At 37.5% G+C, this 70,108-nt stretch overlaps 2 protein-coding genes, 1 long non-coding RNA gene and 1 pseudogene across 4 annotated transcripts; all 4 read right to left on the bottom strand.

The window, feature by feature from the left end:
• Nucleotides 1–2,499: 2,499 nt before the first annotated feature.
• LOC147486497 (uncharacterized) lies at nt 2,500–3,480 on the bottom strand. The gene has a single exon (XM_086573754.1). The coding sequence runs from the start codon at nt 3,478–3,480 to the stop codon at nt 2,500–2,502; it is 981 nt and encodes a 326-aa protein (XP_086429880.1).
• A 16,433-nt stretch (nt 3,481–19,913) lies between these two features.
• On the bottom strand, nt 19,914–20,959 carry LOC147486496 (uncharacterized). Its single transcript, XR_015200670.1, has 3 exons — nt 20,596–20,959; nt 20,305–20,411; nt 19,914–20,150 (listed from the first exon to the last, which is right to left on the bottom strand). It is a non-coding gene; the product is annotated as an uncharacterized LOC147486496 (long non-coding RNA).
• Nucleotides 20,960–24,165: 3,206 nt separating this feature from the next.
• Nucleotides 24,166–29,713, bottom strand: LOC147486495 (uncharacterized). Its single transcript, XM_086573753.1, has 5 exons — nt 29,690–29,713; nt 29,492–29,599; nt 29,334–29,396; nt 28,994–29,239; nt 24,166–24,553 (listed from the first exon to the last, which is right to left on the bottom strand). The coding sequence occupies exons 1-5, from the start codon at nt 29,711–29,713 to the stop codon at nt 24,287–24,289; spliced, it is 708 nt and encodes a 235-aa protein (XP_086429879.1). The 3' UTR covers nt 24,166–24,286.
• Nucleotides 29,714–51,383: 21,670 nt separating this feature from the next.
• On the bottom strand, nt 51,384–54,955 carry LOC147486494 (protein FAR1-RELATED SEQUENCE 6 pseudogene; annotated as a pseudogene). The gene is made up of 7 exons (XR_015202763.1): nt 54,393–54,955; nt 52,847–54,299; nt 52,632–52,769; nt 52,478–52,552; nt 52,214–52,399; nt 52,066–52,104; nt 51,384–51,591 (listed from the first exon to the last, which is right to left on the bottom strand). The product of XR_015202763.1 is annotated as a protein FAR1-RELATED SEQUENCE 6 pseudogene (transcript).
• Nucleotides 54,956–70,108: the final 15,153 nt, after the last annotated feature.

Below are 70,108 nucleotides of genomic sequence, written 5' to 3'. Positions count from 1 at the left end.
TCCCCTACTGAGAACATCTTCAGCGATGTCAAAAAGGATGGGAGAAAGGGGGTCTCCTTGCCTGAGCCCCCTTCCTGCTTCAAAGAAGCCACAAGGCCCTCCATTAATCATGATAGAGATATTTGCACTCTGCAAGATGGTAGTCAGCCACGAACACAAGGTCTTGCTGAATCCAAACCTACTAAGCACCTCAATCAAAAACTCCCAGCTAAAGTATCAAAAGCTTGGGTAATATCCAACTTGATGCCAACATTCCCACCTCGAGTTTTCTTGTCCAATTCATTTATCATTTCAGAAGCCAAAGCAATCCCCACAGTACCTGTTCTGCCTTGGATAAAAGCCAACTGCTCTCCGCTAATGATTTTTTTTTCGACAATCGCTTAATTCTCAATGATAGCAGCTTAGTAATTATTTTGAACAAAAAATTACTTAAGCAAATAGGCCTAAACTGGTTCACCTCGATAGCATTTACAACTTTAGGTACTAGGACAAGAAAACTGGAATTCATGCCTTTCGGGAGAACATTATCTCTAAAGAAAGAAATAATTGCATTACTTACATCCCAAAATAATGGTGCTCCAGAAGGTATGGTAAAAGATACCTTGAAAACCGTCAGGACCAGGGGAACTGTTGGCATCCATGGAGAAGACAACTTCCTTGATTTCTTCCCTTGTTGGAGTGGCTATTATGGAATCATTCTCTTCATCAGTAATCAACTTAGGAATCAAATCCAGGAGAGCCGAGTCCATTGTGACACTCTGAAACTTGTATTTCTCTTGGTAGGCAGAGACTATATATTCTTTTATTTTCTCTTGTTGCTTGATCATGACTCCTTCTTCGTTCTTAATCTCAGTTATCTGTGCTTTTGCGAGTCTCATTTTGATGGTGGCATGGAAATAGGCCGAGTTTCTCTCGCCATTCAAGGCTTCTGAGGTTCTTGACTTTTCTTTGACCATAGTAAATCTGATTCGTTCAGCTTCCTCCAACTCAGCAGCTTTGTCAATTTTCCTTTGATGCAAGTTAGTCTCAAAAGGATTTTTTTCTTGATCCTTAAGGATCTGCTCCATATCCTCTTCTAGCTCCTTCATGTGCTGCTTGTGACTTCCAAAAACCTCAAAGCTCCATTGCTTCAGTTTTAGTTTTAATCTTTTTAATTTCTTCACTACTTTCCTGATCGGAACATCATAGAGTGGCTCATTCCAGCTTGCTTCAACTACTGCTTTGAGGTTCTCATGTTATCCAAGCTTTCCGAAACCGGAAAGGGATATTTTTCGGCTTGGGGATGCATGAGTTCCAGCCCACAATCGGACTGTGGTCTGACAACTTGCGCTTAAGGATCTTACTTCTCCATCCAGTGCTTACTTCAATCCATTTCTGATTTACGAGCATTCTATCTATCTTCTGTAGCATTCTTTTATTCCCCCACCTCTTGTTGCACCACGAGTAATTGAATCCGCAAGTAGTAGAGTCAATCAGAGCATTCGAGTGGATAAAGCTGTTAAATTCATTCATGGCAGTGATACATGGAGATCGACCACCTCTTCGCTACATTCTGAGCTTACTATGTTGAAGTCTCCTACCACAGCCCAAGCATCCAATGTATTTCCCAAACTCCCGAGCTCTTGCCAAAGCCCTCTTCGGGTGCCGTATGAGCTACTTGCATGAACAAAAGAGAGCAGAAAATTCCCTACCTTTACTGTAATCTGCTGGTGAGATACATCCACAAGATCAACTGTTAATTCATCTTTCCAGAAAAGCCATAAGTTTCCTACTCTCGGAGGGGTCGCCAGTAGGAATCTAGCACTGAAACCAAGCCTACTGAACAATGGCGGTAGAACAGTTGGTGGTTTAATAAGCGGTTCAGCAATACATAGGAAACAAGGATTATGTTCTAAGACCAGTTCCTCAACAAAGTGCCAAGGTCCCTGTCTCTTCATTCCCCTCACGTTCCAAAATAGAGTATTCATTTAAAGATGAGAAGAGTTTGCCTTAGCCCTTGTATTAGGTGTAGGCAATGCCTGAACCTGCCACAGAGGCTTATAGCCTTTCTTAGTTTTAACTTGCCATTCTTCCTCTTCCCCTTGGTCAGCCCAGCTCCCATTCAGTAGCTTATCAGCTTCGTCCTGGACCCGATAGTGGTTCGAGGAGGGAGTGATACTCGAGACCAGTTCTGTTGTTTCTGCTTCATCTCGTCTACTTGTGGGCTCACACCCTTCTATAATGCTTTCGTCCGAGTTTCTGACAGCCAAGGCCAAAGTTGACTCGATAGCTTCCTGTGCATCAAAGAACTCCCCTTGCAAGGTGCCCTCCTCTCTGTTCGGAAATTGATTCATTTATGGATCCTGACTCAACTCCTTAGATTTCCCGGCTTGGGCCACTTCAATATCCTCTACTGGAACAACAGGACCTTGAAGAGGCACATTGGCCATTCCAGTTGTCTCCCCCAGGGATGTCGCCAAATCAACAACTTCCAGAATAGTTGGATTTGAGGTTAAACTCTTAGTTCCCCGTGGTCGGGATGATCTCTCCATTTGAGTCCTTGGTACCGCTCGTACCCTCATCTTTCTTGTTCTTTTTATGTGGCCGGTTTCTCCTCTTATGCCCTCTTGATACTGCCTGGTATGTCTCAGGCTGGGCCACTTCCTTTGCTGCTTCTTCTATTCTGATGTTCTTGCGTACCATCTTACACTCTGCTACCAAGTGTCCCACCGTCTTACAGTGGCTACAAAACTTTGGCATCTTCACCACCTCAATATCTTGCATAAAAGATATGCCCTCTTCTTCCTCCACCCATATCTGATTTGGGATTGGCTTGGACAAATCCACGTCCACGAGCACACTCGCATAGTTGCCGAAGTCTCTTTCAAGGGTGTGCTTGTCAACTCCTATTGGGTAGCCAACAGTTTTCCCCATTGACATAAGGATCTCATAATCCCAGTACTGCTGCCCAAGCTTAGGGAATTTGATCCATACTAAAGCTTTTGTCCTTATGTGGACTGCCGGGTCAAAATCAAGTGACCATTTAGAGAGTCTCAAGGTTTGATCTCCAAACCTCCAAGGGCCACTTCCCCAAATCTTCTTCCAGTCCATTTCACACGTCAGTCTAATCATGAAGAAGCCCTTTCCTAGTGGTATAATCTTCCAATCCCCTTGAGGCCTCCACATAGTAGATGCTATGGAGCGTACCTCATCAAGCTTGATTTTGTTGAAGTCCAGTCTTCCCACTAGGCAGTACTTACAGTAGAGCCGACCTCTTTCTACTGCTTTCTTTGGTAGTTTGATAGACGACATGTTCCCTTTGATTGTTGGAACTGGAAGATCATCAACATCTATATGGTGGGGCTGTTCTCCACGCACCTTATCTGCAAAAGAGATGTTATGCCGTTGTGGTTGTACTGCCGCTGTCGCAACAACTTCAGTGATTCCCACTGCTACCTTTTCAGAAGCTTTGCTTGGGTTCTCAAGCTCATAGAGATCCATGATGATTTATCCCTTGCAGAACTCACACCGTTAGCAGTGTAGGATTTTACCCGCAAAGGAATGATCTTTGAGTTTGAGAGCAGCTCCAATCTTTAGAATATCTACCACAAATGACAGTGGAGGATTTTACCTAAGGGTTGGAAAAGATTCACACTTGCAATTTATTTCTATCAGAACTCAAACTCACAGCGATGGAATTCTTTGCTGAAAAGGAACGGAACCTCCAAGGTTTTAGGATAAGAAAGTTTTCCAGACAGGTTTTTAACTAAACGCGGCAAATTTTTGGAGTACGGGATCACGTAGACACTTAAGATATGTCCCCTCCAGTCGCCCAAACTTTGGTCCCCATTTTCATTTTGTATACCCCACTCCTTTCATCATCTCAGCAACAGATGTACGGCATTTCTTATGGAAATACATCGTTTGTCGCTTTGGAATTCCATCTAACATCGTCTCTGATAACGTTAAACAATTTGATGCGGAAGAAATTCACAAATTTTGCGCCTCACTAAAAATTCAGCATAATTTTTCCGCTCCATATTATCCACAAGCAAATGGACAAGCAGAAGCAACCAATAAGACGATTCTCTCGACTTTGAAGAAGAAGCTTAATGAAGCAAAAGAAAATTGGTTTAAAGAGTTACCAGCAGTGCTTTGGGCTTATCGCACCACTCCAAAGCATTCTACCAATCTTTCCCCTTTCAACCTAGCTTATGGCATGGATGTTGTCCTCCCGACAGAATTAATTGCACCGACTACAACGACAGAAGCGGTACAAACTGGAAACAATGATGCTGCTCTAACTTTGGTGGCAGACTCAATCGATAAAACTAGAGAAGAAGTTTTACAATGTCTAATAAAATATCAGGCAGACATGAAACACAAATATGATAGAAAGCTTCGCCTCAAGAGTTTTGAACCAGAAGATTGGGTACTTAGCCGAAAACAGAAGCTCATTGAATCTGGGAAGCTGTCAGAGAATTGGGAAGGACGGTTCATCATTGATAGGCCAGCATCTAAAGAGTTTTATTTCCTTCGTAGAATCACTGGAGAAAAATTTGTCAAGCCATGGAATGCTTTTCATTTGAAAAAGTTTTATCGTTGAATGTTTTGTTCTTCATTCATTGTAATCATTTCATAATTCAATAAAATTCGATCCATCTTTCGTTTTAACTAGGAATCAAATACCCCAAATTTCATTACGTTATCATTACACTTACACTGTGGGGGTGACGACACCCCAAATTTAATTACGTTATCATTACACTATCGGGGCGATGACACCCCAAATTTCATTACGTTATCATTACACTATGGAGGCGGCAACACCCCAGATTTCATTACGTTATCATTACACTATGGGGGTGACGACACCCCAAATTTAATTATGTTAGCATTACACTATGGGGGCGGCGACACCCCAGATTTAATTACGTTATCATTACACTATGGGGGCGGTGACACCCCAAATTTAATTACGTTATCATTATACTATGGGGGCGGCGACACCCCAGATTTCATTACGTTATCATTACACTATAGGGGCGACGACACCCCAGATTTCATTACGTTATCATTACACTATGGGGGCGGCGACACCCCAAATTTAATTACGTTATCATTATACTATCGGCGACACCCCATATTTCATTACGTTATCATTACACTATGGGGGCGGCGACACCCCAGATTTCATTATGTTATCATTACACTATGGGGGCGGTGACACCCCAGATTTCATTATGTTATCATTACACTATGGGGGCGGTGACACCTCAAATTTCATTACGTTATCTTGGGGGCGGCGACCCCCCAAATTTCATTACATTATCATTACACTATGGGGGCGGCGACACCCCAAATTTCATTATGTTATCATTACATTTTGGGGGCGGCGACACCCCAAATTTCATTACGTTATTATTATATTATGGGGGCAGCGACACCCCAATTACGTTATCCTTAATACTTATATCTATTTGGTCGACCTACCTCAAGGCCAGATTACTCAACTCTTATATATTTTGACCGACCTATTCTGATTACCAATCTAATAAAAAATAGATAAAAAACCAAATATCATGAATACAGTGGAAAAAATAAACATAATCGAGAAAGAAAAAACCCAAACCTAACCTCACATCATCCTAACAATAAAAAACAAAAACTTCACTCAAGAAGTTGCGGCATAATGCTATCCTCCACTGGAACTGGAACACCTTTTAGATCCGACGGTGATACATCTTCCAACTTCCTATAACACATAGTATAATAATCTAACAGCTACTACAATTTTTCCCATTTCTCAGAATCTCTCGATTTGCAAAGTCCAACACTTGCCGATACTTCACGCAACAACGCCCCAGATTTCTTAGTTTCAACTGCATGCTTCTCAATCATATCATCCTTCTCTTCACACCCAACCCTAAAATTTTCCACCCTCTCATGATATTCATCTAACTCCTTCTTCAAAAATGCATTCTCTTCCAATAGTACCTTGTAGTCTCCTCTAATCCCCTCAGCCTCGCAAACTCGTTTAGCCAATTTCAAATTCTCACATTTTAGAATCTCAACTTCATCACTCAAAACCTTCTGCTCCCTGAGAACAACAATTTCTTGATTCTGTTTCGACAATTTAGCTTTCATGATATTCATTTTCATCTCTTAGTCGTGTAAAACTACTTCATTTCTCAAAAGTACTCCTTTCAATCGTTCATTCTCCTGAAAGATGAGCTCTCTCTCCTTCCAAATATTTCTCAATCGCGCATATTCACTGGTTTTAATATTATAATTTTCTTTAGCTTCTAAGATTTCTTTAGCACAATCCCCCAAGCTTCGACGCCTAAGAGAACAAAAATAATGTGAAAAAAACACACACACACAAAATTACCTCTGCAAGCTTTGAATTCAACATATTAACGGTTTTTCCAAAATCTACACTTAGTTGATAATCCAAACACAATAACTCTGGATCTAAAATATTAGACAAAATAATTTAAAATAATAATATATAATAATAAGTCAATACTATTAAAATAACTATTCAACATCTAACCTTCAATTGCCAAGGCTTGCGATGCCCGAGTGATGAGCACAGGCGTTGTAGAACTGCCGCTCATCCCTGGCTGATTGAAGAAGGTACAGTTGAGCCAACAATGATGTTGGTACTAACCACAATAGACACTTCTGTTGACACGCCTGCATCGGTGTCAATAGAAGTCGGCAATCCAGCACTAGTGCCAACAACAGTTGATACTAAACTCGACACACCAGCAATGATGCCATCGGCAGAAGTTGCTACACCAGCAATGGTGCCACTGGCAGAAGTTGCTACACTAGCATTGGTGCCAACAACAGGTGTTGGAACTCCAAAACTACTTCCACCAAAAGGAGTTGGCACTCCAAAATTGATCTTGACAACAGAAGTTGAACCCATTGTATCTCCACTATCGAAAACTTTTTCAATCTACATTACCAAAAGAACCATTAAACAATCAATAACAAATATTATTCTAAATCACAGAAACAATATCAACACTAACATCAAGTCCAGATATACTGTTAGTCATCGCTTCCCCACCGATATCATCATCATCATCAATATCAAGCACATCAGTAGTTTTTTGTGCAGGAAGACAAAAAACCTGTCATAATGAAACATCATTTCAAAACATATTATAGGTATTACATATATGATATTTTAAAAGAAATATTATATATGTACCATTTCTCTCTCAATCCATTCCTCAATTTTACTTGAGTTATCCCCAGTTTTCTTTTCCATCTTTTTTGGATGTACGCTTCTTTTCTTCTTTCTAATATTTTCTTGTCCACTATCCTCAGAGTCATCTCCTTCTACTTCTTCGTCATCTTCACTGCTATCATCTACAATAACATTCTTTCTCTTCTTTGAGCCACAGTAAGGTGCTAATTCCCTAGGCTCATTAAGCAGTCCAGTTTCTATATCATGACAATAATCTACAATATCGTCTGGAAACGACAGATCATAGACATATGCATTATGACTAAACAAACTAACAAATTTCTTTTTTATCATCTCGCTGCTAAACACTGATTTATTTGGAAACTTCAGAAAATCCCCTATATAAATATATTAAAAAAAAAACAACAACAACAACAACAACAAGATAATCAAAATGTGATGCTAACTATTTAAAATTATAATTATAAGAATATTGAGTTAACATCTTACCTGATATATTGTTAGGATAATCAATATTTTCGAACCTCCAATTGCCTTTGATCTTAAAACCATACAATTTCGCATTCTTGTAGTTGGAAGGCATCCCATAAAACCGATAATTCTGGTTGTGATGGTTATGATATCCCAACGCATAACTTTTAGAAAAAGCCTTGCTTGTTTTGCCGCAGAGGCTTCAATAACTCAAACAAAAGGTCTGACGACATACTCTTTTGATAAACCTTACAAATTCTCGCTACACGGGCAAATATAGCCCAATAGCCAGGAGATAATTGTAAAGGATGTACTCTCCATCGAGCTAATAACTCGGAAACTGATTTTCGAAATGGAACACTACAACCAAGCCAAAAATGTGAAAACAATAAAATTATCTCGTCATTTTCACATTTTTGGTCGATATCGCTACCAACATACTCAATAGAAACATCATCTCTAATATCATACTGTGCTCTCAAACTATTAGAATCAATACCCTTCGCCACCCTATTCATATTAAAATCCCCTTTATCACCCCATCTCCTCTTCAAATTATAAACTCTTTCCATTAAGCAAAAAATATCAAGTTATGATTAAAAGAGAGATCCAAGAAGAGAATATACTAACTATAAACAAAGAAGTCTCGAACACTTAACTGGTGCTTGACGAAGAAAAGAAGATCTGCAAACCTTTTTGCTCTCTCAAATTTCTCTTCGGTCTCATAGTCTGTAACTCCAGCCCGGCAAGTTCTCCTTTTATCTCTACTCCAACACACAATACCTTTCGTCTCCCCTTTTTATAAAATAATCGAACCCGCAAGCTAGAGTCACAAACGGTTGTTCCACTCTCCCACTTCACTACGTTTCTAGATATATATCCCTTTGCAACAACTCTCCAAAAATCTATCTTCACAACAGATATATATCCTTTCACAGCAAAACTCCAAAAATCTCCCAATTCCCAATTGCCGATCACCACTCACAACTGAACGGTCTATAACCGATCTCTCGATGAACCGAAATATTTCTTAGTCTTCCCTCAATATAAACTAATTAGTTTACTACCCGATCAATATCCTATTTGTTAGCTACTGAAATACCAACCTTCCTTTTGAAGTTCAACCCACCTTTATTTATATATGTAACTCTTTAAGCCGGTTCTATATCAAAATCCTTCTCCACATCTAATTAGTATGGTTAAAATTGACCAACCACTTCAAGTTGCCGACCAATAACAAATTCAAAAACCGACCTATTGCACTGTTCATACGAAACCGACCAATAACAAATTCAAGTTGCCAACCTATTGCACTTCAATTTGATTTCCTTTTTGTCTTTTTCATATGAAATTCGAAACCGATCCTTCGAACCCAGCAATTTATTCATCGGATCGAGTTATTCACTGTTCAAAGTTCTAAGAGTTTGAAAGTTCTGAACTTTGAACAACCCATTCCAAAACCAAGGGATAATATCCAAACTGATCAGTTTGTTTGAACTTGCTAATCAGAGTTTGAATAATTGTTACTCGATAAATCAATTGCCGATCCTTTGATTGCTCACGCTATGAACTGCCGATGCCGCTCGATTTATTGAATTGTTGCTGGTGTGCTGATCCATTTGAATTGCCGCTGGAAAGAATTGCCGCTCGAGTTGCCGATCATTTGAATTGCCGCTCGAGTAGCCGATCCAATAATGCCGCTTGCATCGGTCATTGTCGAGCCCATAATGCCGCTCGCAGCGCTCGCTTTGCCGATCCCATAGAACCCACTCGCATCGGTTGCATTATTGGATAAGTTGAGAAAAGAAAGTTGTCAAGACGACCATGCTAGAGACTGCATGCCGGCTCTTAGGAATAGAAGAGGTTCCACTCGAAGATACCCTCGAAGTTGCCCTACATTTTAATTGCCCAATTTGTAATGGGGATTTTCCAAATGAGATTGTGTTTGATAAGCACTAGTGCGACTTCGACGTGACTAGATCGGAAGATATTAAGGTCCTATACAGTTTTCCAAGTTGAAAGCGGTCATGGTGAAGACTAGTGTTGCTGCTACGAGAGACAAGCCTGTTGATATGGTTCTCATATCCTCCAAAGCTAATTGGATCGATCACTTCACTGCTGTTGGCTTTGTCCGACTGCTTAGGGAATGTTATCCCCTTGTTCAGGTTGCTGCCGTGAAAACCCAAAAAGAAAAGGCAAGAGAGTTTTACGAAGTTTGTGAAGTTCTCGAGAAGCCTCTTATGTTTAAGGAGACAGTCGAGATTTTCAAAATGCTTATTCTGAAGTCATTCAGGAGTTGAGGTTATATATAGTTTGCCTGGGTATTTTAAAGAATGAACTTGGTCTTAATGAAGGTATTAGAAAGTAAATGTAATCAGTTATCAGTGGTTAGTACGAGTATGTCGAAGTCAAAAAAAAAAAAAAAAAAAAGTGTCTTTGCCACACAGGCTTTGCCCATGTAACAAAGAGAGGGCGATGTTCCGGCCCCCACAAATGTGGCCTAATAAAAGCCCAATTCAATGCAAGCCCATGCTCAGAGCCCATCTATAAAAAAGCCCACGCTCAAAGTCCACGCTCAAAGCTTATCTATAAAAAAAGCCCACGCTCAAAGCTTATCTATCAAAAAGCCCACGCTCAGAGCCCATGCTCAGAGCTTATCTACAAAAAATCCCACGCTCAGAGCTTATCTATCATAAAGCCCACGCTCAAAGCCCATGGTCAAAGCCTACATACCTACATGTAAAATCAATATCAATTGCGCATATATTTTGCGAGTCAAACAACTTCCACCAACTTCATCCCATGACAGTTCTCCCGCCAGTTCTCCAACTTCATCCTATGATAGTTCACCCGCCAGTTCTCCAACTTCATCCCACGATTTGACAGTTCTCCCGCCAGTTCTCCAACTTCATCTCCCGCCAATTCTCCAACTTCATCCCACGATTTGACAGTTCTCCCGCCAGTTCTCCAACTTCATCCCACGATTAGACAGTTCACCCGCCAGTTCTCCAACTTCATCCCACGATTTGACAGTTCTCCAACTTCATCCCACGATTGGAATATTGGAGAACGAGGAAGTAACTATCACCAATCCTACCTATAAAATTCAACCTTCGTCATTTTTCCAGAACTACGCAATCGAGACTTGATCCCAAGCAATATCTTTGGGTACGTAGGCAACTTCAAAACCGAAGTCCAGTCTCATCTTTCCCCAATCACTATCTCCAAAAAACATTACTTCCAACCCTCAACTGGTGTGTTTTGGCAAATCTTACTGAAACAAATATGTTGGTAAAAATTTAGATATTAGATTCAAAGTGTAGTTAGAACTGTACTAATTCAAACCCTAAACCCTAGACATAAGTATAGCTGCTACCAATTCCGAAATAAAAAATTATAACCTAAACGTTTTATTATAGATTAGAGAATGGGTATAAATTATATTATATAATCCAATTTTAATTTGTTGGTAAAAATTTAGATGTTAGATTCAAAGTCTAGTTAGAATTGTATTTATTCAAACCCTAAACCCTATAGACATGTACAATTGCTACCAATTCGAAAATAAAAAATTATAATCTTAATATTTTCTACTTGTTTGAACTAAGTTATCACCTAAAACAACTACAAATAATTTAAAATATACTAATTATTAATCAAATAGATGATGAAATATTTAAATATTGGAATTTGACAACACAGCAACAAGATACTGAATGGTTTAAGAATTTTCGGTGTCTATTTGTTGTATCTTTACTTGGTAAATGGTAACCTGACACTGTAATTTATGATTATGTTTTAGCAACCCGTTACCGTGGTTTATGGTATTTTATGTCAATGTGTTACCGTTCCTCAAAATAGCACATACATCAAGATTACACAAAATTTATTTTGAAATCTAAGATTCAAACTATCGTAATCTATTTAGTTTCAATTCCATTAGGCAATTTCAATTACATTAATCTCCAATTTATTATTTTTCATGTTCAATTGGTTATTTTAACATCATATAATCTTCAATTTATTCGACATTGAGATGTGAGTAGTTGTATTGTGATAAATCGTTCATTTGAGAGTTGGGTAATAATACATACTCGATTTGAGAGTTAAAATATAGAAGTATTGAGAGTTGAGAAGTAGAAAAAAATTGAGTTGAGTTTAGTCAAGAAAAATTGAGTTGGATGTAGATAATTGGAGAAAAAGAATATATTTTGATAGGATAAAGAGTTGCATAGTGCAAATTAGTTAGTTAAGGGCAATAGGAGGTTACCACTATTTTTTTTGGGTCCTATTACTGCCGGACCCCAATTTGTGTTGGGCGGACTCCCACAAAAAAAACAATTATTACAAGTATGCCATTGGTTTCCAAAAATCCAAAAAAAAACAATTATTACAACTATGTCATTGATTCCCAAAAAATTGAATTCGAAACCCCAAACTTAAACGACCCGACTAGGTCGTTTGGACTAAGTCCCAAACGACTTGGCCACACCGTTTGGGACTTAGTCCAAACGACCCGACCAACCTGCCCAAAAAAAACGAACTTTGATTTTTTTTCAAAGTTCAAATCCCAAACGACATGGCCACATCGTTTTGAACTAAGTCTAAACGGTGTGACCATATCGTTGGAGACTTAGTCCAAACGGTGTGGCCATATCGTTGGGGATTTTTCTAAGTCCAAACGGTGTTGCCATTTTTTTTTAAGTCCAAATCCCAAACAACATGGCCACATCGTTTTGGACTCAGTCTAGACGATGTGGCCCTGTCGTTTGGGATTTGAACTTTGAAAAAAAATTCAAAGTTCTGTTTTTTAGGCTCTTAACCGGTGTGGCTGGGTCATTTGGACTAAGTCCCAAACGGTGTGGTCAAGTCGTTTGGGACTTAGTCTAAACGACCTGACCGGGTTGTTTGGACTAAGTCCCAAACGGTGTGGCCAAGTCGTTTGAGACTTAGTCCAAACGACCTAGCCGGGTCGTTTAAGTTTGGGGTTTCGAATTCAATTTTTTGGGAATCAATAGCATATTTGTAATAATTGTTTTTTTTTTTTTTTTTAAACCAATGGCACACTTGTAATAATCGTTTTTTTAAGTCCGCCCAACACAAATTGGAGTCCGGTAGTAACAAATACCTTTTTTTTTTATAAAGAGTGCTCTCTTAGAAAAAATAAGTTTTAAATTGGGACACAAATGTAATAACAAATTTCCGGTAAGAGAGTGCCCTCTTAGAAATGGAGAGTGTATTTAATTATATTTGACTATAAGTAAAAAAAAAAAAAACTCCAAACACTTATATGCGAGACATTCTTCGTTGAAGAGTGAAGACTCAAAGTCTGTCGTTTTGAAAACACATAAGGTCCTAGTGGCTAGTGCTACAAATACTGCAAGGCTCGATCGGCCCATCAAATGTCCAACCGCAAGTTACTTGCAAAACCTTATAACTATTATGATGCTAAATGCTAACCTTATTCAATTTTCTTCCGTACTACAAGCTAATCAAGAGCTGATACTGTACGCGACTAGTAGCCTAGTAGGAGAGTAGGGGAGTGTTAGATCTTGCGGCTAAATTCTGTTTGTAAACCAACATGAACTGATGAGAACATGAGTATCATTTTGTTTTCTATTATTCTGTCTGGTTGGTGGGAAGGGTGGATTGACAGTTACACTTTTTTTTTTTTTTTTGATAAAGACAGTTACACTTATTTGCATTTGCATTTGCATAATATCCGACTAATCACTCCCAACCCCGAACATTCCCACCCAAATTTGGGATAAATATTGGGAGTAGGGTCATTAGGTCATATTAGAAAGTAAGAAAACAAAGCAAGAAATTGGTATGAAAACTGAAGTAACTTTAATATGGCCAACTCAGAAAAGCAGAAAAATAAAGAAACAAAGCTGTTTCTGGGGAAAAAAAGGTACAAAGCAAGCAAGCTTGTGGATTACTCAAAACCCAATAATTAAGGTAACACTTCCAGAGAAAAGACCCACTTCAACAACTTAAGCACTGGACTCCACTCCATATATAGTCCATGAGTCCATGCATCCCCACTGAGATCTTCAAATCTGTGTTACACATGCACTTACACCTTTTGTTGGCATATTACTGAATTGTGGTTAACACTTAACACTAACACTAGCTACCGCGTTCGTATGAGCATGTTAACTCAGCGCTCTTTACCTTGGTAAGGTGTGGAAGGTAATTTTAGTTTTGTAAATCATTAAACAGATTAGAATATATATTACATGTCAATCGAAAATGACACTTAAAAACTAACCTGTGTGGCATAGTTCAGGACTTCAAGCTTCTCAAATTCCACTTGAAATATTTTGATTTTGGACATGCCAAAATACTAGAATAGGAGTTTAGGGAAGTCGCACCTTAATCATGAGTTGTGTACTTGTGTAGCACAGGCCAGAGGGCATGCCAAAAGGGCATACTCATCTACAGTAGCCACGAGCCCACCATTGGTGGCGCTAAAATGAACGCCATTGATCCTATGGCAATGATCCCCACTACTACAGAAAAACTCATATACCACTGTTATTTACAATAGTAAAAAGCCTTCAGCCACTGTTTCCATACCGTGGTAATAACCACCGTGACAAATACTTCTAGTAAAACTGTGGGGAAAAGTACCTCTTATATACCACGGTTTTGACTAAACCTGTGGTATTAAGATTTTCAAACTGTGGTTAATAGTCTGAACAGTATGCTCTATTTGATGTGAACCATGGGAAATAGTGATGCTAAATACGACGATTAGATAAACACAGTGGGGTATATAAACTGCTTATACCTCAGTTCTTACCAAACCGTGGTTTATAGTCATTTTAAAAAATAAAATAAAAACCCCTAATTATTTGATTCTAATCATATTCATTCAACCTGCAACCTGCCCATTTTCACCATATATATCCACACTTGGATTTAAAACACATTGCTCAAATAAACAATTCATAGTGTAACTCGAACAAAAGAAATAAATTTAAACATCTAACACGGAGACATTGAATTGCTAAAAGAGTTTTGAACTTTTTCGAGTCATCAATAATGAAATAAACATCCAAATTTACTTGTTCTATCAAAATAATGATGACCTAACTTGTTCCATCAATCAAAAGAGCAATCTATTTGTTCCATCTAAAATATTAAAAAAATGGTGAGACCAAACACCAAACCTTAACTGGAATGGGTCAAAACCTAGTTAAGACACAATGCTTGGCTCGAACGCTCCATTATGCTGGATGAATCGAAGAATTTCAAGTCGAACAACATCAAGTTCCTCTTGTTATCTTTGAGGGATAGATTTGTTATCTGCACGATCAAAGATCATAGAGTAATATAATAACTGAAAAATGAAGAGTAATACAAAATAGAGAATGCTAATGTATGACGACTTATACCTTATTTATAAAAGAATTATCTGAACAAACTTCCATCAATTATTAAGAATTGTTTTCCCCTACCTGCGACATTAAAAACTAAGTTAGAAGTTTCTAATAAAAAATAGCAATTCTAGTGAGCTTTGCCCCCTTACATATAATCTAAGGAAAAAGCAAAAAACTAATCAAGAGAAGACTTCTTCCATTCTTTTTCATATAAAATACTAGAAAGTTGCACTTTCTCACCTTCTGACCAGCACTCCACCTTCCACGCATTTCCAGCTCTGCATCACTAGTCTGTATGAGCACCTACAAAGTAGAGGGAGAAACAACACCAAAGTTCATTACAAGGAAACTAGAATAAGTCTAAAAGAGGTTTTAAGTCTAAAGAGATTTTCAGTGAGTACTCTGTAGCTATAAGATCGAGTCCCAACACTCTCATAATCAGAATGAATGCTTATATAATCTATATATTGTCCCCTATATGTTTGCTACCACAGTTCCCTTATAATCTTGTTTATTTTCTCCATCTTCATTGAGTGAAAACGCATTAACTGCTGAGTACTTAAACTCTTAAAAATGCACTCATGCACATAACACTCCCTCTCCTGAAAAAATCGTAATCATTGGACAATTAGCATCTCTGCCCTTACGTCATTATTACACAAATAAATTTGTTAACAATGAACCATTAAGAGGGTCCAGCTTCAGCAGAAAGCATTTAGACACAATCACACAAATTTACAACTTGTGTTGAAATCATATTACTCGCATTCTTCCACCCTTCTGTTAAAAAAAAAAAAAAAAAAAAAAAAGGGAGGAGAGGCAGAACTGAAAAAGAGAGTGGAGAGAGGTAGGACAAGAAGAGAGTGGAGAGAGGCAGAACTGAAGAAGAAAGTGGAGAGAGGCAAAACTGAAGAAGAAGAGAGTGGAGAGAGGCAGGAGAAGAAGAAAAAGAAAAGTAGGAAAGGAGAAGTGAAGTAAAGTGAAGAACAGAAGACGAGAGTGGAGAGAGGTTGGTGAAGAAAAAGAAAAAAAAGAAGTGGGAGAGGACTAGAGGAGAAGAAGTGAATAACAGAAGAAGAGAGTGGAGAGAGGCTGGAGAAGAAAAGGAAAAAAAGAAATAGGAGTGTAGGAACGTACCTTGAGAGTGGAGAGAAGACCTGGAGAGCGGGAGTGGAGGAGTGAGATAGTTGAAAGTGAGGAACGATCATCAGTAGAGCTCCCTTAGACATTACAACTAACCCAATGAACTGTTCCCATTCCTATTGAGCTCCCTTAGACATCATCAGTATGTCATCTAGCTTAGACATCATCAGTATGTCATCTAGCTTGTTTGATTTCTTCTTAAAGTTCAAGCGCTAATCAACAGAGCAACGCCTCCACAAGCAGATGGAAATGACATACATTGAAGTTCCATTCATAAGCATACGTCGCTGAAGAGTCCATGTAGGTATAGGACTGAGAACTTTGAGAGAAAAAGACTAATTTCGAAACAACAACCAAAAAAAAAACACTCCAGCATGGAAAACAAGTTACAGTGCTTGGACCCAATGCATTACCGTAAGAAAGGATTTTATCTTGGTTTAAGGCCGGGCAAGATGATATTTTAAAAGAAATACCAGAAAACATAGATGTGGATAAAATATATTAATGAAGATATGGTTCAAAAATAGGAATAACTCCTTAAAGTTTAGAACATAGATTATTAGATGACCAGAAAATCTACCTCCACTACAGCGATCAATGCTCTAGTTAAACCAGTTCCAGTTTCCATTGAACCTAAGCGTGAATCTCCAATTTTACAAGATATAACATGTGCTCCTTGTGCGATTCCATTTAGCAAGGGTTCCTTTCGTACAACAGAAAACAAAAACAAAAACAAAAAAATGATGAGGCAACCATATGGGCAGCAAAGGATATAGCTTTTGGTCAAAACGATACTCTCCCATACCTTTGGATGGAAAACAGTAGCAATACCAACAACATGAGTGACATGAGGGAAGGAATCTTTTACAATGCTTAAAATGTTTCCCTTGTCAACTACGTTTGGAACAAAGGAGCAAGCATCTAATTTGCTAACTATTCCATATTTCCATTCAATCCTGCATGATTATAGAAACCAAGTAAGCATAAAATCAAACTTATTCCTTACTTTCTTTATAAGAAGTTTACCATCAGACATTCACATTCAATTAAGGGAATATGCACTATTTATTAACATACAATATAATGCTTTCCTTGACCTACGTGCATCTCTTTAAAAATAACATAATACTTATCGTTCAGACCTATAGTTGGTTAGCGGAATGAAGTCAGCCAGTTTCCCACATTTAGAGTCATTGTGTGTCAAGAGAAACCCTCCACACATCACCCTCCGCCTTTCTGAAACTCTACTTCTCCAGTGTGTTTCTCTATATGATGTTCCTAGGCTATCTTTTCTATCTAGACAAACCTCAGCATCAATTGTCAACTCTTCATTGCCATTACATATGATGGTACATGTTCTCAGAGAATTTTTGCTTCTAACCTATATGATTTTTCTAATAACAATGAAAGTGGAGAAACATCTTTCGTAGGAAGTACCAAGCCAGATCTAATCATGAGATTGAAAATGAAAATGAAAAAAGTGAAACATACGTACAACAAAGACAACTAAAACAATTTAATGCTAATAACTTGGTCAAATTGATCAAGATTCTTGAACATACCATGATTAGTTATAATTGAGAACTAAGACATAAAGTTCAATTCAGTAAGTCAAGATGTTTCCAAAGGAAGACTTGTTTGAATAGAGTACACAAAAATCCAATGACAATGAAACATAACCTTTAAACGGGAAGTCAAACTACTTGTGAAAAGCTCATAGACCAATTTACATTCTACAAGCCACTCCCCAGTAGGATTCGTCCATGAAGGATTTACAACCAGTGATATTCCTACGATAAAAAACACCATATTTAGCAATTTCAACCAAATTAGAGAAAAAAAACACTACGATAAAGAAAAGGAAAGAACGCAGATGTAACAATCATAAAATAAAAGTCCTCTGTTTGTAGATTCCAGCGCGAGTTTTTCCTTCTTCTTCTTTTCTTCTTTTTCCCTTTTTTCTTTTTTTTTTTTTTTTTTTTTTTCTTCCAGAACTCGCTTTATCCTCGGTAGCTATAATTTTGCCCAAAATATAAACCACCGTTTCTACGGAAACAGTGGGGTATACGAAAACAAAAAAAATATTATGTTATATTTGATAGTACCGTGGTATATGGAGTAATATATACTACTGTTTCACAAAATCAGTGGTATTTATTTGTTCCAAAACTAAGAAAGTATTTTGTACCGTGGTGAATGAGTATAAACCACTGTTATTATGGGAACAGTGATATATACCAAATAACCTACCGTGGCTAATGTGCATTTTTGTAGTAGTGCCCTTTGTTAACCAAACACTAGATATGTCTTGTCAATTGATCTAGCTAATTTCAAATTTGAAAGTAGAGGCATCAAATGTCAAGTTTGAAGCTAAATGTGAGGCAAATATCTGTAGACAATTACCAATTTTAGGTGGTATAAATAAATCTAGTTAATAGTGGGATCCATTTTTTTAAAAAAAAAATTTTTATTAAAAGTGGATTCCAAATTAGTTTTTTAAATTAATAAAATTTTGTTTTGCTTAAAAAAGTAGCCAGAGTTGCCCCAAAAAAACATAGAGTAACTCTCAATGACCAAAAAAAAGAAAAAATCACTCTCAAACTTACTTTTTTTTTTTTTTTTTTTTTTACAAACAAAGACCAGGTAGGGCAGACAAGTATACTTCTGACGCAAAATAAAAAATGGTCAAAGTTGTAAAAAAGTCAAGTTTACTCTTAACGCGAAAAAAAAACAGACTGACCCAACTAAAACGACCCAACTTATTTTGTTCATACCTCAACATAATGTATAATTAGTGAGAACACCTATTGAAATATAAACAATCATTGTTTATACATATTTGGGTCACTACTAAAAGAAGGGTTTTTTGTGTCACTTTTTAAAACTAATTCTGAAGTGACCTATAATCCCCCGACACATAAAATTCTACCAAAAGTGACACAAAAGCCTTACTAAATGCGTCACTTTTTGTTAATAAAAGTGACACTTAAGAATAGGCTCTTGTGTCACTTTTAAGAAAGAGTGTCACAGTGCTTGTCAAAAGTGACACTAGTTGTATCAGGTTTGGACCAGAGTGGGGCATAATTTCGTCAAAAGTGACACATTAAGTATACTAGTTGTGTCACTTTTGGACCAGAGTGACACATGAGTACGTCAAAAGTGACACATTAAGTATACTAGTTGTGTCACTTTTGGACCAGAGTGAGACATAAGTACGTCAAAAGTGACACATGAAGTATACTAGTTGTGTCACTTTTGGACCAGAGTGAGACATAAATACGTCAAAAGTGACACATTAAATATACTAGTTGGTCACTTTTAGACCGTGAGTGAGACACAAAATCAAAAAAAGCACAAAAAGCCCCTTACTTCTTGTGTCACTTTTGGAAATCAACTCCATATAACTCGTATGAAAAAGAAAGCGACACATAAGAATGGTCAGTTGTGTCACTTTTAATTGATATTATGTCACTTTTTCCAAAATTGAGACAAATAAAAATAATTTTTTTTTAAAATATTTTCTCATTTTTGTATTCGATCGTATTCATTTCTCAACCTGCATCCTATACGTCATAACCAAAATCCCATTACCCTGCTTTATGACAAAAACAACAACCACATACATTTATCAAAACATCATAACCAAAATCACTTTAACCTGCTTTATGATATGGAAACAACATCCACTCGGGAAAAAAGAAACAACATTCAAAACAATTAACTTCTATTGATTTCATGGATCAAACCTAGTATCTATTATCTAGTTTGACTCCCAACAAAATAAGCCATTCTAATACCAAAATAATCATAATAAATTAAAGCTAAAAAAAAAACTACATGACGCCAGCGTTATCCTAGCAATATCTTAGCTTGTTGTGCGCACTTCCAACTTAACATTAAAAAACGTAACTGCCATCTATTCATCTGTTAATCGATCCATGCACCTGCATCATATCATGAAGTCGTCATTCCACTATAACTAGTATATAAAATTAAAAAGCAAGTGAATCAAGAAGGGTATATTGCACAAGTAAGAAAAAAAATCAATAAGAAAAGTATATATACATAAAGAAAGGGAAAATATGGAATCCCACTTACCCAATCAAATTAACTACTCAGATAAATTGTTGGATAAAGTCGATGAATTCAAGTCGAAGTTCATCTATTTCAGTAGTGTAACTCTTCCTGCTAGAGAACTCCAATACCTGTTCGACAAAAAATATATTATTATACTAATATCCTTCATGTACAAAGAAAGCCAGAAACAAGTTTCCTAGGAAACGCCTATGTCGAAACCATTGATGAATTATTATACCTAAAACAAATAATCAATAAAAAAGAAATATTGCACTTAAAAATATAGTATAGCATGAGAGAAGGGGAACATACTAATCCACTAGAAATTAAAAGCTAAAAAAGTTGGGTGGTGTGCACTTCAACTTCCAATTTTCTAAACCTTGCAAGCATCAAACCAAAACATTGTTACTAACTTAAGAATATGAAAAGCTAAAATCAAAATAACTAGAAGACCGAGTCCGCTCACTAACCCTAATATTTAAAATCAGCAGAAAGACAAAGACATGCATTCGGATTGTTCCTTATGCCATTTTGGGCCGAAACTTAACAACTCAAGTGTTATTGACAATTCATATACCCATTCAAGTTCGACCTCTTATAGGAGTCTCAGTGAGGATTCCTACCTACTCCCAAATCTCGAGAGGGTTACAGTACATACAAGAGTCTTCCAGTTCTTACTGTAGCTCTTTCTTACTAGTAAAGTAGTACACCAACTGTGTCTTATCTTATAGCCCAAATAGCGGACAGACGTATCGAAGCAAGGGAAGTGGAATCCTCGGTTATAAGCCTTTTTATTGTGAGTGTTGTGTACTAAAACGATTCAAAGCCCGGCCTTCGATCGAGAACCGAAATCGCAGAAAGGGAACATCCATTGCAGCAGAGCCGTTTCATGAGGGGGGGGCTAATATGAAGTGTGACATGCGTACTCAGTGGAAGTGTGAAAACTCTGTCAGGAACATATGTCTAAGATGGACTCAATTGATTCAGAGGTCAGCTAATATGAAGTTACTTATACACTAAGTAAATAGCTTTCACCAAGTTGGCCTAGTGAAGCCGGTAACCGAAAAACGGGTGTTCTCGAGTCCAGTCTGAGTCGCAAGAAGTGAGCTGTGCAAAAAGTGTGCAGACACGAAGAACTGAAGTTCATAGGCAAACCTAAATCTTTTGAGCCCCCATGGCGTGCCGCTTGTTTCTCTCCAAATGAGACATCCAAGACACTTCAACCGCCACACCATACAAATCCAATGTACTTTGTCCAGTTTAACTTCCCTTGAACTCAGTAAGGATCAAAGGTATTCTCCATTGCCAAAACTTCATTCTCTAAATCAACTGAGGGGCTTTGCTTTGATACAGGTATTGTGAACGAGTCTGGGAGAGATGCAATGGAAGAATGGGAAAGGTGGCCCCATGGTGATGCTAGTGAAGCCATGCACCCAGATGAAGAGAACTTGGATGAATCAGCTAGCTAGGCAAAGGAAAATATTTATCATACATCGCACCATTTCTTCTGAGAGCTAATTAGGTTGTTCCCTCAGGTTCTCCAGATAGGAATCCGTATTCCCCTCCATTTCATCTGTCTATAGAAGCAGGTCATCCAGCGTCATACCATGTCCATTTCGTTTGCTTGGACTTGCAACCTACGTCAATAAAAACTTATATTCGTTACTTTTGCATCTACCATAACAGTAACCAAGCTCTACTATACCAGATTACATGTTCAGAGAAGATCAATAAAGTCATACTGCCAATGTATCAACTTGACCCGGATAGATGTTGCAAATCTCACTACTCAAAGAATAATCATTAAAAGGAACCAACCTGGATAACTAAACAATAAGAAATTTTGAAGAGAAGATTATAAAAAGAGCATTTTCTAAATTCAAAAAGAACAAAAACAGATAAAACAAGAAGCACGAAGAGATAAAGATATAGGAGAGAGAGAACCAGTTGTTCTAGAGATAGGGACGATAAGGGAGAGGTGATGGTAAAGAAGATGGCAACTGCCTCAAACGGTACTTTCGGAAGGCGGTGCTCATTCCTCTCTTGACTAAGTTGAAAATGCAATGCAACCAATTCCTCTTCAAGCTTTGATACAGTCATCTCCAACACAACTATGTTAGTCACAAGCTCATGAGCCTGCAATTGGATCATCATATAGTGCGATGCGGACTCGAAATATTGGAAAACAAGTTTTGAATTAGATATACTAACCTTATTTGGGAGCTGACCAATAGAATTCGAGAAAGTAACATTGGAGTGGTCAACTACACTTGCGAGCGTTAAATGTAAATCAATCTCCTCTTCGAGCTGCTTCTGCAATGTTGTAATCTACAAGATATGGATAGTAACAAATGTTAGGAGACCAAGTGTTACATTATCCTTCGTTCGAAATTTTCCATTTTCCATTATCCTTCTTCTTCATTTTCTTCTTCATCGAGACCACCTCCCCTTGACACCTTGAGACAGAGCATCTCTAAACAGCATTAATAAATGGATGCAACCAGCCCTTGTATCTCTCTCAACCAGGGAGAATTTTAATAATAATAATAATAATAATAATAATAATAATAATAATTTAAGAAGAAGAAGAAGAATATCAGGTATTGGGTAGGCGAGCGTAAAACAAATACCCGAAGAAATAAAGAGGAATTTGTTGAGCCAAAGACTTTTAACTTGACTCTCTTGCTCACTTACTCCTTTTTACCGGAGCAAGCCCCCGACTCCCTTCTTCTTCTTCTTAAATGAAAATACAACTAACTACCCTCTGTCCTCTTTTATTTATTTATACAACTGAGGTAAACAGTAGTGTACCTCGGTTTCTTCAATAAAGACGAACCATTTCCTCTTCGGTTCGACTGATAGATTGGGAAGGAAAACATTGTCTTCCTCGTTAAACCTAGGTTTGAGATACATTATCAAAAAAAAAAAAAAAGTTTGAGATACGAGCTTGAGAGAGGCGAGTTATTGGGCAGAAACTTTACTATTTGGGCTTTACGTAATTTCGCGGATTTCTATTGCGGATTTCTATCCTGTTTGGGGATGATGGAGGTAAGGCACATGCGCGCAAGGGGGTTTGGAAACATTTGCTTGTGTCACTTTTGTTCAAATTCAAAATATGGTAAAAAGTTAACGTCTAGCCTTATCCGTAAGTGACACATTATATTTCTCCACTAGTGGCGCATCTGACCAAAGTGACACATTAAATATCCCTACCCATGCCGCTTTTGACCAAAGTGACACATAAACATGATTTCAATTGTATTACTTTCTTAACAAGTGTCACAACTAGCTCAATGTTCTTAAAAAGTGACACATAAGATTTTGGTGTGTCACTTTTTTTCATTAAGTGACACGAACACTATGTCAAAACAACTGATTTAGGACGGCTTATATCTGTCAAGATTGGTCAATCTCGACGGCTACTGACTGTCTCACAAGCCGTTGCTAAAAATGTCGTGGTTTTCATTCTCGACGGTTAGTGGCTGTCCATTATTTGAATTAAAAAGACAGCTAGTAGCCGTCGATAAAGGAGTTTTGTGGACGGTTAATGGCCGTGGTTTACGGTTTAAAACAACAGCTCCACACTGTCTAGTGCTGCGTCCTGCTCGATCAAAACACCAAAAATGAATCTTATTGCGCATACTAATGACAAGATTTAGAGTATTTGAAAATCTAATTGATCGGATCAACCAGCTGCTTCAATAGATTGGCTACCCAAATAATTTAAATTCAGACTACACTATAATTAAGAAACCTTAATCAAACTCAAGTACCAAAACATCTTTATATTTATCATTCCATCCAAAATATTTACATTGCAGTACCATATACTATAAAACTTGAAGTCTAGCAAAATACCAAAATATTTGAACTCGATCTTGTTGCTAAAGTATTCAACAGCTAGCTAGAAACACTATCCAAAGACCAAAAAACAACTATGTACTTGGATTTACAAGGCATGCCAAAAGAAGATAAGTTTTTGTCGATTTAAAAGCTTCATCGTTCAATGAAAAACCACGTAATTTTTTGGCCAAGTAATCACGTCACCAAGCACGATATCTCCAAGTCTTCCATCTCCTTCATACAACGGTGCAAAATCATCAAGTATCTCATCGATTCGGACATTATACGAACTTGGAGGTGTCGTTAAATAGGTGCAGACTTCTCCAAGTGCAACCACAGTCTTTGTTATGAAACTCTTCAAGTGACAAGTTGTAGATTGAGGTCGGATATTGCGGGAATCATCATGAACTGGTGATTGTTGTATTTCCTAAGTAAATAAGAAAAAATAATGAAGTTAATATAGGCATTCACAAAGAATAATGAATATAGAGATGATTACTTACTATATCATTTATTCAATCTAAGACATGATACAAACTCAACAACTAATCTTCACTGACTATAAACATCACAATGACCAAAATATATAGGAAATAGACATAAAAAAAAATCATACCATTGCAAATTGAAATCAAACCTTAAAGTCGCCTATCCTAAAAAATTTAACATACCCACATGACCAAATCATAAAACAAATCCCAAGAGAATCAAAATTCCCCATATCACGAAGTACTCAAACTTCCAACATTTCATTAAAAATCACAAAGACCAATACTAACCCGCGACTCGCCACAAAGACCAATACTAACCCTCGCTCGCATCACAACACCAATATATATAAGAAAAAAAAAAAAGAAAAAAGAAAGATCCTTAGCTTGTTGTTACCATCCTTGCTCGCATCGCCTGAAAGAAGAACCTGTCCAATACTAACCCCATTAATACTGCTAGTTGTTCTCCAGTATTTGAGCAAGCTGAAAACCTCCATATCTGGGCTACCACTAGTTGTTCTGTCATTATTGAGGTCCATATTATGCAAATAGATATTATGGTTCTTAGCTGAAATGTGCAAACATTAGAGATAATCCTCCATTAATACACTCCTCAAAGAGGTAGTCAAGTTCAAAAATCTTCAAACAAACATAGCCATGTGACAAATATTAAAGAAGCTGAGAAATTGACGGAAAACTGGTGATGCATCCTTACATTACACGAAAAGGGGACTTCTGGAGAAAACAAATGGATGAATCTAGGAGGGAACTATATAGTCCTCTACATAATATGGGCCCTGTGTCCAGGGTTACAATTTAAAATTGAAATTGTTGTGCACTCATACATGAAAGAGTCTACGATGTTTAAGGCGCAATACTATGTAAATGGGCTGCAGAATAACTGAATAAGAACCAAGCTGATCATTCTTTTGTTGGGATTCCCAACATTGGTAGATAACCTTTGCCCGTAAAACCAAGGACCTGCACAAGTTCAACCTTCCTTTTCGACTAATTGCCTCCTAGTCCTCGTACGTGGCCACATATTGCCAAGCACCCACAAAAACAACCATCTTGTTTTGACTACTAAGTCAAACCCCCCCTGGAACAGATAATAATGTTGCTACCGTGATAGATACTACACAAGAATTTGATCATTGTAGCTGCCAAGTATTCCTCCTGTTTAGCTTGAGGTCGAAAAGTTTAAAAGGGTGACAATGTGACATGACGTCTAGAATAATAGGTGTCCTGGGAAGCGATTTGTGGGGTGTATGTTCATTTTATACCGATTTTGTGCTTGTTTAGCTCCAAATTTAGAGTCTTTAATGACTCTAACTATCAGCACAAATTCTGAAAGGGAAGCAATGCACAAAACAGAACTAGGTAAGCAACAAACGCAGGTTACGTGAAAAAATCAGATGCTTCAAAGATAAAAAAATCAAACTAAATGCAATAATAGCCATAAATCAATCACTTATATAGTTATATCCGCATGCATATCATTTAACTGAATTTAAAAGAACTGTTATATAGTTCTACCGCTCTGGCTCTCCCAACTATGGAGGTTTTCAGCTTGCTCAAATACTGGAGAACAACTAGTGGTAGCCCAAATGAAACAAACTTACGCTCTACCCTCCTAACACTAACACCAACACCAACACCCACCCAACCACCACTATCCGCCACGCGGGCGCATTTAATTTTACAATGATGATGGGCTATTTTTCGACTTGGAATTCAATCGTTCGGTGATGATGTTGGAGAACAAGAGTGTGACGCAAGTGAGAGTGAAATAGAAGGTGAAGGTGAAGAAAATGAGTCAATGGATTTCACCGCTGACTCGTCCGATTCAACCGGCACAACTCAAAGTTTAAAGCTCTTAGTGTGCCCAACAAGCAGAATTTTTGTCTTTGAAGTAGCCCGCAAATTGGCTCACTATGTCTCTCGATGTTGCGCTTATTTATGAGACAATAGAAATGGTTTACATGCTTTGTTTGATACAGTGGAGTAAGAAGATGTGGACCGGTCCCGCCACCATCCTTAGAAGCATTAAGCATCTTTTAAATTCGTTAAGAACTAATAGTTTATTCCCATATCAGTTCTGAACTTCTGGTATGAATCAGAGAAAACATATGGCTGATAGTGAAGTGAGCTATTATTGTGTGGAGAGACTAGTAGAAATATCCTAATAAAATCCAATGATAAGAGTACTACAATCCTAAGAGGGATGGCCCAGTGCCACTCCTTAGAAGCGAAGCACCCTCACATGGTTTTCTAGTCTCTAAGCCAATCATGATTTGTCGCTTCTCAAGACAAATGATAAGTTTCTTTCAGTGTAAACGTGTAGTTCTTTAGCCAAATTATTTCTAATGATCAGAAACATTGGATTTAACAACTATGCCCAGTCTGAGGGGTCCATCAAATTATACTCTTCTTCGGCCAAACACCAAAAAAATAAAAAACGAGAATGATACTAACCCTCAATCACACTGACATGGTTCGTTAAAACTTAAAACCAACTACATCGTCATCATCACCATAATCGTGCTATCGCTTATGACGCCCCTAGGATCATATGGTTTCCCGGTGGGACTTTTACCTCAAGGGATCACTTGGTATGAAATAGACCAAAGTGGGAAGTTTACAACTTATTTGAAAGGGAGTCAGAATGTACACATTGCGTGTCGCCATCCGAAATATAAGTCTACAATAACAGGCAACATCTCAAATGACAAGCTTACCGATTTAGTAGGTGTTAGTGTCAAGGTTCTCTTGTTTTGGATAGGAATTGACAAAGTTACAAAGAATCGGTAATGATCTTTATTTCAAAGTTGGGATTTACAATGCCGATTACTCTACCGATACTTTCGGTTTGTCTCCCTACGCGTGGATGATTGCAGGTCCTACCTTTCTACCCCGAGTGGACGGTCCTACCTTTCTACCCCGAGTGACTTTTCTCGTGTAGGATTTCCATCTTAGTAGTCGACGCTATCTTTGCCTATCGACTATCGACGCAAAGACCTCAAGTCCGACTTTGATTATTAAATACGTTATGGAGTTTCCCTGCCTAACCTACTAGATGGAGTGGTGCCCTATTATGCTTGCGATAACACGAAAATAAAAGAAAAAATATTGTGCGAGAATAGTCCGCTCATTCTCTCGCTCTTTCTTTCACTCTTTTTGAGTGAGTCCGCCCACGGATCTATTTTGTTCCGCACACCAATAGGGATAAAACCTTTATGCTTCTTGCTTGATAAGTGAATTTGCTTTCCCTTTCGGCTAGTCTTCAATCATGAGGAAAGTCGACCCCGGAAGTTGGGCATTCCTGCGGACACCGTCCCAGTTATCCGGATCGGGAATTCCTTCAAACCTTTCCCTTCTTTCGAGAGAGGCTTCCGGGTTATCCTTTTTTGACAATGTTTAAGAATTCCTGCATTCAATGAAAGCCTAAGTAAGGAGTCTTGGCGTCGAGGTTGGTCTACGATCGGGACTACTAGACTCAACCGATTCTTCCTCCCGTCTTGTTTACTCCACTCCCGCCCGGTTATCCATCTGGTCATTTCTTTTCAGATCGGATGATTCTGCCATACTGAATGAATTTATGAAGGAATTCCACGCTCAAAACCTGGAACCCCGAATCGACGAGAGATTTTTCTTTTATTCATTACAACTTCTTTGCTTTGATTCAAAAATAGGTTAAAATTGGTTGTTGAATAAGGCTCGAGAGACCTCTTGATCGTAGACCAACCTCGACGTTGCACACTACGAAGTTTATCTTTGAATCCCGTAGTAGCGTCTAATCGTAGCTTGGACAAGTCCTTGAAAGAATGCAGGGAAGGCTCACTCATGGAACTACAAGCGCACTTAAGTTAGGCCTATACCCTGGAACACAAACTAAATCCCTGGGGAAGACTCGTGGGACAACCCGAAAGGAAAGACAAGCGAAAGCACGAGTAGGACTAGCAGAGGAATGCCTCCACTTAGGCCTTTAGGTTAGCACTCGGGGCTCTGTCCTCTAGACAGAAAGAGTAGATGGTTACCGAGAATGAATGAAATAGAATTGTCTTAAAAATCGTATGAATTATGATACGAGCTACGATCCCCTATAAATGGAAGCCCCGGGACCAGTCCTTTGGAATGGAGGTATGAAGTCGCTTATCGAGCTACAAGCGCACTTAAGTTAAGGTAGAACTTAGCCCTGGTTGACTTGAAGAAAGAAGCTCACTCAGGGTAAAAAGGTAGGACCGTCTACCAATCCTTCCCCCATCTTGCAGGTCTTCCCCCATCGCAGTTGTTTGAAGTTGGTTAGTTTAAGGATTTTTACCAAGCTACATAACTACAATAAAAGAGAAGTGCTACAGACCTTTTATCTAAATTATTACCTGAGATGCATTTCCAAGCCCTGAAGATTGTCGCTTAAGGTCTGTAACTTCATCCTCAAGTATCTTGCGAGCCTTGTCTGCTTCATCAAGTCTCGCCATGATCGCCTCATAGCCTGACTCACTGTTTTCACGCGCTCTCTTCTCTCTTTTAGCAATCTCCTTATAAGGAGCTGAAGCATGGTAAACAGTCTTAGTGACACCACTACCTAGACCACGAACACGCCCTCTTCCATCACGACCAATAACCTATTAAGCAAACAAAAGTTTAGGTAGAACTTAAGAGAAAACCCACTAGAAAAAAAAAACAAGATGGGAAGCAAAGATCACACCAAAAAGCAACGGGATCATTGTCTAGATCCCTTTCCACTATATCGCTCATTGCTAACAAGTCCGCAATTTCCTCCTACAAAAGAAATCAAAGTCACCGCTTCTTAAGTATCGTAATACCGGTCATACAAACATAAGCAATTACTAAATAAATGTCTTGTTGTCTCTTACAAGAGATTGCTTTGTTTCAAAATTGATGCAACTCCTATCTCTCCTCGTATGGATGGCCACATATCCTTTTGTCCTTGAAACCTCACCAGTTGGGCTATTTTTTTTTTTCTGTAACATATTAAACAAATATGTAGATAAAGGCTAATAATAGTTGAGTGCATACGATAATTTTATGGCATTAAATAGATGTTTACCAACCGCCAATAACCGAACTGCTCCCATTCTACCAGTTGTATGTGGGTTCTTCATTTGTTCCCTTACTAACTTTCCATTGAATCGCTTGGTTTTATCCTCTTCTGTTGAGCACATGTCGACGAATGCCTCCCATTCTTCCTTTTTCACCTTGCTAGGAACATTTCTTTTTCGCTCTGCATCTATCGGAAATTTATCATACACCTGACGAAGTTCATATTTTTTCTGCTTCCAAGTTGTATTAAGCTTACGAAGAGTGCATTCTTTTCGAATGAGTGGAAGATCAATTTCAACCTGTAAATTGGACATGTCAAAGTCATTATTAAACAAATTTGGATACAATACAAATTAAAATGTTTACTGAAATAAAATCAGGTGGAGTGACTTGCACTTACCAATACTTTCTTCCACAAAGCATCCTTTGTTAAATCTGGAACTTCTGCCCAGTCCTTGTACATAGGTGGGCAATGTGTCCTAGCCACCTGCCCGACTATAGTGGCATACTTTGCTCGATACTGTCCAGTAGCTTGTCCATCATCAGTAAACTCCACTTGGAATCTTGGACCTAAGTGGATTAATTAGCAACCGATTAAGTACAAATAGGACGCAGAAAAGTTTCACTACTAGAAAAATGATAATAGACAAAATCAATTTATTGTGATCTATTTTTCAAATGATCTGTGGATAAAGATCAAATGACCTAATTAACAAGAATATGAAAAAGAATAAGATCTAATTAACATCAGAACTACGAAAAAATATTAGTATAGATTTGATTGAATAAGATCTAATCAACTGCCTCACTTCATTCTAGTGCGTAATATTTTTAGCAAATCGTTCAGACTTCAGAGTCACATGACCGTGATTGAAAACCATTTTTGTGAGAAGTATGATTTCCCTTTCTAATGTATGATGTCTGGGGATATATATATATATGTAGGGATGGTGAAAGCTAAAGCTTCATATAGAAAACGGTTGTTGACCTCTCTAAATGCCTATATGGAAGTGCTTACTTTCTCGTGCACACAAAGTATAGTTCGATTGTGAAAGACAGAGTGATGAACCTTTCATACATGGCTAGCTCTTCAAAATGGTAATGGAACAGAAAAATAATGGAACAATACAATGACTTTATGATTGATAATTTATCCTATTACAGTTGTAAATTAATCAAAGAAAACGGATAGTAGTAATCGTTATGGTATCCGAAGTTTTTTCTTCATTTCTTATTTTTTTTATTTGTGAATAGGCCGGTGTCAAAATCAGTATGGATATAAATCACTGAGGAAGGCACGGGAGCACCCCCCAATGAGATATTGGGCTTTCCTCACTTCTTCGTAGTGAGTGATTAGGCTTGACTTAGTTGATTCGGATTCCGTTTTCTAAGAAATAGTATAGTGCGCTTTTCAAGAGCAACAATCCCATTTTATTCTTTCTATTTACCAAAATATGACCTCAAACTCGTGATCTCGTTAAAACGCCTATTTTCATGCTTTTAAGGGCAGTTAATTGACCCGCCTCCAACATTGAAATGGATTTAAGTAGTAAAAACTCGGCCTTAGAGAAGTTGTATTGACTTACAACATTCACATTTCCTTTCTCTCATCGAGCACGCTAGCTACTTGGAGGGTGAGTACTTACTTCCTTCGGGTGCTACTACTAGCTACTAAAAAAAATGCTTAACACTTAAAGTACTACAAATCCGGATCGATTCACTCAACAACGGGAGATGAATTAACCAACTCGGAATAACCATTCCCTTTAACTCGCTTTATCGACGCTGAAGGCCCGGTCCCTCGCCTCCAACTCATCGATATGACTTTGAGAATACTGTGGCAAGGCCATTCTCTCTCGCAATTCCTCCAAATGGGCTAACAGGCACTACACTTACACCCGCCTTCTCAACGACTCCTAGATACCTAACCCGGGAATCCAGTCAAACCATACGCATAAAAAAAAACAGAAAACCGACAATAACAAGGGAAGATCCGACCAATTTGAGACCCTGAAGGAGACAACCACAAAAAAGAACTACTTAGTCCTTCTACAAAGGACAAGCACCTTACACAGCACAAGCAAAGATAACCTAAGCCGGAGCACTTACGCAAGACAGTTAATAAAACTTTCGACAAAATCATTCCCTATCTTTAATCCAAAGAATTCACTAAACATTACGAGATAGAGATATAGAAAGTGTCAAGTCAAGCACCAAACTAACGGGGAAATTTCCTTAGGACAATCCAACAAAACCAATTACATTGACATTCTCTTTCCTTAAATTGCATTTTACACCTTCTAACGCATTACCTAAACATATGAAAATTCGTTTTTATTAGAAGTTGGACCAATAATACATATTTAGGGCAGAGCAAAACCTCAGGCCCTACTACCAAAGGACAATATCCGCCGAGCTTTGATACAATAAAACGAGGATTCATACAGCATTCCTACGAAAGAAAAGAGACTATGAAATCCGGGATTCCGAGTTAAGGACGAGCGAAGGAAGACATATATACCCCTTAACGGAATGCAAGCCATAGCGCTTCCTCTTTTTCTTTGCCACCATGAGACGTCGCCTTCACTGGTTCTTGGGGTTGGAATAGTAGCGAAGCTTCCCCGCCTTTGTTCTCTCAAGGGTCATTCTCGCTGTCCTTCTTTGGGACAGACCATTAAAGGGTTCGTAGATTGCTATCGGCTATGATGAAGTGCTTTTCTTAATGAGGAGTGAATTTCAAAGAAGGAGATTTTGAAAAGGGCGGATCGAAAAGACCGCAAATGTGGACCAAGTCATTACATTGCATTGCGGCAACTCGAATCGAAAAAAGGAGTCAATGCCGTAGGGCGGTAGCGGTCCTGCAGCCCTTTATTCACCCGGCAATTCAACCGCTTTGATTGTATTACCGAAACCGGCAGTTCAACGAATACTTCAGCCAACATTGTCGGGCATCAGCTGGTTCATCCGTCCAGTTTGATCACCAAGCATTATGTAAACAGACCAAAGAATGGAAATTCTTCGGTCCAGGAACCGCTTATTGTGAGAAAGGCTCAAAGCATTACTACAGTGGAAGTACAAAGGCCGATAGAACCACCCACATGTCAAGTACAGTCGATGGTTGAAGTTATAGCAAAGTTAGAGACCCTCATTGTACTGGTGGTACTATCCAAGTAGAGAGGATTCCCAATGTTGCTTCCTAGGTATTCCATTCCTTCCGTGTCCACGTAACCGGAGGAACATTATAAAACTTAACCCATATTGGGATACTAGCAAAGTCGCTTTTGGAGAGATGCTCTCCCGGTTGGTTGGCATTTCTTAAGAATCAAAAGCTTCCCAAATTATATGGTATGGTCCTACGCCTAGGGCGGATTGCCATAAACCGGATACCAAGACATGCCACTCGAAAGTCATGCACTAAAAGACCAAGATCTAATCAACTATCATGGGTCATTTTTATAGGTTTAACACTTTCCCACCAACTTACGTTATTAAATAAAAATTAATAATCAAATAAAAATGTTACTTTTACCTTTTGTTTTGTCGCCGTCTCACTTGCTTCAGATTCATTTGCTTCAAATCCACTTGCTTCGGATGCTTCGACATGACTTCTTTTACCTAAATAGAAAGTTCAACAAAATGGTTAAAATCCAAGGCTTATTTAAATTAAACAAAACATGGAATAGATGTAGCATGTATCATATGTTGCACCACTTCAAGAAAAAACTAAAAACAAAAAACCCACTAAAACGAACACCCAAGATGTTCAAACCATACCGTTTAACTCACTGTACCATTGGAAAAGATGAATAGAAACAAAAGATACCCAATTCAAATAAACTTTCCAATAAATATCAACCATAAAAAAAAATTATTCATTGATAAGTTTCCTAAGAACGCCCTCAATTAAGATTATTTATCAACATAAAAAAATTATTCATTAAGATTAAATCCAGTCTTCTGCAACTTCTAGAGCGTCCTCAATTAGAGTTGTTGACGAAGAATCATTAGCACTTGTTCTGGCCTCGAAGACCAATGGGTCTTCATAAGCATCTATCTCTTGACTCAACCTCTTTGGAGCATCCAAGACAACATGCCAATTATCTCTACTCAAATCCCGGCAATAAAAGACTTGTTTAGCTTCAGAAGCGAGAATAAAGGGCTCGTCAACCTCACTTGTATTCCTCATGAACCTCCCAAGATTTACAAATACCAAGTTCGTATCAGGATCAACTGTGCAACCATTTGTTTTATCCTCAATGCGCACCTAATCACAGTAGAACACAGTTTGTTTAAATTCTACATAATCAAGTTCAAGAATTCTTTTGACAACTCCATAGTAAGTGACTTCGTCATCAACAAGGTTCCTATCCTTGGCGCTTGCCCTAAAACTAGTCACAACCTTCATGGAAACCCCACTATTCTCGTGGTTGTAGTCGTTGATTCGAATCCGACGATAAAAACATACCCATTCGGGTTGTATCTCGTTATATGACACCGCTGTAAAAGATGGACCATCAACAATCCTCTTGAAAGGAGATACATTTTCATTTTGTAATTGTAGTCTTAACCAAGGAATGTAGTCCAACTCTTTTGCTTGACTACCCCCTACGATTTTACCCCTTGATTTCCGACTTTGGAGGTATACTTGGTACTTCCCCGTGAAAATAATAAAAATTCAGGACGCTTAACATGCATAACTCAAGTATTGACTACCAAAACAATGGTAAATGCACGACTTACTCTTCCCACTCGGCATTTTCCGTGAGAATGCGTCAAAACCCACTTCTTGAACTTGTTGATACTCTATATTTGGAAGAACACATTGCTTTCCCTTTTTATCCATAGGGTGTGCACTTTCAATATCCTCATTTATGATCACCCTTCTCCCATTCTTATGGCTTCCCAAGTTGCCATCATGAATGTACTCCATACAAGACATCATCGCCTCTTCCACGGGTATTGCTCTTGGATGCAACCCTCGACAAAAGTCTGATTGGTTATATACCTTTTATAAGTTTTCATCATCCTGTGCATGTGCCATTAATTAATACAAAATGACTACATACTAATCACAAGAAAGATATATATAAAGAACTTTACTCACCTCTCAAAAGGATACATCCACCTATATCTAACAGGTCCGCAAATTTGTGCCTCTTCCGCTAAGTGCACAACAAGGTGTATCATTGAAACAAAAAACGAAGGCGGAAAGTATTTTTCAAAGACACACAAAGTTTCCACAATGCGTTTTCTCATGTTCAAAAGGTTCGCACGACAAATGACTTTGGAGCATAAGACGTTAAAGAATAAAGACAACTGGCGAATAGCTTCACGCAATGGCTTGTGTTTTTTGAATAGATGCATCAATAACACGGGTAATAAATGTTGTAAAAGGATGTGATAGTCATGGGATTTTAGGTTCTTGAGCTGAAAATCCTCCAAGTCCACATTATGTTTCCAATTTCCACTATATCCAACAGGAACCTTCAATTGGTGCAAAGTTCTACAAAGCAAAACTCTCTCTGCACGTGAAAGAGAAAAAGCACCTATTGGATAAGACCACTTGTCATTCTTCATTACCGCCACAAGTGTTTCTTTATCTTCCTAGCTTTAAGGTCCATAATGGCTTCGAGTCCATCCTTACTCTTACCTGTACCCATGATTGTTGCAAACAGATTCTCCATGACATTTTTTTTCCACGCATCACATCTAGATTGTGGCAAATAGGCAGATGTCTTTGGGAATTAAATATATAAATGAATATATGGATATGTATACATAAAGTTACATGATATACTACTACACAAATGTTAAAAATACCTCCCAATACAAGCAATGTAAAGAAGATAGAATCCTTTGAAAATGCTAAATTTTCTAGTTCTTTAGTTCTTTTCTCTTCTTCTTCCTTCCTTCCGTGTATCCGCACCTTGCCAAACTTGTTCTGAATTTGGCTCATTTTAATTTTACTTGAGAACCCTTTAAACGAATAGGGCGCTTTTACCGTGTTCTTCTTTTCCATTAAATTGTGCCTTCGGACTCTAAAGCAATGATTCGGTCCGCTAGGAACTTTCGATGACCTATATAAGCAAACTTTTTTCCATGCTTCACCAAGTAGAATCTGTATCTTCACTACAAATAGGACATGCATACCTTCCCCGCCGCTTTTACGTCCGTAAAGATGGTGAAACGCAGAAAATCATGTATCGCCCACAAACAAATTGCCTTCATAGTGAATGTCTCTTTAGCATGGGAGTCATATGATTCAACTCCAAAGACCCCATAACTGTTTTTAGCTCTTCGATTAAAGGCTGCAAGAAGACATCGATGTTATCCCCCTCGGGCTACTTGGACCAGAATTAGAAGTGTCAACATGGTAAACTCTTTCCGCATGCACAATGATGGAGGCAGATTGTATGGAGTAACCATAACAGGCCGGAACTATAAATGTTGTTTTTGTTCCTAAATGGATTAAATCCATCCGTTGCAATCCCTAATCTAACATTATGTGGCTCGCAAAGAAACTCGTGCCATTTAAGATTAATTGAGTTCCACATGGAAGAATCAACGGATGACGGATATAGCGTTGGTCGAAACCGCATTTGCATGCCATTTCATATTCTCTCGCAATCCATGGTATGCTATACATCTTTTGCAATCTCTCACCAAAGGAAAATACCTTAGCTTCTTCCATGGTTTAATCTTAGCCTTTGGTTTTAACGGGTTCACCGGTCGCCATCTATTTTCACCACAAGTGGGACAACTAATCAAATCCTTATATTCATCACCCCAGTATATAATACAATCATTTGGGCATGCATCAATAATTTCGCACTTCATGCGAAGAGGTTTGATCAAGTTCTTAGCAGCATGTCTTCTCAGGTAGTGTATTCTCTTCTGGTAAAGTCTTTTTAAGGAATTGCAACAACTCTGTGAAGCTACTATTAGACCACTTGTGTCTAGCCTTCATGCTCAACAACTCAATCGTCGTCGATAATTTCGAATCTTCACTCCGATATGATGGATATATTGGTTTTAAAGCATCCTCCATCAACTTGTCGTATTGAACATCCTGCGGTATGGCATTGGGTGAATCTCCATCATCAACTTCGTTAAGACATGCATCTAAGTCAACAGGATGACTTCGTCCAAATGTGTCATTGACCATCTCTTCCATCCTTGGCAACATATTTTCAGAACCCCTAGTAGAAGAACTAGTGGGAGCTTCAACATAGTTACTACTTTTGGAAGATGACTCTCCATGATGTATCCATGATGTATATGTCTTGTCTATACCATCACAGATAAGATGCTCGGCAATATCTTTTGCTGTTGACTTCCCCCCTAAATTACGACACTTAGCACAAGGACAACAATACCAATCAAGTTCCTTTCCTAATTTCTCTTTATGAACTGGATGAATGATTTAACACCTCGAAGGTATTCAGTAGACAAAGTCGGTGCTTTCATCCAGTTCTTGCTTGGAAGCATTGAAGACATTTTCTAGATAAATACATCAACATATATAATATTAGTATGATTTCAAAAAGAGTATTGAACTTGAAACCTAGGAAAGGTATATATCATAGAAAGTGGTACTCAAATTCCTTTCTGCCTCCTAACACACTTAGCACCCCAACAACCCACCTACCAAGTCTAAATAGTTTGCTCAAGATTGGAACAATTACAGTAACAATGCAAACAATATATATATATATATATATATATATATATATATATATATATATATATATATATATATATATATATATATATATATAGATTTGATTTCATGTTAATAGCAACTTCTTTATTCTCTATGGCCAAGACCAATTAATGCCAAAGAAGTCATATCATTTACAAACAAGAAATCAGGTTATTTGAAAATATAAAGTTTGAAATAAACTAGTCCAACTCAAACTGAAATCTATAGATATATATTGTAAATCAGTAGAGGCTGAATATCCAAACAATGAAAAATACCTAACTCAATCGACCATGCACTTGATGTTCTTAAAGACTGACAAAAAAAAATACAACTCATAACTATACTTATACTTATACCATCGGATAAAAACAATAATACCAACGACATAATAACATAAAAGAACAAGAGAAACACAACAAATGGCAAACAAATGATAAAGAAAGTTAAACCATTTTATACCTTGCCTTGGAGAAGCAGTAAGAAAAATTCAACCTTTCCCTGAAGAAAATTCCAACTGAAGAAGAACCTATTAAATCAAAACAACACAAACTTGTTAAACTGAAAACTAAAAATAAAAGTTTCAATCTTTGAAAACTCAAATAAGAAAAATAAGCAAACCCCATAACAAAAATAAAAGTTTCAAGTTTTGAAATTTCAAATAAGAAAAACAAGCAAAACCCCATATATACAGATAACATAAACATAAACATATAAATGTAAGTAGGTTTACAACTTCACGAATCATTGGACATACACTTTTCTTAAAGATTTCCCTCATGGATAACATGTCTATTATGGAGTAGGAGAACAAATTTCTTTAGGAACAAATATATTTGTTTCTACGGAAACTAGAATGTATATTTCATTTTTCGCATTTAATATTAAATTCTAGCCTCCAATCTTTTATTCTTTTGTTTTTGTTTTGTTTTCCCTACTGTGGTACATGACATTCAGATTTACGGTTGTATTAAATAAAACCGAATAGTAACACATGATCACTATAATAATGTCAATCATGCATAAAAACTTATCTTGCAAGGTTAGAACGTAAACTAGATAAATATGGATTGCAGGAAGATGATTAAAATTATAATGAACCACCCAAGCACGTTAGCTAAATTTACCTCTTCACAATCAAACACTACTTATCACACAAAAAAATGTGATAGAGAGAACAACCTAATTAAAGCTAGAATATTGTAAGCAGCTTCATGATGCTCAGTAAGCTACAATTTTCAAGCCAAATTCACTTTGTGCAAAAGCTACGAGATACACAATTTCGCTATCATCAAGCCCCAAATACTACTTGATCATGCATGAAACAACAACAGCCCGACGCTAGCATTGCAGACATGCAGTCATCTTAATATTAATTGTGGATGTACTTCAATATTAATTTTCTATGTTTGCAAGGAGTGCCAAGCTTCTTAAGCCCAAGTGTACGAGTAACAATCAATTTTTGAAAGTCCCTAATCTCAATTTCAAGTTTCTTAACATGGATTTCAACTCCTTTCCCTATTCCACTTCAAATTCTGGTATGCCCATCTTCACAACGTATAGGGAAGAGGTAGAGAACAATCATTTGTTAAATCTTTTGAAACAGGATTGTTCCAAAATGTTAAGTCAGAGCCACTTAAAAGTTTGTCAGTAAAAACAGCTCTGACATAAGCTTGACAGGATTGTTTCAAATCTTCACAACGTTGGACTTCCTACGTTTCCACTTAAAAGCTTCACAATGATTGTTCTAGACTTAACATGGATGTCAGAGCCATTTTCGACAGGTTCAACACTTCCTAGTTCTAAAGTTAAATCTTAGAAACAAAGAATAAATATAGTTAAACTATTTTATACCTTACCTTGGAGAAGCAGTGAGAAAAATTCAGCCTTTACCTGAAGAAAATTCCAACTGAAGAAGAACCTATTAAATCAAAACAACACAAACTTGTTAAACTTGTTACTAAAAATAAAAGTTTCAATCTTTGAAAACTCAAATAAGAAAAACAAGCAAACCCCATAACAAAAATAAAAGTTTCAAGTTTTGAAATTTCAAATAAAAAAAACAAGCAAAACCCCATATATACGGATAACATAAAAGCGAAAACATATAACTAAGGTTTACAACTTCACGAATCATTGGACATACACTTTTCTTAAAGATTTCCTCATGGATAACATGTCTATTGCAGAGTAGGAGAACAAATTTCTTTAGGAACAAATATATTTGTTTCTACTGAAACTAGAATGTGTAGTTCATTTTCGCATGAATATTAAATTCTAGCCTCCAATCTTTTATTCTTTTTGTTTTTGTTATGTTTTCCCCTCTGAGGTACATGACATTCAGATTAAGGTTGTATTAAATAAAACCCGAATAGTAACACATGATCACTATAATAATGTCAATCATGCATAAAAACTAATCTTGCAAGTTAGAACCCGACTAGATAAATATGGATTGCATGAAGATGATTAAAATTATAAAACCACCCAAATAAGTTAGCTAAATTTACCTCTTCACAATCAAACGCTACTTATCACACAAAAAAAATGTGATAGAGAGAATGACCCTAATTAAAGCTAGAATATTGTAAGCAGCTTCATGATGCTCAGTAAGCTACAATTTTCAAGCCAAATTCACTTTGTGCAAAAGCTATGAGATACACAATTTCGCTATCATCAAGCCCCAAATACTACTTGATCATGCATGAAACAACAACAGCCCAACGCTAGCATTGCAGACATGCAGTCATCTTAATATTAATTGTGGATGTACTTCAATATTAATTTTCTATGTTTGCAAGGAATGCCAAGCTTCTTAAGCCCAAGTGTACGAGTAACAATCAATTTTTGAAAGTCCCTAATCTCAATTTCAAGTTTCTTAACATGGATTTCAACTCCTTTCCCTATTCCACTTCAAATTCTAGTATGCCCATCTTCACAACGTATAGGGAAGAGGTAGAGAACAATCATTTGTTAAATCTTTTGAAACAGGATTGTTCCAAAATGTTAAGTCAGAGCCACTTAAAAGCTTGTCAGTAAAAACAGCTCTGACATAAGCTTGACAGGATTGTTTCAAATCTTCACAACGTTGGACTTCCTACGTTTCCACTTAAAAGCTTCACAATGATTGTTCCAGACTTAACATGGATGTTAGAGCCATTTTCGACAGGTTCAACACTTCCTAGTTCTAAAGTTAAATCTTAGAAACAAAGAATAAATATAGTTAAACTATTTTATACCTTGCCTTGGAGAAGCAGTGAGAAAAATTCAGCCTTTACTTGAAGAAAAATTTCAACAGGAGAAGAACCTATTAAATCAAAACATCACAAACTTGTTAGTGAAAAACAAGCAAAATGTGAATAACATGCAAACCCCCGAAGCGGCAAAACAGAAGAAAGATACTAATCAGCAAAAAGTGAATAACACGCAAACCCCCGAAGCGGCAAAACAGAAGAACTACACTAATCAGCAAAAAGTGAATAACACGCAAACCCCCAAAGCGGCAAAACAGAAGAAAGACACTAATCAGCAAAAAGTGAATAACATGCAAACCCCGGCGAAAAAACAAAGAAAGTCACTAATCAAGAAAACGTGAATAACACGCAAAACCCCGGGAATTAAAACAAAAAAAAAAAAAAAACACTAATAAGCAAAACAAACTACCGAAAGTGAAGGAATTACCTAACACGCAAAACCCCGGCCAAAAACGTAAGAAATACACTAATCGAAAAAAGTGAATAACACGCAAAACCCCGCTGGCAAAACATAAGAAAGACACTAATCGACAAAAAGTGAATAACACGCAAAACCCCGGCGCAAAACAGAAGAAAGTCACTAATCAGCAAAACGTGAATAACACGCAAACCCCCGAAGCGCCAAAAAAAAAAAAAAAAAAAACTAATAAGCAAAACAGTGGCTACCGAGTGAAGGAATTACCTAACACGCAAACCCCCGAAGCGGCAAAACAGAAGAAATACACTAATCAGAAAAAAGTGAATAACACGCAAACCCCCGAAGCGGCAAAACAGAAGAAAGTCACTAATCAAAGAAAACGTGAATAACACGCAAAACCCGGCGTTTCAAAAACACTAATAAGCAAAACAGTGGCTACCGAGTGAAGGAATTACCTATGTGAGCATTCTTTAATTTGTTGGCAAGTCGTAGTACGGCTGGGAAAAGAAAATAATGGATTGTCCCTTTCTTTTTTGTTTGCTGGATATCGAGGATAGCTTAATTTCGTGAATGTTGTGATGTTGAATTTGGGGATTTAAGTGCAAACCAATTTCAGTGGAAAAAAAAAGAGAGAAAGAAGTGGTTACCTTGTTTTCGCAAAAACGTTGTATAGTAGTGAGAGAAAGACGGAGTGAGAGATTGGTATTTGTTGGGAACCTGAAATTTTAAGATGGAAAACAAATTGGGTCAATTTTTTTTGAGGGGGGCGGGAATGGTTTTAGGCACTCAAAGGAAGGGAGTGACTCGACAACATGATGAAGATGGAAGCAGACAGCGGAAAACCGACGAAAATGATTAGACAGATATAAGCTGTCTAATGCCAGGAATTAGCCATGGTTTAGTTTTATACAGTTAGAAGCCGTCCTATTCTGGGGTGTCATGTCTGTCCTAAATCCTTTGTTTTGACGTAGTGGAAGCTTAAAAAAAAATGACACAAAAAGCCCTTCTTTTAGTAGTGGGTATGAACAATCAATGTTCATACCTCAATATAATGTATAATCAGTAAGAAAACACATATTATATTGAAATATGGACATCACTATTCATACTTCAACATAATGTATGATCGGTAAAAACACCTATTGAAGCCTATTGGAGTATGAACAATCATTGTTCTTACCTATTTGGAGTATGAACAATTATTGTTCTTACCTATTTGGAAGGAATGTCACTCAGAATGTTGAAAAAACAAACCCCTACATGACATTGGCAATGGCGTGCGACATTATCACGACTTCCGTATCTGAATCCAAAACAACAGATTTGCCTCCACAGATGCAGCTATGAATGATTCCACCTAAAGTTGGAATCCACTGAAATTCTGAATGGTGGAGGAAAATATACACTTGATGCTTTCACCTAGAGATGCTCTAACATCACATTACTAAAGTTTAGCTCAACACGAATTTTTCCACTGAAATCATGAAATCACAACGCCACCCTTCAAAGTGAAACGTTTGCTATCTTTTAGCTATACTTTAGGATGCCCTCTTTGACATGGTGAGTTGGCCTTTGCCTACTTCTTGGCCACGATAGTGAAGAATAGTAGCAGCTGCCCACATAGCTTGAGGATCCTGGATCCGCCCGACATTGGCTTATATTATTACGTTGGACTTGATAGAACGCACAAGCGGTAGTGAGTTTTAGGAAATGCAATGTTAATGTTAGACTGTTTTTAGTCACAAGTTGGCTTGGAATTAGATGCCCAAATTTAAATGGTATGGACTTTGAAAATAGAATTAAAAAACCAAAAAAAAACTTAGAAGGACCATAACGAAGAACTTTGACTAGCGGGACCAGCTTGTCCGTGGTTCAGGAGGAAGTTGATCTAGAACATTTCTGACCGTTTAGTTTATATTTTGGAAAGTCGTGTGAGTTTTATATATGGGCCCAAAAAGATAATGTTCAAATGTCTGCATCTGAAAATGACGGCAAAAGGCTAGCTTCTATTTCTTTCGGCGGGAAACTCAAAAAAGTTATTTATTCATTGTGGCGGGAAACTCCAAAAGCTGTGTGAATAAGAAAATGCAATTAATGACTTCTAAGATAAGCAAAGCACAAAATGTTAGAGCAGGCTGGCCTGCACTCAGCCGCTCATCTACATACTGTATGATCAATATTTTCAAACTGATGACACTAATAAGCATATTTAGACTTGATATTTGAAAAGGAAAATAAAAAAAATACTTAGTGAGGAAGAAAATTCAAATGCTAGTGTGCTAGCAAATTCCATCCCCCTGGAGAGTTCGAGAGCTGCACCATTCTGTGACTATTCTATGTACAAGAAAAAAATAGTCTCACTCAAATTTTCTAGTGACCTTTATTTAAAGTTATATACACTTTTATTTCGTAAATTAGAAGCATTAAGCTCAATGTTAATTGGCTACTCTTTTTGTATATGATGCGGAAGTACATTTACGTTCTCAATTCCCAAGTCGGAACACCCCATTTCTTCCTGATCGAAAAAAAAGAAGAGGGAACACCCCATTTCTGTGTCCTATTGAGTCTGTCCTACGTGGAGCACGTGAGTCACACGTAGATTAATTTGACTACCGCGGCGCCGAGATACCATTACATCTCGTCATCAAGGAGCACGTGGATAGTTAGGCCACCAATTGTTTTTTTTTTTTTTTTTTTTTAGGCAAAATGTGAATATTATATATAATAATAATAAGATTACAATAGGGATTAAACACTATCCGAAATGGATTAAGTTCCCACCATGCGTGACATCCCGAGTTTGCATAAGGGCTTTGATAAACTAAGTGGTTACCTCATTAGGCATTGCCTAACTAGTAACAATCATGCGTACTAAGAGCATCTTTAAGAGTGATATCAACCTAGCATCAAATACCAAATTTCCAACAATTTGGTGTTTTTTCAACTTCAAGAGAGTCACATGTTGATGAAAATACCAAACCAAACACCAAACCGGCCAATATTTGGTTCTAGTTTTGGTGTTGTATCAAATCACTCACGCGGTTTTAGAAAAACCGCACGGTTTTGCCAACACCGCGTGGGCTTGAGCTGCTAAATGAGCTTCTATGGCGCGGTTTTGCCAACACCGCTTGGGCTTGGGCTTCTATTTACGCAGTTTTGCCAACACCGTGTGTGTTTTTTCTAAAAATTTATAACTGTGGTGCATAGAACTTAAGAAATTATGAATTGTGCATAGAAATTAAAAAATTAAAAATTGTACAATTGAAGAACTTAAGAATTGTGATCCAAAATCGAAAAAATTAAAGAAATTAAGAATTGTGCAATCCAAAATCTATGATTATGATATAATATCCAAAATGATCCAAAACCTATCATATTACATAAATTTTATTTAGCTCTCTTCTTACGCCCCTTACCACTCGATGCCTCTCCTCTCTCTATTTGGATATTTCGAATCTGCTCCTCTAAGTTCCTAACCTGAGAATCAAGATCTTCTCTGTCTGCACGAAGGTTAACTACCTCAGTTTGAAGTTCCTCATATCCCTGATGATGTTGCGTGTACACCTGCTGAATATCCTCATACGCTTTTTTCGAGTCTCGTCATACGCACGTTAGGATTGCTGATATGTTTGAGAATATGCTTTCTCCCTTTTTTGGCTATAATGATACACGACAGTCCTCATCCCATCAAACATACAAATCTGGTTCTCATATCTTTCCCGAATCTCAGCCTGAAAATCCAAGAAAATACATTGTGAGTACATATTATATATATATATATATATATATATATATATATATATATATATATATATATTGAATAAGAAAAATAAAATAACTAAACTCACCGTGGTATACTGATCAATATGCGGCTCTAACTCATGGCAACGAGCACGAGGCACCTCAGGAATGGATATGTAAGTAGCCTCCCCATCAGGTCCACACACGGCAAACATCTGAGGATTACTGGCAGACACAGGAGCTAGATGTATGCATCCAGAGGTTGTGGGTTGTAAATAGGCTATGGCGGATAAGGAATACGAAGCTCATGTCTCATCCCTTCCAGGTCCACAAACTCGAAGTTCCTAGCCCGACCAACAGGGGGCAACAACAGACCCATGGAGACATGATTCCACCATCTATAATACTGATCAGCAATCTGCTCAACAACAAAAGAAGATCCATCTGGCCAAGGACCACAACTGGTATGAACTTCATGAACTTGACTTCTACCCCATGACTTCGCATCACTAACATCTGGCATGGGAGCACATGGAACTCCATAACGTCTAATCATCTGTCTCCAACATCTGTCCTCACAGTACCAAACCTTACAGTCACGTGCGGCAAAAACAACTCTGTGGCGTGACAACACACAAGCATACTGCACAACTGGATCGTCAAAGGCAGTAGACAAAAGCCAAGGTCTCCATTCAATAGATGACAATGATCTAATATCAATCTGAGCACAAGCCATACAGACATTATTTCTAATCTGCCTCCTGTTACGAGTCAAGTGAGGCCTTGACCAACTAGCAAATCTAGAGCGAGTATCAACAATCATGTCTATGTTAGGACAAAGACATCGAAAGTACTCATAAAACCAAATCTCTAAAAGTCTTGTGAATCCTGCAATCTGAGGACTTCTACTTCCGAATGTCTGTGAAGCTTTATCTAACGCCGCTATCAATGTGGCATATACTGAGCTACCCAGGTCATAATCTCTCATAGTATGCAAATTAGATACATAAGTATAATATCTCAGTCGTACCGTAGAATGACCATTGGGAAACAGAACATGCCCAATAAAAAACATAAAAAAAGCCCTAACATACACATCGGCACCTTCACTACCAGGTAGAACAATCAAAGCTAACTCCGCTCGTGTATCAAGATCCAAGAGGGGTTCCATATATGCAGCCTTAATATGAGATAGCTTAATACCAGAAGAATCATAAGCATCCGCATCCAAGCGAGGAAAACTCATAAGCATACTATCCATATTCTCATAATTTGTATGAAAAGGTATCGGTTGGCCTATACCGATACTCAACCCAGAAATCATGGTAAAGTATAGTGGTGTGAACCCTAACTCTGCACAAGGGAAATGAAATGTATGAGTTCTACTCCACCATCTTTTTACTAAAGTTATGACCACTGCCCAATCAGCCTTCTCATAATCTACATCAACCAAAAGACCCAAAGGTGTACACAGAATACTATCTCTAATATGTACAAACTCATCCAAACTCTTAATAACCTTTCACCACTCTCTAACACCAAGTAAAGCCGATCTAACTCGGTAGTCAGTAACATGCTAATATTATGGAAAAAAAAAAATGTGTATAAGATAAATAATTAATTAGTCCAACTCAACTAATTAATGTATAATATTCAAAATATTTAATCAAAACTAATTAATTACCTGGGTATTAGCCACTGCACTCGACACGTGTTTTGTATCACGTGTAGAAGACACAACTTCCATATCACGTGCTTCACCGGGTGCAAATTGCCAATCGAAGTCGTTCATCTGATACTTAAGTACATAGGGATGTCTATCATTCGGCGCAACATCGTCGGGTTCTTCTCCCCTACCGTCTTCTCCCCCACTATATTGTACTTCCTCGGGTTCTTCTCCCCCATCGTCAATGTCATTTGTGTACTGCCAATCATCACCCTCGAAAGGTTCAAAAAGATATCCATATAAAATTTCAAGAGTTTAGGTAGGTTTTTGTTTTTTTTACTAAGGAGAGGGTTTATAATTGAGAGAAAAGTTGAAAGTGATTGAACCGCACGGTTTTGGTCATGTATATATAGAAGTAGCACGCGGTGTTGAGAATACCGCGCGGTTTTCGCAAAACCGCGTGGGCTATATGGCGCAGTTTATCCAAAACCGCGTAGTTTGATGTCGAAAATTTGATGTTCCTCCTAAAGATGGTTGGTATTTTTTTGGTTTGGTGTTTTTTTTGTTCAAAATTTTGGTGTTTTTTTTGTTGCTCTCCTAAAGATACTCTAAGTAAAGAAAATTGGTTGGAAACTACCAAGTTGGTTAAAAAACCCTAACAATTTCCACCCCAAAACTAAAAAGCCCAACGAAAAGCCCATAGGACCAACGGGTCGGGGAGACCAGATCTCCACCTTCTCGACCCAAAAACCATCACCCTCGTTGTTGGCTGCCCCACCGCAACCAGCACCCTTGTGGTCATCCATGCACCAAGGTAATTGCCAAGAGCGTCGGGCGTATAATCGCAGCTACCATCTCCTTTTGGTAAGTGCCCATGTGAAAAGCACAAGCCTAACTGCAGTTTTCGATGGCGGTACAATCGCTAAATGTCAATCAATCCCATACTAAAACCGTCAAAGCTAATCAGCTGAGATTCCCGTCCTCAAACCATCAAAGCTTTTCAGTTGAGATTCCAGTCCTCAAACCGTCGAAGCTTATTAGCTGAGATTCCAGTCCTCAAATCGCAACAACCTCACAAATCAAAATGCACTGAAGGGAATTGCCAGCAGCTCCGCTGCATCACATCAGACCACCTCTAGATTCCAATGGGTTTAGCACACAACCACACAACCCCACAGTCACCGGAATTACAAACAAAAAATATTCATTACCGATACAAGATCTGACCATGAATCATGGATACTAAGAGTGCTACAAGATCTGACGAAAGTAGCCACAAACTAATTATCAGTACTGCATTGAAAAGCTTTAAGCTTTAAGCTTTCCAAAGAGGAAGAGTGATAATTAGTTATGAGAAGAGCAGTTGAAATGCAAGAAACAATATCCCAACCAAGTACCTACCGAGCTTTGCAGCCATGAGTGCACAAGAGTAATACATGGACATGTTGCTTTAGAAATGACCACGTCTGGCAGCGGCGGCCGGAGTAGCCACCGCCACCGAACAAAATAAAGGGTTTTTTTTTTAAAGTCTAGAGGTTTAATCATAATAGCAGTCTCTAATATTTTGGTGCAAGCCTTTGAGGCTAAGTTTAATGGTGTGTCATCCCACTAAATACTAAATATGGCAAAAATCGTGATCCAATGGTGCGTCAAAACACCAAGTCGTTAACGCTATCGCTATTAATTTATCTATACATAGCGCGAGTTTTAGCGGAATGGCATATGATCTACACGCCACTCTGAAAGGCGGGTAGAATATATTTTTTGCTAACACGCCACTACACATGGCGGGTAGAAAGTGTTTGCACACCACTAGGAGTGGTGCTTGGTAATACTTGCTTGATTTGGGCTATATGTACACCATTGGGAGAGGTGGTAGAAATTCGAATATTTTCTTCACGCCTTTGGCACTAGTGGATGGTTTAGAAACCATTGGGTGCGACTTACACCATCCCGCTAACACTATCCCTGTGCTATTGTGCTATAGTGGGATTGGCGTACAAAACCATTAGACTTAGCCTAAATGTTGTGAAATGCTAGCAAGCTACCCCTCTTGTGGGGTAGCATCATGCTACCCAACAACAAAACAAGAACTATGACCGGGTGACTTTTACAAAAGGTTCATTTAATAGTTAAGAAAATACAAAAAATAAAGACCAAAACATGACCTTCTATCTCCATCTATCTTCTTTCCAGTTTCACCATATAGGTGTATACACTATCCACAAATTGAGGGATAACAAGTTTACAGATTATTCTTTTCTTCTAGTAAGAATTTATTGGGTTAAAAATTCAATTGCTTAGAGCATTTTTACTAGAGATACCAATTCATATGCAAATACCAAATTCTTGAAAATTTGGTTAAAATTCATCTTTAGTGGTACACCAATCAATCATCAATATAAAAAAAAAAAAATTAGCAACCCAAACACCAAATGGCCCGTTTGATATTTTACCAAATGTACGAAGCGGCTTTGTAAAAATCGCATGGTTTATCAAACACAGTGTGGGCCTGTGGGCTTCTCTGGCATGGTTTACCAAACCCCGCGTATCAATCTAAATTATAAGAAAAAACACTCCCCAAGCCATTCGTCTTCCCCAATTTGATACTATTGTTCATGACATTTAAAAATATATATATTTTTATTTTTATTTATTTGTTTATTTTCCCACTAACCGGTTGTCCGGGCCAGCTTACGCACACCTCAACTAATTCCAGGGTCCTGGTTGGAAATTCAATTGGATACTGCCTCGCTAGTGGTCTTGAGGAGAATCGAACTAGTGACCGTTCAGGAGCTAGCATACCCAAAGCTGGACAATGACATTTATTGATTCAACACAACAACACGTTAACTCAATATTGTTTCATTTAACTCTCTTCTATCATCTTTACAATCTTCTTTTGCACCCGTATAAAGACTAGAATCTTCATTTTCTTATGCAAATTTCACTTTCTTTATTGATTTAAAATAAACTTGTTGCCTTTTCACTGAAACATTATCAATAAATTCCAAAAAATGGATTAAATCTCTACTAATAGTCCTTTCGAAAATGCTATGGAGACAGCTACCGGCTGCTAACTAAATAACAGACCAATGACCAATTTCCACGTCATTACTGTGAAACTGGATACCCTTACCACCGGTTTTCTTCAAAAGTTAGAGAAAAAAGGGCAAAAGAGTAACTCCCTTTTTCATTTCTCTCTCATCTTTCCGTCACTTTTTCCTTTTCTTCCAAACTCTTCTTCCAACTCTCTTTCCTCCATCGGTTAACTCCTTCCGTGACACACATTATAATCTTTAGAAATATTTGAACTGAGAATTGTCGTTTGGTTGTATCAGTTTCGATAGTTTTTTTTAAGGTTAGATCACGATTTTGAACTCCCTTTTTTTTTTTTTTTTTTTGATTTGATTCATGTTTGATGTGTTGGAATTGTGTTTGCATGTGTAATGCAGCTTGAATTTTGTTTTTTTATTGGTTAAATTGGTTATTGAATTGAAGTGGTTTGATTTATTCTGCAGGATTGAAGAGTGAATAATTGAGAATAGTTTTTGTATGTTTTGTTGTGGGAATTGAGAGTAAATTATGGCGCAGAGTAATTGGGAAGCAGATAAGATGTATGTGAACTTAATTACTTATTATGTTGAATTGTTGTTAACTATAGAGGTTTGAACAAGTGTATTGTAACATACAACTAATATTAGTTATGAACAGACAATATAGTTTACGAGGCTTATGGCTGAACTGCTTGTCCATGCAAAATGATCATGTAGTAATAGTATTCCATGAATTGTGTACTTATGGAAGTTGCTATTAGAATGATGTTTGAGCATATTAGGGCAAAAGCTTTTGATAATGAAAACCTTGTGTTGGTATGCAACGATTGATGCTCCTGGAGGGTTTCTCTTTGAGTGGTGGTCTATCTTTTGGAACATTTTTATTGCAAGGACGAACGAGAAACATTATGAGAATGTTGCAGCTTATATAGAGGTACGTGAAATCAGTATCGAGTCATCCATTAGTTTCCAGAGTGTGTCTCTTACTTGATTTATAATTTTTCTATGGAGGGACAGACACAACAACAAATCAAGTCAAGAGAGCACCAACAGCTACAAATGCATCAATTGCAAATCAAGCAGCAACGTCATGCTCTGCAGCGAAGGGATGGTAATCATCCTTCAATTGGTGGGCCTGGAAATGTTATTAATGCTGAAGGAATGATTGGAGGGTATACAGCCAGTGTATTGGCAGCAAAAATGTATGGTGAACACATGAAACTATGGGTAATGGCGTTACATGAAACTATTGGCGTTACAATTATGCACTTAACAACTATGGATAATAGATCTTTAGCTTAAATGGAAAAAGCGCTTGAGAATTGGACCATGTCTCCAATGTATCTCAAGAGATGGTGGTTCAAGTCCACCAAGATCCTTCAATGATTTGTAGAACGATCGCCTAACTAACCAAAGCGTGGAGTTAGGGACTGTGCTTCTTGATAGCTCGCGTTGAATTGTAAGTGGTTTTGTTTTCTCTTTAATGCATTTCTTTGCTTGGTAAGAGTTGTAAGTGGTTATGTTTTCTCTTTAGTGCACTTTTTTGCGCCTGTTAAGAATTATAAAACAATATAAGAAAGAAACGAAGACAACTAAATGTAAACCTTGGCTAGCCAAACACTGAATATAAAATTTCTCTAGCTAACCAAACAATTAGAGCCCATTAGACTTGCATGAAATAAACCTCGGCTCATGCAGTCAAAGGCAAATCAATATTTGAGTAGAATTAACGAGAAATAAAGCCCTGATATCATCAAATGTCTCAAAATTCTTTTCCTTCAATTTTTCCTTGTATTTTCAGGCATCATTAGACTGTTACATAATATAGAAAAGAGGGCAACATAAAAAGAAATCCATGCTGCCACTAAATCAGCACCAACAAAAAAATAAACTCATGCTGCCACTAAATATGGTGTCTCCACCTCAACAGACAACACAGTATTGTATATTTTATCCAGCCAATTGTCCAGCTTATCACGCAAGGATTTGATCTGGTATCCCAAGAACCCTTGGCTGCACCCAAGAGATATGAACAGTTCCATCTACTTGATCAATTATGCCCTCGATGAGATGAACCTGCGACGAGTTATGTAGCATCTAGCTATTATTCCACATCATTTTCACAATTAATAACTCATAACAACGAATCTATACTATTGCAAAGACAGAAACAGAATGAATCATTACTAAAAGTAACAATACACCAAAGACAGTCAATGGATTAAAAGTAGATCACTTCAGTATCGCTAAGCTAATATACATTTCCACCTTCATTAATGACCAAGGGCCCTCAATGTCAATCAATTTATACACGCAATTAGTTCCAGTCGAACAAATTAGAAATCTTATTTCATGCTTCCCGATGTTCATGACCATATATATGCAGTGTTGCCTTCTTTACTAAGTTTGTAAACATAAGTAATATGCAGTTGAAACCCTTTCTGAACCCCACCATTCAGCAGGTCCATTCAAAATGTAAACTTCTACCTATCTAATATTTCGTAATAGACTAAAAAAGCTACAGAGAGATTTCCAATTTAACTTTTTGACTTTAGTTGCATATCTAACTCTTTATTCTTTGTCTCCTTCCTGCAAAACAGAAAAATTGAATAAACATATCAGTCAATTAAACTGCTTTAAGGTCTCACAAAAAAACTAACCTCTCCACTTGCTTCCTCAAGTAGAAATAAAAGCTTACCCATTGACTACTCAAAGGTATTGCTCCATCGTTATTTGTGCTAGGAAAATCATGTGGTGCTTGGCTACATTGTTCTGGTAGAAATAATTGAGGAAAATGATGTTGTCCACTTGCATTGTATAGTTGTCCAGGTTCAAGTAGTTGGCTAGTGAAGAAACCAGGCGAGTAACTAGCAAAAGTACCGTCCTGATATTGTAATCAAAGTTTAGTGTGGACAATACAAGAAATTTATTTGTTTAACTACCGCATAAATTTTTGTCATACCTCATATCCGCTTCTCAATCCAAGTGCATTATTATTATCAAAGAACTTGTTTGCAGAGCCACCAAAAGTATCATCCTAACATTGTTGAAAATAAGTACAGGTATAGTATGGATAATAAACATACTCGCCATAGTAAAAAAAAAAAAAAAAATACCATACTCATGTTTTCCTTAAACTGGTTATTTGTTATGTTGTGTTCATTGCTACAAGTGTCATGACTGGATATATTTTTGTTGGTTGCTTTGTGGTTGCCCGACTAGGGAACTGTAGTTACTGTAGGAAGAACTTTTTGCTGCAAAACAACAAAAGTATAATTATTTATAACAGTCTAAAAAGATAAATCAAGAAGAATATTGGCAATGAAGGTACCTTTTTGGTGGTGGATTTCCAATTTTTTTCCGACTCCGATAACAATCTACCTTTCGGTCATCCCACTCGCTTTGCTTGAAGTGGATTTAAGAACTTCACATACCCTGGTTGCACACTTTCGAGCGACTCACTTGGATGAGTTTCAACCAATTCATCCTCAACACTATCTGAGTTATTACTTTCATCTACTAGCTTTCTCTTCAAATCCTGAAGCACACCCAAAACAATCTTGAACTTTGATTCTGATGATGCCCCTTCCTCAAGAATTTGAATTGTACAAGGATATAATATACCATATCGTTGAACTGGGTTAGTAGCTTCAAAGTTAAGTGATTCACAACTTTCAACATATTTACGCTTGAAATCTTTTCTCCACCTTGGGAGTATATAGTGAGAAGGAATCTCATCCACAAACTCATTAAGAACATATAAAGCATGCCTACATAAAATCCCTTTGTGCTGAAATAGGCGACAGATACAATAGACATCAGTTTCAGCCTTGATAAAAAGAACTTCATAAGACTTTGGAGTATACAGTTTTCCATCCTTATCGACAACCCGTTCTTTAATTGCAAATGTTATGATTTGTCCATCCACTCTAACTTGCGACTTCAAACATGAAGACATGCTATAAACTTCCTCCTGAAACTTTAGAAACATTGCTCTAGTGTAGACATTAGCCATTTGTCTTTCAAAAACACACCTTGTCTTTAGAAAAGAAGTAGAGTTAAATGAAACAAAATCTGCTTGGCTCTCTTTCTCATATTTATCACTCAAGGCTGCCTCATATTGATCCACAAATTCCTTCAAAGAAGTTTTTGCATGCACATAACCATCAAAAAATGCATTCATATTTTCACTACGTTGAGTAGTAGACATACCTGCAAAAAAAACATCCTTGAGATATACTGGAACCCATTGCATCCTCAGCTTGTATAACGTATCCAACCATACATTCTCTTGCTCAATCATTTTATTCCAAGCGTCTACAAATTCCTCGATCCTCAGAGAATCATAAACTGCATTATTCATTGCCACTTTAATTGCTTCGTATTCAGTTAGGCTTCCTAACTTATCACCAATCTTTTTCACTATATGCCATAGGCATAAACGATGACGAGCGTTAGGGAAAACATTGACTATAGCTGCTGCCATTGCCTTACTTTGGTCGGTGATTATAGCATTAGGAGAGTGTCCAGACATTGCATCTAACCAAGCCTTAAACACCCACTCAAATGTCTTAATTGTCTCATCCACAAGTAACCCACAACCAAACAACACAGACTGACCATGATGGTTCACTCCAACAAATGGAGCAAACTTCAAATCGTACCGATTAGTTAAGTATGTTGTATCAAACGTTATTACATCCCCAAAATAACCATAAGCGGCTCTCGACCTTGCATCAGCCCAGAATACATTTCGTACTCGTCCATCGTCATCATGATCTACTCTGAAAAAGAAATTCGGATTTTTCTGTTACATTCTTGTAAAGTATTTTTGCATTGCTTCTGCGTCTCCATCTTTTAGCTTTAGTCTCTTGTACTTGTCAATATAGTTCCTTGCTTCTTTCTGCCCACATGTAACATTTTGATGCCCTCCTGCATCAACTACAATGCTATGATATGATTTGGTTAGCTTTATCCCCGATTCACAATGTAATTCTAATCTTTTCTTGATACCACTATCCATGTGCTTGTGCGATCTAAACATTCGCGCTTTTGAGGGGCTACATGCATGATTGTGTTCCAAGTCAAAGCCAATCACCTCCCATATCTCTGAATCCATCAACTTTACTATCATATGTGCTTTGCAACCAACCCTTGAGTTTGGCCTTTTGTACAAAACTCCTTCCTTTTCAACCTTAAATCCTTCTTTAGAACACGAGAACTGCGTGAATTGCCTTTGATCAGTATTTTTCTTGTTATACGAATTCTTGATTTTTGTACCAAACCCCTTTTGCATAGCGTGACGATTATAAAAGTCTTTAGCATCTTCAAAGCTTGAAAATTTCATACCAAGTGTTGGTTTTAGTTCCACACTACTTATATTGTTCTTGCCGAGAGTAGAATGCAGAACTTCACAATCTTCACCTTCAACATCTTCCATATTTGAATCTTGAAATTTGGTTATTTAGAGAAGGAATGAAGAGCAGTAGGTGATAAGAAAATGGTGGGAAGAATAAGGAATGCTGAAGGACAGCGGGAAGTGTTGTAGAATCCCGCGCTTTTATTTTATTTGTTACGATTCTCCTTTTTTTTCTATTTTTCCATAATTCACGTTTTTCTCTTTCTTTAATTTACATTTTCGCCCTTTTCATCATTCTTTAAATAACCGGTATCCAATTTCACAACATCCACGTGGAGATTTCTCATTGGTCTGTCACTTAGGTAACAGCCAGTAGCTGTCCTCGTAGCACAACTCTAGTCCTTTTCGCATCTATAATCATTGGATCACCACCCTACAAAACAAAATCCAAGTCAAATTAACAATACCCACATTATATTACACCAAAATAATGAATGCCAATTAAAGAATTACCTGAGTAAAGTCAAGTTTGAGTAACAATCCATAGCTTTATGAGAAAGAGTTTGGTAATTGAAATGGGATTTATCTGAAACAAGATTAAGGGAATTGAGACTAGTTTCGATCATTGCAAAATGTTTTAGATGTCGAAAAGTGTGTGCTCTTCGAACAAGATTGTTGCATTAGAAGTATATATATATTCGTGATCTCACCAAAAATTCAATGATAAAAGAAGAACTTACAGTCTTATGGAAATCAAAGAAAGAAAAACCGATCGAGTTTAGTGTTTCACACTATTTCCTTAAGACAATATTGCCCCGCAATGGTGCTCACGGTCTTGATAACAACTTGTCTCCCAGGATACAACGATCAATCGTGTAGATGTAGCAGTACAAGTCTACACGCCTGACAAACCAAAATTATGTTTGTACTCTCTAATTGAAAACTTGATGAAATTCGACAAAATACATACACTTGTGAGTGTAGAATTGTGTATATGAATGCACGATCCCGTTTTTTTTTCAATGCATAGAGACGTTGGGTTTATATAGCTGTTGGTCAAAACACTCCAACATGTGTGAAACCTATTGAAAAAGGTTTTGTGTCCTTTTGAAAAGGCTTCACGCCTTTTTTAGAAAAGGTCCCATGTCTTTTAGATATTAATTTGAATGGACATCACAACCTTTCAAAACATTTCGTCTATTAGACACATTCTCCAACAGACACCTATCTGTGAGGATTTCTCCAATACCCAGAATACATGTCAATCAATAAAGAAAACCGAATAATAATAGGACATACCTGAAGCCATAGCGTTATCAAGCAAGTCCTATAAGCAGCAACGGAACGTTGTTGTCTTCCACTCCAAAACCCTTCTTGTGTTCTCTCACAGTGGATGGAAAACTTATGAGAATCAGAATATGGTTTGGGGTGGGGACCTCAACTTATATATTATGGGTGTATTTCTATTATAGCCCATCATGATAATAAAAATACGCTTAAGCCCAAAAAAGTATCTGCACATATCGTTAAGCCCATACTCACTTTATACACGTGTCATGAATTGACACGTGTGGTTTGAGACATGTAAATGACCCAGTCATGTTACTTTAAGATCACAGTTTAGTGAGTCTTCTCAATGTCACTCGGACGTAGTTCGACAATCAACAATTGTGTAATGTGTATGATCTATGTAGGTACACCTTAAAGAGAAAAGTTCTAACAATCTCCCACTTGTACCACATAGGTCATAACCTGATATTAAACAATGGTGACCTTAAGAGCTCTAAATTTTATTGTCGAAATAATGAGTGACGTCTCAAAAAACACAATCTGGTCCATTGAAAATAAAAATATAGGATCACAGCGGCCTTTGCCACATTTAGCATGACTAGACCCATCTGTGGTCACAATACTAATATCTCCAACGACATAGATTAAGTATGGATGTGTAGCATGAAAATAACATGTAATGTGATCCCCGACATGTTCATTTTCAATTGGTCCAACCTTATGATTTATAATGATATCTTTATTCTACTTAATCAAACTTTATATGCTAACCATAAATGAATAAGTAGATAACTTTATTTCAAAAATAATCATCAATAGTAAACAAAATATTAATACAAACTCCCACTAAAATGAAACATCGGAAGGACTAACCACCCCCATACGAGAGCTACATGCTCCTTAAATGCCTTAGGTGGTAAGCCCTTAGTTAGCGGATCGACTATCCGAGATTTGTATTAACATACTCAATTGTCATATGATGATCTTTAACCCTCTCTTTCACGACAAGAAACTTGATGTCAATGTGCCTAGACTTTGACGAACTCTTGTTGTTCTTGGAATAAAGTTCTCATGGGCTTTATTATCACAATAAACCGTTAATGGTTTCTCAATGAAACCCATTGCATGAAGCCCAGAAGTGAAATTTCTATACCACTTTACTTGATTTGATGCTTCAAAACAAGCAATAAATTCTGCTTCCATAGTGGAGGAGGCTATTAGTGTTTGTTTGACACTTTTCCATGATACAGCACCTCCAGCTAACATGAAAACATAACCAGACGTGGATTTTCTACTATCCAAGCAACCAGCAAAATCCGAATCCGAATACCCAATCAACTCAAAATGATCGGTTTTTCGGTATGTGAGCATAAAATCTTTTGTCCTTTGCAAATACCGCATCACCTTTTTAGCCGCTTTCCAATGATCCATTCCTAGATTACTTAAGTATATGCCTAGCATTCCAACTACGTACGCAATATCTGGACGCGTACAAACTTGAGCATACATAAGACTCCTTACTATTGATGCATAAGGAATATCTTGCATTTGTTCTTTCTCTAAATCGTTCTTTGGACATTGAAGCAAACTCAATTTATCACCCTTAGCAATGGGCGCATCACCTAGTGCACAGTTTTTCATGCCAAACCTACTTAGCACCCTTTCAACATAAGCCTTTTGTGATAAGCCTAGAATGCCACGTGATCTATCACGATGAATTTCAATGCCTAGCACAAAAGATGCTTCACCAAGATCTTTCATCTCAAAATTCCTTGAAAGAAATCGCTTGGTTTCATGCAAAAGGCCTATGTCACTACTCGCTAGTAAGATGTCATCAACATATAGCACTAGAAAAATAAATTTACTCCCACTGATCTTGTGATAAACGCATTGATCCACATCATTTTCCTTAAAACCAAAAGAGGAAATGATGTGATCAAACTTTAAATACCACTGACGAGATGCCTGCTTTAAGCCATAGATGGATTTCTTTAATTTACAAACCAAATGTTCAGAGCCTGTGGACTCAAAACCATGAGGTTGCCTCATATAGATAGTCTTCTGAATGTCACCATTCAGAAAAGCTGTCTTAACATCCATCTGGTGTAACTCTAAATCATAATGAGCTATAAGTGCCATAATAAGTCTAAAAGAGTCTTTCGATGAAACTAGAGAGAAAGTCTCTTTATAGTCAATGCCTGCCTTTTGAGTAAAGCCTTTTGCAACAAGACGTGCTTTATATCTGTCAATACTGCCTTTTGAGTCTCTTTTGGTTTTGAAAATCCATTTGTTAGCAATGGGTTTGACTCCATTAGGCAACTCGACAAGATCCCAAACGTCATTGTCTGTCATAGACCTTAACTCCTCTATCATGGCATTCATCCAATCTAAGGAGTGAGCACTTCTGATACCAATTGTGAGGATTTCTCCAATACCCAGAATACATGTCAATCAATAAAGAAAACCGAATAATAATAGGACATACCTGAAGCCATAGCGTTATCAAGCAAGTCCTATAAGCAGCAGCGGAACGTTGTTGTCTTCCACTCCAAAACCCTTCTTGTGTTCTCTCACAGTGGATGGAAAACTTATGAGAATCAGAATAGGGTTTGGGGTGGGGACCTCAACTTATATATTATGGGTGTATTTCTATTATAGCCCATCATGATAATAGAAATACGCTTAAGCCCAAAAAGTATCTGCACATATCGTTAAGCCCATACTCACTTTATACACGTGTCATGACTTGACACGTGTGGTTTGAGACATGTAAATGACCCAGTCATGTTACTTTAAGATCACAGTTTAGTGAGTCTTCTCAATGTCACTCGAACGTAGTTCGACAATCAACAATTGTGTAATGTGTATGATCTATGTAGATACACCTTAAAGAGAAAAGTTCTAACACTATCTTGTTTGAACGGTCACACATATATATATATATATATTTTTTTTCGATAACTTACCTAGTAACTAACACCCAAGTAATGCAAGAGCGACACTTAAAATTTCAATTTTTCCATTCAAAATATCCAACAAAGATAAGCTCTGAAATGTGTCTAAATAGTACATGCAACAATGTCGCGTAGAGATGTGGAAGGAGGTGAGAAAGGAGGAAGAGATGATTCAAGCGCATCAATACGACAAATAAGAGAAGTGAGTAGATCGAGAGTGGGTCTGTTTTTTATCTTCTTCATTGTGTTGTTGGGGAATGTTGAAGAAATGGGTTTGATGAGAAGAGGGGGTTGTTGAACACGTTTGGAAGCAAGGGTTTGATAAAGAGGATATGTTATTATTGTTGTGGAGATTTGAGGATGGTATTGATGAAGATGAGGTTGACAAGGCAGTGTTTCAAAAACCACATGGGATGTGGACTTCCAAGTTCTGTGTTGGACCGCGCAATGTTTCAAAAGCAGCGTCATTTGGTGGTGAAATTTTGATTTTTGGACTGAAGATGTTTGAGTAATTTAGTGTTTGGTTTCATAAAAAAAATTGTTAATTTTCAATTTTCACCATTAAAGGTGCTCTTATCAAACATAAATTGACGTTGAAATTGTTTGAAAACCCGATTTCGAATTATAAACTTGATGTCCAACCAAAGTTTTAACCACAAAAAAACCCAATATGTCAAAATCCCATCAACCCATTAAAAAAATGAGTGTCTGGAATTGTTTGAATACCCCATTTATTTTCAAATTCATTACATTCTTATGTAACTCAGTAACATCACATAATCTAAGTGGTTTGATCTGATTCTATATGCATCCCCCTCTTCTCTAACCCTCCTCCAAGAAAAAACGTAGAAGGTAAGAACAAAGCTCTCCCTCATGCCTTTAATCTTGATATTTGAAGTAAACAAAATACTCCTTAAATTTCAAGCTAAGGCTCATGAGACGAATGAGAGGCAAGAATTACTATCTTGATTTTGGTTTATCTTCATTTGTTAGAAAGAACTCAAGAAGATGAAATTTTTATATTGAAGGAGTAGAGAGAGCGGAAAGAGGAAAGAGAAATAAATTTTAATTGAACATGTTACCGGTCTCAAATTGTTTATTTTCGTTTTTTCATCATTTTAGGCGGTATAAGGGGTAGCTTGCCAACATTTCTCTTAAATGTTTGATCCAAGACTTTGTATCTAAATCCTAAACACCAAAGTGGCGCAGAATAGCACCGTTAAAACTTAAAACCCCTCCAAGAGTTGATATTGATTTTTTTTTTTTTTAATAAAATTGTCGTGGCAAATGTCAAGCAAGACAATCAAAATTAATGTTGTGGTATTCGAGTCAGGCTTTAGGCTAAGTCCAATGGTTTGGTGCGCCATCGCACTAAACCACAAGAGCATAACATATAGATAATGGGATAGTGTTTATGGACCTACCCAATGGTTTTTGGCGCCCAAGAAACAGTAGTCCATTCGTGTGGGTGCGGGTCAGCGGGTGTGAAAAACAAAAAAAAATTACTGGTCCCACTTACAAAGGTGTGTATAATTTTCATATTAAACCCCCTACCTCTTTTGCCCTTTCTCTCATCTCACTCTCTTCAGCACTAAAAATATAAAAGATTATGGATAAAAAGATAGTTGGACAAACTTAATTCTTCACAATCAAATTTGGTCAACACATTTTCTAGACGCTTTGGATAGTGACATGTGGGAAATGTTTTCTCAAATCGAGTGGGTGTATGTCTTCTACCTAGGGTTGTCAATGGATCGGTTTGGGTGGGGTTCTAAAATATTTAAACCCGAACCACTAAAACAATTGGGAATCCGAAATCGAACCAAACCAATAATATTATATTTCATTGAAAATTGAACCGAACCGTTAAGATATATGGCAACCCGAAACCAAATTGACTCGAACCGAAAACTATAAAATCAATTAAATGTTAAATTAAATTGATTAATTTCAGTCACACAATTGATAAACATATACAAAATTAATCATAAATATTACTAAAATGTCATCTTATCGGTTCAGATTCATTTTGGTTCGGTGGAGAATAAATCTGAAACCAAACCACTATTTTATCGGTTCGGTTTTGGATTGGTAGATAGCAAACCAAATTATCAAAACCCAAACTATTTTTTATCGGTTTGGTTCGAATCGGTTATCGGGTTATTGAAACCATTCTAACTCAACTTCTACCCGACACTCGTACTAGCGTGCACAACATACGCTATCCCGCTAAAACTGATGACATATATAAGTAAAATAATAGTGATTGTGTCGACAGGACAGTGTTTCATCGCACCATATGTCCATATCTCAAATTTTCTCATATTTGGTAGGATGGCGCAATATTGGACTTGGTATGTTCTGGATTGGCTTGCTTGCTTAAGTTCAGGCTCGGCTCATAGTAATGCGAACAAACATTAGAATAATCTTTTTTGCCAAATATTTTAAGATCGCAAAGAAACTCTTACAATATATCAGAGGATTGCGAGCAGGTCCAAAACAATTGATTCTGAATCTTCCCTTCGTGATTGAAATGGATCCAGAATAGTCGCCATCTTAAACCAACTCAAATGCTAAAACAAAGCACCACTTACCTGGCACGTGGCAGCTTGGAATGACTTAATATCAGAATGTCCAATTCCTAGCAGAACTAAATGGATTTCGTCCTTTCAATCCCACTGTCTCTCTCTTCTTTTCCAAAATTTTCAAAAACAATAAAAATATTCAAATACTTTTTATCAAATTTGATTTTGAAAATTCCACAAAATCCGCCCTTTTCCCGCTCTTTTGGTCCTTTTGCTGTCTCTTTCGGCAGGTATAAGCACGTAGCACGTACCCACTCTGTCCCCATTTTCTTCTCCCACCTCATTTTCTATTTATTTTCAATTTTTTTATTAATTCGATTTGATAAAACATTCTGAAATCCGCCAAGAAAGTGGCAAGTGTATAGTACTGGAACGGTCTGCAGTGTGGCCAGCATGGATTTTGTCTTTTATTGCGTTGCGCCGTCTGACGCCTGCAACGATAACACCCGTTAAATGTAACGGAGAGAAAACGACAAGTGACGGTTAAGCTGCAGAATCTTTATGTACGGGACGTCACGAGATAACTTACTGATTCCATTGAGCCCCGAGATATTTCTGCGAAACATAATTGCGGGTGAAATGGCAATTATAGGTAAGTGGTTTTTTTGCAACGGAACGGTGTCTTAAATGTGTAAATGTGTAATGGACCTTCGTACAGCGTATTTCTATTTCTGTCCGTGCTTTTACTGAGGCACTGGTTGTTAGAATTTCTTCGTTGTATTTCAATCTATCAAAGTGAAGATGGAGAACTTTGAGTGTTCTCTCCACTTTTGTATTTGGAAGATAGTCCCACATTGCCTAGTCACCACGAATCTTGTTAGTGGGTAGTGGCTTGGCTATTGCCTAAACTTGTTTTGCTTTTGGAGCAAGTTTTGGATTTCTGTTGAGTCCTGTATTGGGCGCCAGAGGAATTGGATTGGGCAGCCTTCAACCCAAGTCCAAACAGCGAAGTCCAAAGCAAGCCCAATACACCCCTACCTAAATTGCGCATAATTCAGGAACAAACTTTTCAACCGGTATCATCTCTCTCGCGCACTCACCAAAAAAACCAAAAACCAAAAAAACAAACCAAAAACAAAACTTGATTTTGTACATTCTAACCGCCATTGTTAACACTCATTGTAGACATTGAGTTTGGGCAACATTGTGGAGTTGAGTTTGAGTTTGAGAGTTGGAGTTGGAGTTGGAGTTTGGAGATTTTGACTTTGTTGATTTAATTAGGTTGTTGTGGAGTATAGACAAGGATAGTTTCGTTGGTGCAAACAAAGATTTCTTCAGTTTCGAATATCACTTTTTGTGAGTGCATTTTGTTTTTTTTTTTTTTTAAATTCAACTCTAGTTTCTCAATTTGTGGTTTCTATTGTTGAATAATAAATATGGTTGTTATTGTTGAATAATTTATGGTTTCTATTGTTATTTATTATACAATGCAAGTTGTTTAGACTCTAAAATAAAGTATTGTTTGAAAAACATTGAAACGACCTAGTGAGGTCGTTTTGAAAGATGCCCCAAACGACTCAGGGAGGTCGCTTTGGAAATTGCACAAACGACCCAGTGAGGTCGTTTGAATGTTTTTTTTTAATAATATTCTTGATTATTCTTTGTATGAGTTGTATGAGTTAATACAATATTTAGAGTTAGAAATAGAGTTAAGTGTTTGTAGTGTTTGTGTATTTCAATTATTCGTTTTAGAGTGATTGTATTTTGTGGCACTTGTAATGTCGAAAGAATTGTAATTTAGCTCGAAATGTAGAAATCATTATAATTTAACTGGAAATATAGAAAGAATTGTATCATGTATACTTTCGCCGATTTATGGACAATGTACCTTGTCGAATATGCTGAAATGGTGAATATATGGAAACTTAATTTGAGTAGTAATGCAATGTCTGGTTTAATACCAGAGTTTGTTAGTTAGTTTTAAAATCTTCGGTTATTTGATTTGTCGAGAAATGAGTTTTATGGAATTATACTTGGTGCATTGTTGAAGCATTGTTTTAAGACTAGGTTCATTTGTATTGAACATAGCAATTTATCTGGTTCGATTGCATTATCTATTGGAAATTGTTTGAATTTAATGGTGTTTGATTTTTCTTTGAATAATCTTAGTGGTATACCAATTATAGCATTTGTTTCGTTGCGAAGTCATTCTTGTTAGAATTTTTTGAAGTTTGGAAGTTTTGGAACTGTAATAGTAGTGTTAAAAATCAGAATATGATTTAGATTTGATTAAACTTATTATAGTTATTAATACTTGTTTTATTTTTCTTTGTAGCAATGGGTCCTCGATCAAAGAATGTGAAGAATGTAGTGAAAACTACATTCAAGGGTGTGCAGAAGTTGTTTGGCAATAGTTCCTCTAGTGGTGATGCGCCTGAAAGAAAGAGAAGAAGGGGAGAGGGCACCACGACATCAGTGCGTAGAGGGGACCACAAAAAAAAAAGGTTCCTGAGGTTCCTGAAGTTTTGAGTGAAGATAGTGTAGATAGCGATAACAATGTAGGTTTAGATGTAAATATGGATCGTGGTAAGAGTATAGTGGAAGATGATGGTGAGGAAGATGAGGAGGGGGAAGACGAGAGTGATGAGGAGGATGACAATGGGGATGATGAGGAGGAGGAGGAGCAGGATGATGATGTGGAAGAAAATGTGGTAGAAATTGTACCACTAGTGAAAGAAGCACCTCTAGTATTGGATTTTGTGAGAAAATCCAATGATAATTTGGAGTTCAAAAGAGGTGAGTATGGGGGTGGCCCATATGAGTTATAGATGTTGTATGACTATGCAGTGCATGTCACTCGCGATGTTTGGGAGAAGAGGGTAATATTTTGATTTTCTTTTACAAAATCTTTTGTTTCTGCTCATTGAGTATAATGCGTGTTTGGTTGTTTCAGGAGGATCGCGGAGTGTTGAAGTGTGTTCCGCACTTAGCGAAGTTGTGCCAATGGGATTTCCTGAACTAATTTAGAAAGTCTCTGAGATTTGAGCACGAGCTGAGAAGGACTGAGTTGTATGATCTCATATTAAGTTATCACGAGCATATGGATCCACCATTGGTCTCTACGTTTGTGGAGAGGTGGCATCCGGAGACCAACACCTTCCATATGACATTTGGGGAGATGATTGTGACTTTGGACGATGTTGTGCAAATCTGTGGAGTCATAGTTAGAGGAAGAGCGGTGCAAGGGGATGATGAGTTAAACTTACAACAATCGGTAAATCTCTTATACCGTGCTCTGGGTCTCCCCATTTCTTTGATTAAGGCGGAGATGGAAGCTAGCAAGTTCATTTCAAAAGTAAGGCTAGAATTCCTCTGGAAACGTTTTGCTAACAAGGTTCATGATAAGCCCATATATAACGCTGCTGGGAAGGTGGTGGAGAAGGCTTTGAGTTTGCAGGAAGTCCAACGGGCTGTTAGAGCTTTTATCCTGTTTTTCTTTGGATGTGCCATTTTTATTGACAAGTCTGGGACTTGAGTACCTCTATGTTATCAGAGGCCGTTGTTGAAATTCAGTGAGATAGGAGAGTATGCATGGGGTGCAGCAATTTTGGTGTTTTTGTATAGAGGTTTTGGGGCTGCCATATGTGCGAAGGTGAAAGGGGTTACAGGCTATATGACTCTTCTACAAGTAAAACTTTAGTATTTTAGAGATTATTTTTAATGTTAGTTTTATTACTCTATCAATATGTTAACTATTTGTGTATATATATATCTAGGCGTTGATCTATGAGTACTTCCCGGTATTTAGACCAATCCCAAACATGAACTATAGCTTGTCTGAGCCGCGTGCTCATAGACACACAATAATCGCTCTGCACTATGACGATACAAACCATGCATTGCAGTATTATCGAGTGATACTTGATGATATAAATTGTTTCGATGTAAGTATTTAAGTTTGTTTATATATATATATATATTTTTAGTAATTGATCATTGGAGTTGTTAATGACACATTTGATTTTGTTTCAGGTTGATTGACATCCCTACAATAATGTCAGAGCTACAAGCCTGATCGATGACATTGCATTTTTTGAGAGATTGATATGTTTTTTCAATATTGTCGAGCTTTACGCTATCGCAAGGGTTATGCGTCAGTTGGGTAACGTGTAGCTTATACTCGTAGCTCCTCCAACACCAAATTAGATGATAAGAACTGTAGCAGGACGCGGGTATGAGGTGAGATGGACCAATATTGGGCCAACTTACTGGGAGTCATAGCAGAATCACGTGATCTAACCCTGCAATCGATGACCTATCTAGTCTTATCAATGAGAGTATCATCTAAACTATATGATTTGGTATGCAAGAAATTCTCACATTCGATTGGTAAACCCTGAGCGTCCTCCTATTCATTTCTCCTTAGATACACTTCCCAACTGTACATCGATTGTGAGTATTATGATTTTTAATTAAGTTTCTCTAATTGTGATTTTTTGCATTCGATTGATAACTTATCTTGATTTTCCTTTTTTCGACAAAACGACGTCATCGATGAAACTAGTCGCATGCTAGAGAGAGGTCTGCAATTGGCTGGAATAAATATTCCAGAGGAAGCAAGGTCTTTCTTCGAACGGGCGTACAACTTGACTAGATGCAAGTACAGTGGTGGACATTATAGTTCATGATTTGTTTTAGTTTAAGGTTTGTAACTTTGTTAACTTTGTAATTTGTAACTTTGGAAGGAATAGATGGATTAAATGAATGAATTTTGATTTTGGAATGAATGGATGTTAAGTGAAATTTGTTGTTATTTGAGTTTACAATGAATGAATTTTGGAATGAATAAATATTTGTGTGGTTATATGGTTATGAAAGTGTTGTAAAAACAAAATGAAATTCTAAATTTTTTTTTATCCAAACGACCCTGCCATGTCGTCCCCTTGAATACTCAAACGACCCAGCCACATCGTTCTTTTGAATTCCCAAACGACCAGCTTAGATCGTTTCATGAAAAAACAGATAACTTTTCTCAAACGACTAGCTCAGACCGTTTTTTTAAAAGGTCAAACGACCAGTTCATCAGATCGTTTGGTTCAAAGGTCGAACAACCAGCTCAAATCGGTTCATGAAAAAATAGAGAACTCTTCTCAAACGACCAGCTCAGACTGTTTGGTTCAAAGGTTAAACGACCAGTTCAGATCATTTGGTTCAAAGGTCAAACGACTTCACCATGTCGTTTGGTAGAAAATCAAATCAAATCTAATCAAATCAAATCAAATTACACTTATTCCAAATTATATCAAAATATCATATTGACAACATTATATAATTTAGTCGATCACTCAATTTCCAAATCAAATCAAATAAAAGCCCAAACATTATTTCCAAATTGTTTCGACCCCTACCTACGTGGCAAACGTCCATTGATAGGGGTCTCCACTTTATTCGTTTAATCGACAGGGCTAAAGTCCAATTCGTAATATCATGGATCAATGTACAGGCCCATTAACACAAGTCCAATTCGCCACATGGCTTGCCACTAATGTACATTGATTTATGTCCAGATTCGTTTCTTATCAAAGAGATAATTATCAGTTGAAAGTTATAGTATATCACAATTACTCAAGCTACAAGATTACTTGAGCTACAAGGACTCTCTACTCTACCTATATAAATACCAAACTATTTTTCATTCAGAACTACGTTCTTGAGACTTGATCCCACCGATAATTTGGGTACGTAGGCAACCGAAATGTACAGTCTCATCATTCTCTCAATCACCATCACTTTCCTCACTACTATTCTACGTTATTCACCTCTTTCATCATCACTTAGTGTTTTGATCATATTTGGTCGAAACATAATTGGCGCCGTCTACGGTTCTTATGCAAAACCGACGATCACGTTCTACAAAAGTTATGACGAATACTCAACGAGCCTAAGTTCTCGATGCATTTACTGACGATCATCACGACTGTGCGGTTCCAGGTCAACCTGGCGATATCGAACTACTCCCTCCTATTCATTTTCAACATCCGATTGCATACGACCCGGCTACCGTTCCACCGATGCGCCAAATTATTCAACACGAAGTTATTGCCTCTGACAATTCTTCGTCATCTGTTGTAGATAATGTCCGTCATACGTCTCGAGGCATTCTTGTATTGAAAATATTACACTGGCCTTGTTTCATGCTGTCAGACATCTTAAGCTTATTTCAAAGAATGAATAGTTAAAGTTTATACTTGTCGAATATCCGCTGCGTAAGTTTTTTCGCAACGTCTACGGATCGAGTCGCAGAATAGAAAAGTTACATTAGCATTTACAACATTGTCTCTGACACTCATAAAATTAAACAGAGACAAACTTTGGTTTCGCTAATGACTGATTTTCCTATTGATGATATTCCTATGTCGAAAGCATTATTCGATGAGGAAAACGTCGATCTCTAATTGTCATTACCTCCCGGGGGCGATGACTTGAAATATTTATTGGATATATCAGCTACTTGCTAGATTTACACCGATAGTTCGCATAATAAGTCTGCCTCCGGTCTTGTTTGTGTCATCTTGAAGCTGAATGAAGACATAATTGAGAGGTCTCTACATTGGGGATTTGACGCGTCAAATAATATGGCCGAAGTTCGAACTATCATTTGTGGTATCGCGACAACTCTTCAAATTGGGGCGACTAAGTTACGATTAATTATTCTAAGCTAGTCGTTAGCCAATTTGAATGATAATATGCGGCTCGCAATGATAGAATGGACGTTTATTTAGACTTCGTTCAACGAATTGTATGAAATTTTACATCTATCATTACCGCATGCGAGATCCGCGTTATGATGTAAGGCATCCCGATTCTATCGCATACTTATCTGTGGAAAATCAAGACGTCACTGTTATGACAACACTGGATTAATCACTTATGCTGTAAGATGATTCCAACGAGCTTGGCACTGATAATGTCTCGGTATCTACTAACGACGATCATGCAGCTGACAATGCTCAGGAATTCCTGATGTCTAAAAAACTCTATCACAGCAGCACAAGTCTCAATCCTATCCTTCGTTATTTGGGCAGAACGAACAATTTACTAGGCCTCGAAGGAAATCATTCAGGACTATGTGAACACCACTCCCGGGGGCGAAGTCTCGCTTACATAGAAATGACCCAATGGTATTGGTGGTCATACATGCCAAAGGATGTTAAGCGTTTGTCCGATAAATGTGTGCCTTGTCAAACACATGATATATGATATGGGTCAACTTCCCCGACGACGGTTGTCATCCAATCCATAAACCTTGGTCATTTTAAGAAATAAGGCCTTGACATTGTTGGTTTATTTCCGGCGATACCGACGGTGTTAGTTTTAAACCTCGCTCGCTGCAACAAATTATTTTACTAAATGAGCGGACAAAATTAACAAGTTGAACGAAAACCCGAGTTCTAATGTTATAATTTTGTTTCCATCGCAAACGCTTACTATCGCCCGGACAAAATCGGCCGAAATTACCACGTTTAATTTCTTCAGTCTAAGTTGAACGCTTTTACGCTCGCTTAGTTCGTTACTATCGCTACGACAAAATCTGACAAAATTACCACGTTTAATTTCGTCAGTCTAAGTTGAAAACTTTTGCGCTCGCTTAGTCGTTACTATTGCTACAACAAAATCTGACGAAATTACCACGTTTAATTTTGTCAGTCTAAATTGAACGCTTTTACGCTCGCTTAGTTCGTTACTACCGCTACGACATAATCTGACGAAGTTACCGCGTTTAGCTTCGTTAGTCTAAGATGAACACTGTTACGCTCGCTTACTCGTTACTATCACTACAACAAAATCTGGTAAAATTACCACGTTTAATTTCGTCAGTCTAAGTTGAACGCTTTTACGCTCGTTTAGTTGTTACTATCGCTCCGACAAAATCTGACGAAATTACCACGTTTAGTTTCATCTACCTAAGTGAACGATACCATTTTATTCGGAGTTATTATCGCTATCGCTTCACGACAAAATCGACGAAATTACCACGTTTAATTTAATCCGGTCTAAGATGAACGCTTTTTACGGCTCACTTAGTCGTTACTATCGCTATTTACGAATCGAATCGGCCGAAATTACCACGCTTAATTTTGTCGTCTTGGAGTTGAACGCTTTTACGCCGCTTTAGTTCGTTACTATCGCTATTTACATAATCGGACGGTTACCGCGTTTAGCCCGTCGATCTAAGTTGAATGCTATTACGCCACTTAGTTCGTTACTATCGCTATTTATTAAAATCGTGAAAATTACCACGCGTTTAATTTCATCAGTCTAAGTTGAACGCTTTTACGCTCGCTTAGTCGTTACTATCATTACAACAAAATCTGGCGAAATTACCACGTTTAATTTAGTCAGTCTAAGTCGAACGCTTTTACGCTCGCTTAGTCGTTACTATCGCTACAACAAAATCTAGCGAA

This window comes from Coptis chinensis, chromosome 7 (assembly GCF_015680905.1).
Source record: "Coptis chinensis isolate HL-2020 chromosome 7, ASM1568090v1, whole genome shotgun sequence".
NCBI classification, from domain to species: Eukaryota; Viridiplantae; Streptophyta; class Magnoliopsida; order Ranunculales; family Ranunculaceae; genus Coptis; species Coptis chinensis.
The sequence above is the reverse complement of the archived record's forward strand: the minus strand, read 5'-3'. Positions and strand labels throughout refer to the sequence as shown.

What these genes read in the sequence shown, in the direction of transcription:
- LOC147486497 (XM_086573754.1), bottom strand. Translation starts at nt 3,480, where the DNA reads ATGGATCTCTATGAGCTTGAGAACCCAAGCAAAGCTTCTGAAAAGGTA.
- LOC147486495 (XM_086573753.1), bottom strand. Translation starts at nt 29,713, where the DNA reads ATGGGAGCAGTTCGGTTATTGGCG. An exon ending in TTGAAACAAAGCAATCTCTT is followed by an intron (nt 29,397 to 29,491) that starts GTAAGAGACAAC and finishes TTTCTTTTGTAG; the next exon opens with GAGGAAATTGCGGACTTGTT. An exon ending in GGGATCTAGACAATGATCCC is followed by an intron (nt 29,240 to 29,333) that starts GTTGCTTTTTGG and finishes TTTGCTTAATAG; the next exon opens with GTTATTGGTCGTGATGGAAG.